Genomic DNA, 57,621 nt, shown 5'->3' with positions numbered 1-57,621 from the left:
AACAAAAAACAGCATAGACCCTGGCAGCTCGCTGGGTAAAGTGAGCATCTATTGATTGGTCACAGGGTAGCCCCTGTATTTTGTCCCATTAAGCCTCAGGCTACCTTCCTAGTGCAGTCTAACAGTAATCCAAAAGCCTAGCTAATGTCTTTCTTTGGAATCTGACTCAGAGAAAGTCCCTCTTTAAGCAAAGTAAACCTGGTTTTCTATAGTATATTAGATCAGAAAAGTGTTATGGTTTAAGTACTAACTGTCTGAGGAGGAACGTGAGGGGCCCAGTAGTCAGCTCTGCACCACCGTTATTTGATTTCTGTATGACTGCCGGAAGTTAAATTGTTTACAAGATAAGAACTTCAAAAATGACAGGAAAGGAAAATCTGATATTGATTGTGAATATATTACCCAGAAGAAGAAAAAAAAATACTCTTCTAGATGGTAAAGTTAGAATAATCAGAAACTCAAAATTCTAGGAGAATAAAATACAGGTAGAACTTGGGAATTTATGAGGGATAAGATTACATATCTTATTTTTATGACTTTTTTGAAAAAAACCTAATCCAAATCTCAATTACCTTTCAGTCAACTAATCAAGGAATATTTAGTAACCACTTACTATGTGCTAGACCAGGGATGGGGAACCTGCAGCCTCAAGACCACATGTGGCCTTCTAGGTCTTCAGATGTGGCCTCCTGAGTCCAAGTTTTATAGAACAAATCCTTTTATTAAGGGGATTTATTCTGTGAAGTTTGGATTCAGTTAAAGGGTCACACTTGAAGACCTAGAGGGTCATATGTGTCCTTGTGGCCACAGGTTCCCCACCCCTGTGCTAGGCACTAAGGATACAAGTACAATGAAAGAAACAAGCCTTATTTGAAGGAGTTTACATTGTAATATGTACTGTTATTCTTAATTCTCCTATCACTATACTAGAGTCAAGTTTCAGTGTGTCCTGTTGTGGCCGATCAGATCAATATGAGCTTGGAATGCTCCACCACAGGTCATGCACAAATAGTCTGTATGCACATTTGAGGGGGATTCTCTAAATTTGTACATCCAGTATTTCCTTTGTGCTGTCTCAATCCTGCTTTGCTCATAGAGCACAGTACCTTTTCTGATGTGGGCATGCCATGCTGAGTGGTCCTGTGCCAGCGTCTCTCATGTCACACTTCAATTCCAAAGTTCTTGAGAGAGACCTTGAGAATGTCCTTTTATCACTTCTGACCAGCATGTGAATGCTTGCCTTGTGTGAGTTTTCCATAAAATACTCTTTTTGGCAAGTATACATTCTGCGTTCAAATAACATGACCAGTCCATCTGAGTTGCATACTCTGAAGTAGAGTTTAAATGCTTGGCACTTTAGTTCCACTTCAGTGTCTGGTACCTTATCCTGCCAGGTGACCTTCAGAATCTTCCTAAGACAGATCAAATGGAAGTGATCCCAGTATAGTATTGTATAGTATAGTATATTGTCCAGGCTTCATAGGCATGTAACAATGAGGTCAGTACACCTGTACACCTCCAGGTTGGCTGTCAGTCTGGTAATGCTTCTTTCCCATACTTTCCATCAGGGGTGTCCCAAACACTGAGTTAGCTCTGGCAATGCAAGTGTCAATCTCATTGTCAATGTGTACATCCCTGGAAAGTATAATGCCAAGGTAAGTGAACTTATCAACAGCATTAAAAACTTCTCCATTTGCTGTAACTGATGGTTACACATATGGGTATTGTGGTGGTGGCTGGTGGAACATCTGTGTTTTCTTGGTGTTAATGGTTAGGCCAAAATTAGCATAAGCAGCAGAGAATTAATCCATACTTTGTTGGTTCTCAGTTTTAGAGGCTGCATTGAGTTCACAATCATCTGCAAACGGAAAATCATGCACCAACACTCGCTCCACTTTGGTCACATAGAATTGCAATTCATATTAAATACGTACATCCACATATGTATTATGTATATACATGTATATGCATATAGGATATGGGAGAAAGTTAGGTGGATAGTGCTCTGTGCTTGGAGTCAGGAAGACCTGAGTTCAAATCTAATCTCATACGCTTACTAGCTGTGTGACCCTGGGCAAATCACTTAATCTCTGTTTGCCTTAATCTATTGGGGAAGGAAATGGCAAACCACTCCAGCATCTTTACCAAGAAAATATCATGGACATGATGATCCATCGGGTGAAAAAGAGACATACACAAATGAACAACATATGTATTATACCTAATATACACATATAGATATACTTAGATATGGATATAGATAAATATACGGTACACAAACACACACACACACACACACACACACACATATATATATCATAAGCATAAAGTGGACACATCTATGCAAAGAGGTAAAATAAGAGGTAATAAGAGAGGGCACTAGCATTTGATCAGGATATTTGCTTAGGTAACTATAACAGCTTCCTGGTGAGCTTCTGTTCCTCTAGCCTCTCCTGCTCCAATTCATCCTATACTTCCTTACCAGCTCAACCTTACAAATACATAACTTTTTAAAGTCACTTCAGTACTCAGAAACCTTCTGTGGCTCCCCACTACTTACAAGGAAAATCCTCAATTCCAATTATAACTATTGAATGTTGACACTCCATGAATTTCCTCCCTTCTATGTTCTTTATTTCATCTATAAAGCCCTTTCTTTGCCCTTTGTTAGCCTCCTCTGTAGTACAATGGATTCAACCTTGACTTTAAAGATAGAAGACCTGGGTTCAAATTCACCTTGGATATGTTCTATATGTGTGACCTTGAACCTTCTTGGTTTTCACTTTGCTTATCTGTTAAATTACAATATTGGACTAGATTACTGAGGCCCCTTCTACCTTTAGATCAATGATCCCAAGAGCTTTTCTTGATAAGAGCAGCTAGAATGATTTCTCCTCCTCCTCCTCCTTCTCCTCCTCCTCCTTCTTCTTCTTCTTTTTCTTCTTCTTCTTCTTCTCTCTATCTCCTCTTATTGCCAATAACTTTGATCATCTACACTATTCATATGGCAGTTAGTTATCATATAATGAAGAAGAGTGTACATAATTTTGTACATGTCTTTGTTTCCCGAGCATACAAATATTCCAGGGACACAGTCTTATGTTTCTTTATTTTCCCTTCAGGGAAGAAAATATAGTGCTTTATGTATGTCCGACATTCAGTAAATATTTGTTAAATGAAAGATTGAATGAGTGAATGAATTCTGGTTGACTCAGTATTTTAACTATGCAGGCCCAGTCTTTGGGTATAAAAATTTAAAACCTCTGAACGCTCATTTAAAGTTTGTTCTTTTATTATATTTCAGGGATAAGTAAATTTCAAGAAGCCCAGAGCAGGATGACGTAGGCCTTTGTTGCATAGTGAAGAAATGCTGAACTGCAAACACAAAATATTTCATCTTTTGAAACCCCATCTTAGGGTCAAAGTCATCATTCTCCATGGATCTCTTATCTGGTGGCTGAAATCATCAGTTTCTGTCGGGTGTTATTACTTGCACTATCTTTGCTGTTGAGAAAAAACGTGTTTTCTAAGCAAAGTTTCCCAATCTTCCACAATAAGTTATCTAGATAGGAAATGAAAATGTTTCTTTACTGTGTCCATATGCAAGCGTAAAACTTTATACTTTCCGAACCACAGCCATTGCCAATGGATTCATCTTTATTATTAGGACACACAACTGACTCATAGACAAAAGATGCTTCCCCACCTTTAAGGACCTTTCTGTCCAAGAACAATGAGGCAGATAGAGTCAAAATAATTTTTCTCCAATTCTTTCCTAACCCTGAAGCTGCCCCTCTTATTTTTCTCCCCTTCTCCTTATCTTTTTCCTCCTTCATGGAACAGTAGAATTTGAGTTGGGAGAGACCTTAAAGGTCCACCTTCCACCCAGCGCTGGAATCCTGTATCTTTAGAGACTGTCAGCCAGCATTTTCCTGAACAACTCAAGTAAAATGGACTTATTGCCTCTTAAATTTGTGTAGTCTATGAATGGAGGGGTATAAATAGTTATTAGAAAGTTTCTAAAACACAAAGACATGAATATAAATAGAGGAAAGGAGGAAAGAGACAGATAAGCAGAGGCAGAAATTGAGATGGGGAAAGAGATAGATAGATAGATAAAAGATAGATAGATAGATAGAGAGAGAGACAGACAGACAGACAGACAGACAGAGACAAAGACAGAGAGAGACAGAGGCACAGAGGCAGAGACAGAGACAGAGAGACAGACAGAGAGAAACAGAGAGAGATGCAATACAAATAACTACTTCCCTGTACCCATACCAAATTCTGTCCTCTGGAGCTCTGAAGCATGGTGTCATTTAAAGAGCACTAGATTTGGGATCTGAGGGCTTGAATTTGAATCCTAGCCATGTGAGTTTCAGTTTATAAAGTGATAGGGCTGGCCTAAATGATCTTTAAGGTCTTTCTTCATTCTAAATTGTATGATCCTGTGGTCTCAAGTCTTGAGCAAGGATAATAATCATATCCTTCCTTTCCTCCTTCACTGAAAGGTCCTCTTCTCCAGACCAAATATTATTTAAATCAATTCAAGGAAGATCTCTCAAGCTACTACCACATGTGAGGCACTAGGCTGGGTAGCAGATATATAAAGGCAGAAATGAAAGAGCCCGCACCCTCAGTGAGTTTGTATTAGGAGAATAGTTCCTTTAATTTTTCTCACATAATATGATTTAAAGTTATATGGTTAGACCTGTGTTTTACGAAAATCACATTGGCAGCTGTGTGGAGAACAGACTGGATTCTAGAGAAACTTGAGACAGGGAGAACCATTAGGAACAGTTGTAATAATCTAGAGGAGAGATGAAGAAGGTCCAAATTAAGATGGTAGCCATTTAAGTAGAGAAAAGGGGTAGGATATGAAATAAAATGGAAGGAGTAATTACAAGGTTTGGGAACTACTTGGATATGTGGGATGAAAGACACTGCAGGGTTGAGGAAGATCCTGAGATTACAAGCCTAAGAGACTGGAAGAATGATAGTATCTGATAGAAATAGGAATGTTTGAAAGAAGGGTCATTGGAAGAGGGAAAGGTAAGTTCAGTTCTGGATATGAGTTTGAGATATCTTGGAGATTTATAATCTTAAATCTTCAATAAGCAGTTGGTAATTGGAGACTGAAAAACAGTAGAGCAATTATGAAGATAAGATAACAGAGAACAAACAATATTATGAGATGTCTGTGGAGTGGAGGATTTTTTCTGACCAGTGAAAATGGAAAGATGAATGTAGGAGGTCATTTTGAAAGTGGAAAAATGACAAAGATTTCTATAAGCAGAGATGAGACACTGTAGGTGTTGGGAATAGCATGAAAAGTATTGGGATGAAGAAAGTGCAGGTTCTAGTTTGGGCTGGTTGAAGAGAATATGTGAAGGGGAGTAATGTGAGACAAGATTACGAAAATAAGGTAGAATTAAATCATAGAGAACCTTGAGTGTCAGACAAATGAGTTTCAGTGTGGCAGACCTACTTACTGAGATAGAGGAGGCAAAAGTTCCTTGAAAAGGTAGAATTTTTGATCATTTCAACTCAAATAGGATGGGAACTATGAAAAAATGTGTATATATACATATATATATATATGCATATGAACATTTGAATGGAGGTTAGAGATGCTCAGAAGGCAATAGAGTACTGGACTGAAGTCAGGAAGACTTGAGTTAAAAGCTAGCCTCAGACACTTAATAGCTCTGTGACCTTTAGAAAGTCATTTCATCCTGTTTGCTCAGTTTCCTCATCTGTAAAATGAGTTGGAGAAGGAAATGGCAAACTATTCTAGTTTCTCTGCTCAGAAGATTGTAAATAGGGTCATGAAAAGTTGGACACAATAGAAACGACTGAACAAATTGGAAACATGGAATGCTCAGAGGGTGGTTTGGAAAGGAAATCTTTAATTGGACAATGAAAAGACCTAATAAACTTGATAATACCCTTCAAAGAGAACAAGCAAAATGATGAATTCCTCAATACAAAACCTGAGAATCTGGAAGCTTTGTGCAATTTTAATGTTTGACTTGTATGAATAATGGATTATGATTTTAAGTATTTTTAATTCCCTAATATTAAAATTAGAGAAGCATTGAAAGGATGGACGTGAAGAAAGGGCAACTTAATGAAATTATGAGATTTAAATTTTTTTTTAAGGAAATGTCAGTCATCCCAAATCTGCTAAATCACTACCTCTAATGCATCATTTGCGACTCGTGGTTAGAAATACTAAAAATACGGTAAGGGACGAAACTGTTCTAATCAATGTCAGGCAAGGCAAAAAATAATATTAATTAGTATTCATACTATGCTTTAGGGTTTACCAAGCACTTTGTAATTATTATCTCATTTGATCTTCAAAACTATGCTGGGAGGTAGATACTTTTACTTTTCCCATTTTACATATAAGGAAACTGAAGCATAGGGACTTGCTCAGGGTCAGTTAGGAAGTTTAGGAAGCTAGATGTGAACTCAGGTCTTCCCAATTCCAGGTCCAGTGATTTATCTACTTGGCCATCTACTTGGCTTTGTCAAATGGGATTTGCTCACTAGTCATTCAGTTCAATTCAATTCAACAGGTAAGGTACTGCCTCCTATGTATAAGACATTATGCTAGAAGCTAATGAAGGAAATAGTTTCTGTCTTCAAGGAACTTGCATTCTACTGGGGTGCTTATGTATGTATGTATGCATGCATGCATGTAGGAACTTGCATTCTATTGGAATGCTTATGTATGCATGTAGGCATGTATGTATGCACATGTATATGTAAACCCTGACACACATAATATATGTATATAAATATATTTCTTGTTTATGCATATATGTGTATGTGTGTATAGGTATGTATATCTATATCTCTGTTACTACACAATTAATTTTGGACTATTTCATTGTTTATTTTCTATCATCATTTTTGGAGGATAGACCCTTTTTCCCTCTCCTAGTCTTTCTTTTTATTCCCCCAAGGTTCTACCAATGCACCCTCACATACTTGCTGATGCTTAGTGTTTAGAGGGAGAAACATTTTGTTGAAAGAATGACAGTGATTGAAGTGTTACCTTTTGTCCCCCAAAGTGGCTCTTGGAAACACTCACATGGTCCTTGATGTCGCTATATGATGTACAAAGCACTTTCACAGATTTTATTTCATTGATGCATATAAACAAATCCATGTGGTCAGCAGAGCAGAAGTTATAATTTTTATATTATAGTTGAGGAAATTGAGGATTAAAGATTGAGGATTGAGAGTTAAAATGAATTGACTAGGATCACGCGGATAAAAAGTATCAGAGAAGAAATGAAAATTTATATTTCTGGTGCTTGGACAATGCTTCTTCCAAAGGAAGGAGAGAAGAAAGAAGGGAGGAAAAAAGGAGAAAGGGAAGGAGGAGAGAAAGAAAGGAAAGTGGGAGGGAGGATCTCTTTTCTCTTAACCTTTGAGAGAAGATAAGACTCATTTCTCCTGTCTCAGTGTTAATGAAAGCTTTAGAAGAATTTCAATAGTTCTCCTGCCATACACTAGGATGACTGTCCCAAGCCTTTCTCAGCAACTCTATCAGAACAAAATAATATCTCTTCATAAACAGGTGAATAATCACCCTGATGAATGGATTTGTTCTACATTCATGCAAACTCAAAGTTTCTTCAAAAGAATAATAAAAAGCAAAGATGCAAGAGTAGGTTTCAATATTTGGAAATGTGGTCCATGTTCTGCCCCAAAACTAATTTTCTAGATTAATGAATCATATCTGATAATGTAAATTAGAATTCACTTTTATAGCATAAAAACAATGGGACTAAATTGCAATGGCTTCTTATAAATGGCACAGCCTGACTACATGTCACACATATTTAACCATAGCAGTGTTTCTGAGCATGGTTGAAATTGTTATTTGTAAGATAGAGACACTATGGGACAAGATGCGCAGCACAAGCTCCTACCAAAACAATGACGTTCTTTTGTTCTTTTGCGTGGAACTGTCCCATCAGGGAAACAGATCCCATCTACAGCATAGAGTACGATAGTAATATCATGGGTAAGAGTAATATTACTGTGCATTTCAATAGCACCATTATTTTCAATAATAATTACAGATATGAATGATTAAAGCTTTTATTAAATACATACATTGTACAAATCATTGTGCTAAGTAAGCTCTGTAGATACAAAGATAAAAATAAAACTGTTTTCAAAGGGCTCCTATTCCAGTGGGGGAGGCAACACTAGGAAGAGTTCAACTGCCAGTTAGATGGAAAGGTTCTATGGTCCTTAGGGTGCAGCAGCAAAGCAGATGTTAACTTTTTTTTTAAACAGATTTCCACTGGTAAAAATCTCATCAGTTTCCAGAGTTGCATCATTTGATAGTACCAATGACTTTGGTGGCGAGAACTTCCTTTTGGGGGTCTTTATTAACTATGGCTACTGCACTTCAGGAATAGTTCCTAGGCTGTAACTTCACAGGGTCTGCTTCCCAGAATGATGCCTGATAGCATTGGACTGGAAGCATTGCTCTTCCTAAAGCTCTGGAGTTCAGAGTTCTTTACTAATATCATCAGGATCTGAGAGGATATGGTTGTCAGGATTATGAAGATGGAGACGGTGGTGTAACTTCCCTGGCACATGCTGCCTCCCGTCTCTCCCTCAGGGGGTCTTGCTGCTGTAACTAGGCTGGCTTACCTGCCCTGTGTGTGATATTGGCTTTCAAAAGCTGATTTAAAACTTTGAGTGTGACCATTTCCACAAATGAAATTTCTACAAATGAAAGCTCATTTGTAGCATGGCAGACTTCTGGGGTATAAATGCGGACATTCAGAATTATACATGTGTATGTTTGTGTGTATATATATATATATATATATATATATATATATATATATATATATATATATATATACACACAATATAGATTATATATTACTTATACACACATATATACATACATGTGTGTGTATAGATACAGGTGGATAGACAGACAGACACAGATAGATAGATAGATAGATAGATAGACAGATAGACAGACAGACAGACAGACAGACAGACAGACAGACAGATAGATAGATAGATAGATAGATAGATAGATAGATAGATAGATAGATAGATAGATAGATAGATAGATAGACTGAATAAAGTGATGGGAAAAATATTCATAATGCAAATTAAACTTTAAGGTGGATTGCATATACATTTTTTCCCCTGGAGAACCAGTTTTATTTATTTATTTTTAATTCATGAAATAAAATTATTCTCATAACATAGCATAACAAAAAATGATTGCAAATGTTCAAACATTTATCAGCACATACCTGGTTGGAGTACAAGTAAGACTGGTGATCTAGGAGGTGACACCACTCCCAAGACTCCTCTGACTATCTGACTGTTGGTGGTAGTTGGTCGGGAGTTATTGATGGTGGAGATAAGGAAAGTATATCTCTTCTCAAAAAAAACCTCCCTTTAGTGACTGAGGGGCTGGACTCAAAGCAGGTCAGGAAGTTCGGGAGAAGCACTACTATTCCCACAGTTCTCATTTTCAGGGTCTAGATGAGGGATGGAAGAGACATGGTGATTAAGGTGGTTGTGGTCATGGTTTGACTTGCCTGGCATGTGCTATATTGATTCTCTCCTTCAGAGAGACTTGGATGATGAGATCACAAATTTAGAGATGTAAATAACCCAAATGAGGCTATCTAGTCCCAACACCTCCTTTTAGAGAAGAAGAAACAAGGTCAAGGAAAGATACATGATTTGTCTAAGGTCACCAAGGTCGTAAGCATCAGAAATGAAATTTCATCTCAGATCTTCAGACTCCAAAGCTATTTTATGTTCCTAGCAGATATTTTCTTAGCACTTTATGGCCTGCATACCCCTCCCTCTCCATACATATATAACAAATTATATACGTATATATGTATATACGTGTGTGTACATACACATAAGTATATGTCCATGTATGTATATGTTTTTTCCCATAACAATCCTGTGAGATGTTTTTACAAATGAGGAAACAGGTTCAGAAAGATTAGGACTTGCATCTTTCTATGCAGCTGTCTGGGAATCTATGCCAAAGCAGGATTCAAATCCAGATCTTCTGGACTTCAAGTCTATTCTTCTATCAGCTGATGCAATGAAAACAAGAATTTGAGTTTTAAGTGCTGAACTTTGAGTTGGGAGACACAAGACCAAATCCTAACTCCGATGCTTACTACCTTGGTGACTTTGGACAAGTCACCTGACTTCTCTAGACCTCAGTCTCCTCAGTTGTAAAACTAGAAGATTGTATTAGATGAACTCTAAAAAACCTTCCAGCTTCTAACCCAGGATATTGCACTATTTATGTAATCTTGGCAAATTTTTCAAAAATTTCAAAGGAACACAGAAAGACTGATGTTTTTTATCTCTCTTTAATCAGTCAGGAAACTCAGGTACAGGAACTTTAACAGATCTGATAAGTCAGAGGAGGAATTGGAATGGGATTCTACTACAAGACACTGTCAACCTAGTGTTTCCTCTGGTGGACTCTAGGCTTAGGGATGAAATCATGATGAGATCTCACTGGTGTATCTCCTCAAAGTGGGGTTTCTTAAAATTCTTGCCATTTCTAAACTGTTGCTGACATCCCTATTCCTTTATTTACTATAACTTGTCTTTTCTCCCCTTCTTTTCCATTTTTCCATTTCCCTCTTTTCTTTTTCCATCATCAGATTAAGGCATCATTTCAAAGGGCTATCTTGTCCATCCAGTTGCTCACTTTCTTTATGAAGCTTTCCCTTATTTTTCTCCTATTTCAGTAATGTTCAGTAATGTACAGAGTGCTGAACTTGGAGACAGAAGACCTGATTTAATTTTACTTCACATATTTACTAACTGTGCTTCCCTGGGCAAATGATATAACCTCTTCCTGCTTCAGGTTCTTCATCTATAAAATGAGGGTAATAATAGCACTTACATCACAGGGCTCTTACTAGGATCAAATGAGATTAAACACACACACATACACACATATATACATATATATAAATATATGTAATATATTTTATATAAACACTTTTAAAATCTTAAAGCCATAAATATCAGCTATGAATTAGCATAATAATTTTGTGCTAACACATTACTACAGTTATTTGGGTCCCACATGATGATGTTGAGGTGTCCCTGGGCTCTTCAAGAATATGTCAGAAGAACCCAAGCCATGACTCTTACCATCAACCTTGCAAGGCCTGAAGTATGCATGGATGACCACAGGTCTAAGGTTCCGGAGACATTAATCTAGCTCGCTTCAGAGAGATTAATAACAATGAGGTGATGGCATTTTTAGCTGCAGTCTCTCTTAAGGTCCATCAATTCAATTGTAGGTGCATCTCAATCTATGGCTGGTAGAGGGAATATTCTTACTGATGAAATCAAAGATCCCTGACATATTGAAGTATAGTTAGCTCTATGTGTGTATGTACACACAAGCACATATATGCATGTGTATATGCATATATGTGTACATGTATATATACATTCATATATACATACACACGTGCATATAAAATATATGGTACCCAGGGATCGTTCCTCTATGAGGCTCTAGAAAGTTGTTCCAGGTTAGAAGTATTTTGTGGATCAAAATCATCTTCAAACCTTTGTTCACAAGACCTCACCCATATATTGACTTTTACTGAAGTATCTAGAGGACTTCAAGTAGCTATCTGGAGGACCCCACCGTGCAAAGCAAGGACACTTTATGGAATAGCATAGTAACAACATGATCTCCATAAACCCGAAGCTTAGTCTCTCACAAGCACACCAAGTCTTATTGGAAAGACTGGATATACATAAGGATCATAGGTGTGGCATACAAACATGAAAAACACCTTTGACCTGGGACCCATGAGGAGGGACAACTTTCCCCTCTCATGCTACTGAACAGCTAATTTATTCCTGGGATGTTATCAGGTTGTTGTTGTTTTTTTTTTTCTGGGCTTAGTCCCCATCAGGCATCATGTGTTTCTTGTTGATCCCTAGGTGTTCTGTCCTAATTCTTTTCACCCTTATGTTATTCTGTTCTGCCTTCTCTCCATTGCTGGCTGTTGCTCTTTCCTCCAGCTGATCTTCACCCCTCCAGCTATATTGAGGACCATCATCTGTTCAGCATCCATTGGCATGTACTCTGGTTAGTCAGTTTTTTCCCATCAGGGGAAAGAAATGATTCATTCAGTGAACTTTTTTAGCCAGTGACAATGAGGTACTTCTCCCCAGCATGCTTGGTTCCAGAAGATAGGAGATACCTTGGCTAAGAATTCAACTTCTCTTTCAGTTTCTCTATTGTCTTTTCTTATTCTTTCAATTCTCATCTGATTTAGAGTTTTAGAGAACACTTTAGTTCTTGATACCCATCATACTTCCTGACTGGGACAAATATTCTTAGAGCTCCACTTCCTCAAATGGAAAAGGAGTTGGATGTACCACTCAGGCAAGTCACAAGGCCTGGGTTACTTTAAAAAGCCTGAAAAGACTGGTGACCTCTCTTCTACTTACCCAGCAATATATTATAACCTAATTTCCACTACCTACACTAAATCTTAAATTAGAGATATGTAGTTATTTATATAGATATATAATTATCTCCCTAGTACATGATAAGCTCTATGAAAGCAATGATGTTATCTAATTATTATATTTCCCCTGGCACTTAACATAGAGATGCTTAATAAGTTTTTGAATATGTTAATATAGACAATGACATTAATAAGTAGATATTATGAAACCCAGTAATAGGTTGCACTATATATTATATGCTATTTTTAAAAAATTCAGATTAGGGTTCCTAAATAATTAATTCAAGGATTCAACTGTCATCTCTGTTGGCACTGTCATCATCTGAATTCAATTCCTTGTTACCTTATTCCTAGACTGGCACAACTATCTCCTAATTGATCTTCATATCCAAAGTGTCTTCCTCTTCTAATCCATTCTGCACATTACTATCAGATTAGTCTTCCTGAAATACTACTTTCATTTTTTTCATTTAAGAATATTATCACTATCCCTTTCATTATGCTTTCAAGATAGGGTCTAGAATTCAAGGCCCTAAACAATCTAGCTCTAAGCTGCCTCATCTTCCTTTATTCTCCCTCATATCTCCTATAACCTTTATATATGTTATCTTATTTGGCCATCATAACATCCTGGTGAGGTAGGTATTACATATATTATTTCCATTTTATAGATAAGGAAATGGAGGCTCATCAAGGTCAAGTGACTCACCCAAGGTTGCGCATTTAATTAAATATCAATGAAAGGTTATGAAGTCAGTTCTTCCCTGATTTTGTCTGATTGTCTTGAACTCCTCAAGCACAGTGGCCACGTCTAACTATTCTGTGTATCTTTCACACAGCTATTTGTTGGAGTCTCTTTGTGGTGCTATAGATTTAGAGAACTTAAGAAAGGTGCTTTAAAATTCTTAGGTTTCCTAGATCTGCTCATCTTATGGAGGTGACCAGTCAGTTTAATAGTTCCCCCCATCTTCTCAGACAATTGTTTCAAATTAATCCAAATAATTTATTGTTTTGTGATCTGTGGTTTTGAAAAGGGTCCTACAGATCATTTCATCTGACTCCCTAATTTTACAAAAGAGGGAGCTGAGATCTGGAGAGATAAAGTGACTTGCCCAAAGTCTCTCAGATTATAGACAGTGGAGCCAGCATTAGAATGACAAAGCTTTGTTTGATATCTCTCTCTCTCTCTCTCTCTCTCTCTCTGTCTGTCTGGTTTCAACTAAATGGAAATCACAGGTTGTATGTTGAGTTACACACTTTAGGCCTTTCTGCCATTATTTCCGCATATAAACTAAATACTGATTCCTCTCGTTTCCTTGGCTTCAATTCAGCATACAATAAATATTTATTGAACACTTACCCTGTACAGAGCACTGAGCTCTTCCCACATCCATCCACATTGGGAAAGTTCAATCAATATTGTACATAAATCAATTAACTCAAATGTAGATCATTTTTATGAGAGCTTGCTTTGTTAGCTGGAGCTCGTACTGGTCCCAGAAGGATATAGTATTACTGTAAGTGAATTCAAGATCCAAGTTACACAAGAGGCAAAATATCTGCCAGGTTCAGTTTGTGTTTGGGCATGAGATATTGGAGAAGATCATTCTTATTGGACACTTTGGCTTAGAGGCAATGAATATCTAGTAAGTCCAAAATTTTCTAAAGGCCTTGAAAAAGTTGGAGGGAAGATGGGGAAATGTATTATTTATCATTGTGATTATGTGCCTGGCATGAATATACATCATTTTGTTGACTTCTCACATGTAACTGGACAGGGACAAGAGTCAAGACTGGTTTTCCAATTCCCCTGAGAGCCTCTGCATGTACATGGCATTTGTATTTTATTAACTAAGAATGTTTTTCTTTTATTCCTCCCAGATGACAGAGGCATGGAAAAATATGTCTCTTTCTGTCATCATTGCTTCTTGAAGGACTTTAGCTATACTGATGTTTCCTTTAAAGGCCCAGATGTGGTTAGAAGGAACCCTTGAGGCTGAAACCCAACAGGTGGAGGAGGAGAGAGCATAAATTACTTCCATTCAAGTACTACGAGATAATCTCAGAGTCACAGAAAGCAAAGCCACTTTTACCTGCAAAGTGAATAGGAGGAAGTCATTTCTGAAGAAGCTTAAAGTTTTCTTCTATTTTATTCCTCCCCTCTCTGAGATAAAAGTACCACCCAAGTAGGAGATTTTCATTTGATTGGTCCTTATGCTTACTTTGAGATTAGGGTGATAAGAAAATTCTTTATTCTTGCCAGTCAGAACCTAAAAATCTTTGCTCATTTGTGAGTTCATGAAACCCACATGAAATAATACTTTCGAAATAGATTTTGCAAAATGTGACCTATTCCTGAGATAGGGATATTTTTCATAGCACCGTGGAAAGGAAAGTGTGGCCAATCCTAACACTGCCTACACAAGGAAACTAATGCTTGTGTGAATTTCAAATTTCATCACTGTGGGTACTCCCTCCATTGACATAAGTCACAATCTATCCATATACAGTAATAAATGCAAAATTCTTTTCCTTCTTAAACTCCCTTAACACATAAAGTAAAGTCGCTGAGAAGGGGGAAGGAAGCTGCAGGAAGTACTTTGGGCTTTTACCCTCCCATGGATGCATCTAGGCAGCATTGATGTGGTAAGAGAAAAGATGCTTCAGGAGCAAAGGTTGAAATGTCAGAGTGCACTTCCCCTTGACCCTAATAGTATTAATAGTATAGGTCTGGATAGAGGTATAATGGATGAAATTATTTCATGAGCCCTGAGAAAACTTTTTTTCAGGCCAGTGGCCAGGGAAAAGGGATTTTAATGTAAGGCTCTAGAAACAGAGATGAACTGAATGAAGAGTAAATTTTCGATCTAGAAGACGGTTGCTTAGGAACTCAGAAATGCATTTTTCTAAGGGTTCTGTGAGCTATGGAGATATGGTTTCTTAGGAAAAAGAATGGTTAATGCTATCTCTTAGCATAACAGGCCATATGATTCAGCTATTTTTAGATACATCTTTGTCAATATATTATATACTGAGTTCATGCAAAAGTTACCCATGGAAGTCTTTTGAATACATTCTTGGATCTTAGTAAGTTTACAGGTTTTACCTTGAGGTAAACTACTTTTAATTGTTTGACAAATACAAAGACATATAGTGTCATCAGTCTTTATTGCTGTTGTGAAGTGACATATACAAAAGTATTTCTGTAGGCTTTTCAGCTTTTAATTGCAGGTATTAAGAATATCTTTCAAAATCTTCCTCCTTTTTGGTACAAAGTGTTGATCTTCCTATAGTTGTCTTAGGATGATGATTGCTGGGTTTCTTTAATGTTGTACAGGTGTTTGTTAAGATATTTTATTAATCTGTTATCATCAACTTTACCCTTATGAAAGGGATATTAAGACTGATATTGGGTAGGTCTTAATTTCTTTTTATCACCATCATTATTGTTATCATTATCATATTTTTAAAATACCCATATCTTTGATTATATCAGTTTAGTCACTTTCATCTTTTCAGATTTCAATTTCTCAGCAAATTAGAAGATGGTCTTCAATAGATAGAGTCACTAAAAAAACCATCACTACATAACCTACCTAGTGATGGGCTTCTCCTAACTTAATATGATGAGTCTTTGGACAAAAGATATATAATTTGTCACTCTAACCATGCTCATGTGAGAGTAGCTGACATATAGTGCTTTATATGTTACAAGATACTTTTCTCACAATAGTTCTATGAGGTAGATTGTATATGAATGATTATGCCTATTTTAGAGAAAAAGTAACTGAGATTTCAGCTCCAACCACTATATCTTCAGTATAGTTAGTGCTTCATAAATGTTGAACTGAGTTGTTTTGATTCATAGAGATAAAGTTACTTATTGAAGGACATACAACTAGTAAATAAGCCTTGTGTTTGTCCTTTTGTTTTTGAAGAGGACCATGGCATCAGGGAAATGATGACATGACTTGCAATTGACTTTGATTTAAGTAAGGGAGACTGTGCAATGTCACCAGCCTCACTTTCTCCTCCAGAGCCATCTGGGTCTGCTGGCCAGATATTCATCAGGACAATTGGATATGATCCAGGAAGCAAAGGGAGAGTAGATACTTGAATATAGTTGGTCTGACTCTACCGTTCTTCTTCTGAAAAGTGTTTTTCCCTAGGATCTTTAAAACAGAACTCAAAAATTAAATTGCTCACTACCTTTCAGAAATGCATTGGTTGTGAGGCACAACTCTGCATCTTATTCTTTGATTACATTTATACAATGCCCAAAGAACCTATCAATTTGATGGCAAAAGAAATCAATCGAACCATTAGTATTTGCAGGTGCAAATAATTGGTTGATTAATTGACTTTGCCTCTTTTTGCCAGCTGTTTGGACTCCTATAGGGTAAGCCATAGACTTCTGGCATAGAGAAAAGTGCTTTTGCACCAGCAACATATTGAACTGCTTTGAATGAAAGACCCTCTGAGCTCCATAGTTACAAATTCAGGCAGCGATCCATCACAACTTATTGAAAATCCTGAGAACTTTGTGATTTGAATAGACCCCTCTGAGATGATGACTACCTGCATAAATTAATGTCTTTAGCTTCCAGAAAGTGTCTTTCTACAGAAAAGTGAATCCATCAACTGCAGATATTGAAACAGAAAGAAAAAAAAGCCTGCTATGTTGTTTCAGAAGACCACACATCAGGCAAGTAATGAATATGCGAAGGTTATTTAAAAATATATCTAATCCCATTTAAAGGATCTATGATGAATAGTTTCCTTACTTCAGTTCTCTGTACAGACAAATAGGAAAAATTAATCAGAAAATATGTTACAAATATGTTTTTGACTTTTATTTCATTTACAATGCAACTGATAAAAGGTAGTTTTTCTTTTAAGTTGGACTAGTGATAAATTCTAGGACTCTTGGAGTTGGAAGGGGCTTCAATAGTCAAGTCCTCTTCTCTATTTGATACATTGATCTCTAGCATTTCTGTCAGAGGATTATCTAACTTCTACTGAAGCATCTTCAGTGATGACAGTAGTCACTATCTCCCAGAAGAGCCCATTCCATTCCATCCAGCTTCAACTTGTAGAAAGTTCTTCCTTATATTGAGCCTAAATCTCTTTCCCTAAAGCTTGTTACTAGCTCTGTCCTCTGAAGCCATACACGTAAAGTTTGCACTGGATGCTGCAATGTACTGAATTTGGCATCAGAATAGGTGTGAATTCTGGCTTTGTGCCATTTAATAACTGTGTGACCTTGGGTAAAGCACTAAGCATCTCTGAGCCTCAGTTTCATTGTAAGATTAGTGGGTTGGATGAGGTAGCCTCTAAAGCCTGCTTTCATTTTTAAATCCATGAGGATATGAGTTTTCATGGGATAGAACTTTAGCCATGTGAAGGGAGTGATCATGTCCTAAGAGAATTTTCTCTTCTCTTGGTTAGTCACCAATACTTTGAACTATTCCTCATTTGGTGTATTTGTAAGTCTCACTTTTGGCATCCTGGATCCCCTTCTCCATATATGCTCTTATTGGTTTTTTTTTTTTTTTTGGGTAATCCACTTCATATTTATTCCTGCAATATATTTGCAAGATAAAATGCTTCCCTCTTGCTTAAATACTTTGTTCTGAAATCTATTTCATAAAAGTATATATTTAATATTTCTGACATAAAATTTACATTAATAGATTTTATAGATTTTAACATACTTCATTCAGTTTTAAGCATCTCTTCATTTACTTAGCTGTGTTATTAAATCATAATAATAATAACTGATATTAACTGAACCTCTTTAAGGTTTACAAAGCACTTTCCAATCATCTCATTTGAACCTTGCAACAATGCAGTAAGACTACAGGTATTATTATTGCCATTTTACCAATAAGAATGCTGATGCTCAGAGAGATTAAATCACTGGCCCATGACTACACAGTCAGTTAAGTATTGAGAGATTTGAACTCAGATCTTCTGAACTGCAGGTTTTATACTCTATTATCTCTTCTACCATCACTGTTTGTGAAGGCCAAGTTTCCTATTTCACTGAAGAGGAAACCAAATCCCAGAGAATTTCTGACTTGCCCAATATCGCAGAAATGATAAATAACAGATAAGTACCTAGAAAGTTTTACGGTCCCTCTGGCACCAAATCTGCTACTCTTTCCACTAGATTGTCTCCCCAAAAAAGAAAATTCTCCCAGAATCTGGATAGGAAATAGGATTCTGGCAAGCACAACTCAGTACAGGGCACCCTTACAACTACAGGATACCACCAATGGCTCCTTGCAAGAGGAACATTTTTTTCTCTTTTTTTCCATATAAATTTATTTTCACCTTTCAGCATTCACTTCCACAAAATTTTGATTTCAAATTTACTCCCCATCTCCACCCTACCCCTACTCCAGGACAGTGTATATTCTGATTGTCTTTTCTTCAAATTTCTCCTCCATTCTATCACTCCCCAACCCCTTCCCTTCTATTTTCCTGTAGGGTATGATAGGTTTCTATATCCATTGCTTATATATCTTATTTCCTAGTGTAATTTTTAAATCTTTGACTTCCACATTCTCTCCCTTACCCCCTCCCCACCCACCCTTATTGAGAAGGCAAGCAATTCAGTAAAGGTTATGTATGTGTAGTCATGAAAAACACTTCCATAATAGTCATGTCTTGAAAGACTAACTATATTTCCCTCTATCCTGTTCCACCATCCATTTATTCAATTCTCTCCTTTGATCTGTCCCTCTGCAAAAGTGTTTGCTTTTGATTACCCCTTCCCCCAATCTGCCATCCCTTCTGTTATCCCCGCTCTCTTATTCCTTTCCCCTGCTTTCATGTTGGGTAAGAAAAACTGCCCTACCCAATTGCATGTGTGTGTTGTTCCCTTCTGAAACCAAATCCAATGAAAGGAACAGTTATTTATTCTCTATCACCTTCCCCTTCTTCCCCTCCATTATAAAAGGTTTTTCTTGCCTCTTTTATATGAGATGATTTGCTACATTCTATTTCTCCCTTTTCTTTCTCCTAGTACATTCCTCTCAACCCTTAATTTTATATTTTAGATATCATCCTTTCATATTCAACTCATGTGTGCTCTTTCTCTCACCTGCTCTTTTCCCCCTCTGTCTATCTATCATCTATCTATCTATCTATCTATCTATCTATCTATCTATCTATCTATCTATCTATCTATCTATCTATCTATTTGTGTATCTATGTATCTATATATCTATGTATATATCTATATGCACATATATATGTGTATGTGTAAATATATATATAAATATATATATGTGTGTATATGTGTGTGTATGTATGTACAAATGTACACATATTCCCTCCAGCTACCCTAATACTGAGAAAGGTCTCATGAGTTACAAATGTCTTCTTTTCACGTAGGAATGTAAGCAGTTCAAATATAATAAATCCCTTATGGTTTCTCTTTCATGTTTACCTTTTCATGCTTCTCTTGATTCCTGTATTTGAAAGTCAAATTTTCTATTCAACTTTGTTCTTTTCAGCAAGAATGCTTGTGAGTCTTCTGTTTCATTGAAGTTCTATTTTTTCCCCCTGAAGTATTATACTCAGTTTTGTTGTGTAGGTGATTCTTGATTTTAATCCTATCTTTTTTGACATCTGGAATATCATTTCAAGCTCTCTGACTCCATAGGGTAGAAACTGTTAAGTTTTGTGTTATCTTGATTTTGTTTCCACAATAGTTGAATTATTGCTTTCTGGCTGCTTGTAATATCTTCTCCTTGACTTGGGAACTCTGGAATTTGTCTACAAAATATTCTTAGGAGTTTTCCATTTGAAAAAATGGAATCACCTCTTTCAGGAGATGATTGGTAGATGTTTTCCTTTTCTATTTTACCCTCTGGTTCTAGAATATCAGGGAAGTTTTCCTTGATAATATCTTGAAAGATGATGTCTAGGTTCTTTTTTGACCATGGCTTTCAGGCAGTCCAATAATTTTTAAATTATCGCTTCTGAATCCATTTTCGAGGTCAGTTGTTTTTCCAATGAGATGCTTCATATTGTCTTCTATTTTTTCATTCTTTTGATTTTGTTTTATAATTTCTTTATTTCTCATCAAGTCATTAGTATCCATTTGCTCTATTCTAATTTTGAAAGAATTATTTTCTTCAGTGAGCTTTTGGACCTCTTTTTGCTTTTGACCCGTTCTGCTTTTTAAGGCATTCTTCTTCTTGTTGGCTTTTGGGACCTCTTTTGTCATTTGAGTTAGTCTAATTTTAAAGTTGTTATTTTCTTCAGCATTTTGGGGGTTTCCTTTATCAAGTTGTTGACTCATTTTTCATGATATTCTTGCATCAGTCTCATTTCTCTTCCCAATCTTTCTTCTACTTCTCTTACCTGATTTTCAAAATCCTTTTTGAGCTCTTCCATGACCTGAGACCAACTCATATTTTTCTTAGAGGCTTTGAATACAGGAGCTTTGGCTTTGTTGTCTCCTTCTGGCTATATGTTTTGATCTTCCTTGTCACCAATGACATAAGAAAATACTTTTTGCTGAGAAAATAACACTCTATTGTCTCTTTCTTTTCCCCATGTTTGCTCATTTTCCCCAGCCAATTACTTGAATTTTGAGCTTTGTCAAGTGAAGGGCTCCAGAAGCAGCCTTTGCTTCAGCAGTGGCTGCAGCTACGCTGGGGTTGGGGCTGGGGCTGGACCAAGCTTCCCTTTCAGTCAGGTGAGAGACCCTTCCTATTTGCCTTTGAAGCTGTCTTTAACATTTGTGTGTTGAGAAGTCTGGAATTCACAGCAGCTGCCAGTGATTCAGTCTCCTAAGTTCTGCTCAGTCTTCATCAATATGGCCCAAACTGCACTCTTTTCCCAGCCTGGTACAATAAATCCTTCTTGTTGACCTTCCAGACTTTCTTGGGCTGGAAATTTGCTTCAGTTTGTCACTTTTTGGCTTCTGTTGCTCTAGAATTTGCTTAGAATAATTTTTTACAGGTGTTTTGAGGGATATGCCAGGAGACCTTTCAGAGCTCCCTGCTTCTATGCCACCACCTTGGCCCATATGTTCTCTTATTTATGAATGCATGCCTTGACAGAATTTTAAGAGTTAGAAGGAACCATTAGTACAGGTCATCTAGTCTAACCTGTACCTGAACAAGAATGCCTGCTTCCCCTCTATAATAGACCCAAAATTAAATCATATAATGCAAAGTGCCTTGGAACCCAGCCTAAGAATTGAAAAACTTGGTTAGAAGGCTGGCGTCATATTTACCACTAAGGTGAACTTGACCAAGTCATTCAATTTAATTCAATTTAATAAAATTTTATTAAGTAGGTATTGTACATGAGAGGGCAACTGGGTGGCACAGTGCATAGAGCGCAGAGCCTGGAGACTCTTCTTTCTGAATTCAAATTTGGCTTCAGACGTTTACCAGCTGTGTGACCTGAGAAAATCACTTGAACCTGTTTGCATCAGTTTCTTCTTATGTAAAAATGATCTGATGAAGGAAATAACAAATCACATCTGTATCTTTGCCAAGAAAACCCCAAATGGGGTCACAAAGAGTTAGACATGACTTAAAAATGACTAAACAACAATTTTACATAAAACTTTATGTTTAGCATTAGAGACATAAAGATAAAACCAATCTCTGTCCTCAAAGAGCTAACAATCTCTCGAAATCTCTGTAAATCTCATTTCCTTTATATATAAAATGGGAATAATAATACCTGCCTCATCTATATTATAGTGTCCTTGTGAGACTCAAATAGGATAATTCACATGAAAGCACATATAATTCACATGTGAAATTTCACATTTTGTTATAATCACAAAACATCATATACATGTGAACTTTTATAATTGTCATCATTTTCTGGGTTCAGCAACACAATAGTAGCAATTAAACATATGGAAAAGGTAAGTGTTTGAGAAGAAGATGGGGCAAAATGTTACAATAAGCAATAATAAATCTTTGAATATTTATTACAAACCTTCTCCAGACCCAGCTAGAGAAACATAGGAAACTATAACAAGATTAGAGCCCCTTTAGATAAGACAACTTAGTCACATGAAATAATTGGACCATGAAACAAAGTTGAATAAAGTGCATGGTTCAGACATTTCACAGATAGAATATTATATTAGAAAGTGTTAATTGTGCAGCACAGGAAAAAAAGTGAAAATGGGGTTAGGAAAGGGTTCTAGCAGAACTGTTATAGCCTCACATATCTCATAGCATGTACATGTGAGATATCTGGGGCCTCAGGTCTAGGTGAAGAATAACATGAATAAGTGAGGCAGATGTGTCCAGGGATGCTCCCAAATAAAAGTTAATGAAGGATAAAGAGGAGAGAGATTGCTTCCTAGAAACCATTGTTTCTTGTGTATTTTTTAAAACTCAAACCTCGAGCAATTCTTTCCTCTCAGCATATATGAACAATGGTGTCTCAGGAGCATAGAATTTAGACGGGTAAGGGACAGGAGAAAGCATCTGACCCAATTTTCTTGATTCAGAGACAATAAAACTAAGCACTAGAACAGATAGGGCTTGCCCCCAAAATCCCAGGTACAAAATGTCAGAGTCAGCATTAGTATCAAGGTCCTCTGATTCCAAATAAGGTTTTCTGACCCTTGCATAACAGCTGAAACTAGAGCTTATCTTTTGCATCTCCACATGTCCCATATTCATCTCATTCCCTCCCTTTGTTGCTACTTGAACTTTCTGTTCATTTGGAAAGGACTGCTTTCATGTTAGAGTAGATCTTAATGGGACCCAGATGTTTGACCAAGATCACACAAGGAGTAACACAACTGGAATCTGAGCCAGGAAAGACTGAAGAGGAAATGAAACATTCACATATATGCCATATGTAATAATATGTCATATTCTTAAAACAATCTTGCTGTTACTACATACAATGTTCTCATGGTTTTGCTCATTTCACTCCATTATTTCATGCTTACAAGATCATTTTGTTGTATATTTAAAAGGAATAGCAAATTGTGCATAGTAGATGACAGTTTCATGTACAATCATCTTTTTTATTGTACTATGGTATGAAAATGCTTTTTTTATTCCATAAATTAAAAATAAAATTAAAAAAACTAAATTATAAAAAGTAGAGGAACCCCTTTGGGTTTTGGTAGGGACCTGTCAGAACCGTACTATTCGGTCCTCCTCTCATCCCATTACTCAGTTTCCTTGAAACTCCATGAATTCACTTTAAATGAACAAGACTAAGGACTGTTTTTGGGAAACCGGGAAGAAGAGGCATTGAGAAACATCCTACTGTGTTATATGGGATCAAATAAAAGAACTGGATATGTTTGACTCAGGAGACATGGTTATTCTCTCCAAATATCTGAGGTGCAGAACAAAGAAAGGTTTGGACTTGCTTGAACAAAGACCCACAGGTAGAAGCTGCAGAAAGACAGGAACAGGCTCAATGCTAGGAAAAACTTCCTGAAAATTAGAATGATCTGCCATTGGCATGGGCTTCCTGATGAGGTAGGGAGCTCCTGATCCATCCTAAATGCACAAGCAGCTGTAATCTGGTTGTATAGGGGATTTCCTACACTGGGTAGGGATTTGAACTTAAAATGATCTTAAGGTTGCTTTCACTTCTAACACTCTACAATTCTATGTACCAATTTATGCATGGCATGTGAAATCACCTATATACATTTAAAACATGAAGGCTGCAAAGGTGAAGATTGTAAGATGCAAAACAATATGTCTATATGTGTATATACATATATCTAAATATATAAGTCAAATATTAATTCATTTATCTATATAATCATAGTAGATCCTACTGCCTACATGATAAATATAAAATCCATTATCTTCTAAATCCCTCATGAAAACTGGCCCCTTCCAGCCTTTTCATTTTTCTTGTTTAACATATCTTATCCCTACCTCCACCCCTATTAGGCAATCCACTGACATTGGCTCCCTATTGTTTTTTTTAAAAAGATGCCCCATCTTCTGCCTGGGCATTTTCACTGAATATTCCCCATGTCTCTCTGTCTCTCTGTTTCCCTCTCTCTCTGTCTGTCTCTCTCCTTATCTCTGCCTCCTGAATTCCTTGGCCTCCTTCAAGTCTCCACTAAAGTCCCAACTTCTGCAAGAAGTTTTTCTAGATCTCCTTTAAGACTACTGCCTTCCTTTGTTGATTTTCTCCAATTTATTCTGTCTATATCTTGTTTGTAAGTAGTTTTTTTCCTCATATCATTCTCCATTATTGTCTCCTCCATTACACTTTAAGGTCCTTAAGAGCAAAGATGGCTTTCTATGTATCTTCAGTGTTTAGAACAGTGCATAGAGATGCTCAACAATATAGCAGGTACTTAAGAAATAATAGTTGACTGTGATTGATTATAATCCTGTGTGTTTATATAAGAGGAAAAGAGAAAGAGAGAGAGAAAAAGAGAGACAGAGACAGAGAGAGCGAGAGAGAGAGAGAGAGTTGGAGAGTACAACCACAAATTCACAACAGTGGTTCAGACCTGCATGCTTGATTTTATTAAACACACATTTTTGATGTGCCTACTATGTACAAGTTATAATGCTGGTTGGATGATGAGTTCAAATAGATAAAAATGAAAGCGTTCCAAAGTGTTTTCATTCTTCTGGGGAGATGTAGCATGTATCTAGATAATAACTAATATTTAGGAAATGTTAAGTGATGTAAAGTATTGTACATATCTCATTTGATCTTCACAACAACCCTGTGAGGTGAGACGTGGTAGGATTAGTGACTAGACCTATGATTTAATTGATATAGGGAACTCATGGAGGAGAAAAGTCCCTCTACCAATGCATTTTGGCACTTTCTCTGCAGTTTAGCATCTGAGAGTTTCCTACAGTGCTGGAAAGCTAAATAACTTGTCCGGGATCGCACAGCCAGGATGTGTTAGAGCTTGAACATGAGTCTTCCTGGATCTAAATCCAGTGCTCTATCCACTCCGCTATGCTGCATCTTATTACTACCTCCATTTTACAGATGAGGAAACTGAAGCTTTACCCAGGGTCAGCTAAAAAATGACTGAGGTAGGCTTTGAATATGTCTTCCTCGCTCCAGGTCCAGCACCAAATAATTTCAGGAGAAACAGTGCACTAACTGAGGGGATGAGGGAAGGTCTTACATGTCATACACTGAAGATGCCAGACAACATCTGTGAGCTGTAAGTTTGATACTACCAGCCCATCTTAAAAAATGAGGAAACTAAGGTAATCAATCATTTATCCATGGTTATATAGCTAACAAATATTAAGGTGGAATTTAAGTTCAAGACTTAGTAACAACTCCACTACTCTTTCCACTTGACCACATCACTATTCTGCTGCAACAAATAGTATCCTGTTTTCAATACCTTCCAATTCTGGCACTCTTGACTTATGGCAGACAAGATCCTCAAATATCAATTATAAAATAATCTTCAATTTTCATTTCAGGGAATTTTTAACAAAAGCAACAAGACAATGAACCCATGCTTGTTCAGTTTGAATTTATTACTTTTAAGGTGCTATTATTGATGATGAGAGGCAGTAGTATGACGAATAGAGAACTGGTTTCAGAATGTAGAAGACCTGGGAGTTCCCTATGGCATTGAAACACAGGGCCAGTAGGGGAAAATGCCAGAAATGTAACTGCAAACACAAAATTCACTAAAGTGTCTGACACTATCTTTGTGACCTTAGGCAAGTCACTTAAACTTTCTGAGACTCAGTTTCATCATCTGTAAAATAAGTAGTTTGGACAAGATGATCTCTGAAGTCCCTTCATCTTCTCCAAAGTCTGTTACCATATCTCTCTACTCTGGTGTAAGATTGCAGGGGGACTGCTAGAATGGAGTATTTTATTTAGTGCATAAAGACAAGACTTCAACTGAACTTCCATGCTCAGCTGTCGAGATAGCTAGAGAGAGACACAGAGAGATAAAGACAGAGAGAGATGGAAGTAGAGAGATGTAGATCTTTCTGTCACCTCCCTCTCCTTCTTTTCCTCGCTCTCCTTCTCTCCATCTGTCTCTGTATCTGTTTCTATCTCTCTCTCTCTTTCTTTCTCCCTTGACATTGTTCAAATTCATTTCTCATCTCTTGATTTCCTTTTTTATAAAATGATGAAGGTGAATTAGGCAGAACTAAGGACCTTTCTGTCTGTAATGGGCTAAGTTCCATGAACTTCACTAGTTAACACAGAAGATTTTCGAGTTGCTGTGCTATCTTCATTTTTTGATGGTATTGTTGTTCTGTAGAAGAAACTTCACCATGTGGAAACTCTGTCCACCAATGCAGTTGAATGCTATGGCTCAGAAAGTTGCTTTGTGCACCAAAAGGTTAAGTACCTGACCTACTCAGATGAAGAGGTTAAATCCAGGTATAAATACAATCCAAAAATATAACAGACCCACACCATTTATTCTTCCATTGAAATGATAATATTTTTCTTCAGGAGATTTGGCTTTCACAGGGTCGGTGAGGATTCACATTTTAATTTCAAAGTCCAATAAATATAAAAAGGCAGTGTGGTGCAGTAGACAGAAAACAAAGCTAAGAATCAGGAGTTCCAGGTCCTAGTTCTGCCTCTGTCACTAACTGGTTATGTGACTGTGGGCAAATTATTTTCCCTCTCTGGTCCTCAGTTCCCTCATTTATAAAATTTGAGGTTTGGACAAAATGATCTCTCAGCCCTAAAAGCCTATGATTTAATGATAGGGCAGGAGCAAGTTGGATAGTCAAGGTTAAGGTTTCGTTCCACCTTGGAATGGAAATATTCACAGGAATAATTACAAAGCAGAGAATCCAGCTTAGGCTTTCTATCTAGTGATACTCCTGATTCAGAGTGCTATAGCAGTGTAGGCTTTCTTGAGTGATACTGGTCCCCAGTGCCAGAAGAGAGTCCTGAAATATCCATACAAAGGAAGCTGTCTCGAAATCAAAGAAACTGAGTTGGAAGAGACCTTGATGGCTTATAACCATAGAAATAGAGTTAAAAAGGACCTCTGAGGTCACCTCATTTTACTGATGGAGCAACTGAACTTCAGAGAATTTAAGTCATAGATTGTAAGTGACCCAGCTAACATTTGAAACCAAGTTCTCTGGATATGAATCTCCTTCAAGTAGACATTCTATCTCTTGCCTCTGTGTCTCCACCATTCCTGAAATGCACTCCTGCTTTGCCTCTGGCTCTTAGAATTTCTTGCTAACACCTACTCCATGCATCTTTTTCTGATCCATATTCTACCCATCCCCCCAAACTGTTAGTCTCCCCTCACCTTTATGAGCTGATTTGGTCTTTCCCTGATGAGGAGAGAAAGCACTATCCTAATTGGAAACCCTTAGTCCTCAGGAAAAGTTTAGCGGTATTAACAAACATTTAAATTGTTATTATTGCAAATACTGTTAGAAAACTCTGAGATCTCAATGTCAAGTCCATAACCTGACCCCAGTGTTGGCACTGAAGACCATGAAGAATTCAATGTCGAATCTTTTCCATAAAAAAATGTACGACTTATTCTTTAGCTTGTTGTGGCTGCTCCTTCAGCATATCCATTTCAACAGGGACTTGAGCTTTCTGCTGGAGAGGCATTTGTCTTTGTTCTGTATCTTTATCTAATAACCTATTCTTCTTAATCATGTTAAAGGGAGACAGACAAAGCTTAATCAAACCATTAATCACAGGCAAGACACAATGTGCTTAGATAGATGCTTTATTGCATTGTCCAAAGTGAGCATTAATGCAAATAATTTTGACAACTAGGAGATGCTATTATTTATACAATTAAGGCATCACTGTGTCTACAAACCTGCTACAATTTATGAATTTTAGGATCAGAATATCCCATCTAAGTTTTAGTTCACTCTTTTTGAACTTATTGAACCAATTAGGATGTACTAGCAATTAATTCAGATTCTCATTTGAATTTCAATATCTTACCAAATGTGAAAAGGCAGAATTCTGAGGTAGAAAGAACACTGACCTAGGAATCAGGAGCTTTGAGTTCTGGTCTCTCCTTTGCCCTTAACTAACTGTGTGACCTTGGGTAAGTCAAATATTCTCTCTTGTCCCCATAGGATCAAAACTAGAGGTGATTGTAGAGACCTCTACTCCAACCCCCTCATCTTATAGAAGAGGAGAACTGTGGACCTAAGAAGGGAAGTAATCTGCCTTAAAACCCACAGATTAAGTGGAAGGGCTCAGGTTCAAAACCAGGTCCTCTTACTCCAAATATAGCATTCTCTTCATTGTGCTTTCCTGTTGCATTTGAGGGTTTTTTTAGTTTGTTTGTTTTTTGTTTTACCCTGGGGTATAGTTCAACCAGAGCAGAAGACATTAACTTATTTTAGGCAGATGTTGTTTCATTATTTTCTCTCCTATTGTGACCTTCAATTTCCTAAGTTACTTTTGTTTTATCCTTTCTCTCTAAACTCTTTCCACACCTATTTATTACTGATAAATAATTTAGTATTGACATGTTTGTACTTTGCGTTAACAGCCACAGGGAATGTTAACCAGTCATGGATGGGAAATTGCTATACATGGAGGGAGAAGCATGGAGGCTTTGTGGCAGTGGGACCCCAGCTCTTTTTTACTTCCCTCCTTTCAGAGATATATTGGTAAGTACCCCAACATACACAGGGAGCCTTCTATCACAGGTTCTTAGATCTGAATTCATAAAGGAAATGTGACTTTTGAGGGGTTAACAATCACTTTAATCAAGCACATGTATCAATTCTTTTCTTTTAATTTATTTATTTATTTTAAGTTTTTAACATTCATTTTCATAAAATTTTGAGTTCCAAATTTTCTTCCCATCTCTCCCCTCACCCCCCAAAATGCTGTGCATTCTGATTGCCCCTTCCACCAATGTGCCCTCCCTTCTAACACCCCTCCCTTCCCTTACTCCCATCTTCTCTCTTGTCCTGAAGGGCAAGATAAATTTCTATATCCCATTACTGTATTTCTTATTTCCCAGTTGTATGTAAAAACAATTCTCAACATTTGTTCCTAAAACTTTGAGTTACAACTTCTCTTCCTTCCTCCCTCCCCACCCATCCCCACTGAGAAGGCAAGCAATTCAATATAGGTTATATATGTGCAGTTTTGCAAGTGACTTCCATAATAGTCATGTTGTGTAAGACTAACTATATTTCCTTCCATCTTATCCTGCTCCCCATTTCTTCTATTCTCTCTTTTGACCTTGTCCCTCCTCAAGAGTGTTTACTTCTAATTGCTCCCTCCTTCCATTTGGCCTCTCTTCCATTATACACCGCCCCCCCCCCCCCCCCGCTTATCCACTTCTTCCCTACTTTCCTGTAGTGTAAAATAGATTTTCATACCAAACTGAGTGTGCATGTTATTCTTCCTCGAGCCAACTGTGATGACAGTAAGCTTCCTTTTTTCCCTCTCACCTCCCCCTTTTTTCCCTCCATTAGAAAAGTTTTTTCTTGCCTCTTCTATGAGACATAATTTGCCCCATTACATTTCTCCTTTTCTCCTCCCAATATATTCCTCTCTCACTCTTTAATTTTTTTAGATATGATCCCTTCTCATTCAACTCACCCTGTGCTCTCTGTGTGTGTGTGTGTGTGTGTGTGTGTGTGTGTGTATAATCCTTCCAGCTACCCAGATACTGAGAAAAGTTTCAAGAGTTACAAATATTATCTTTCTATGTAGGAATGTAAACAATTCAACTTTTGTAAGTCCCTTGTGATTTCTCTTTCCTGTTTACCTTTTCATGCTTCTCTTGATTCTTGTGTTTGAAAGTAAAATTTTCTTTTCAGCTTTCATCTTTTCATCCAAAATGCTTGAAAGTCTTCTATTTCATTGAATGAATATTTTTTTCCCCTGAAGTATTATACTCAGTTTTGCTGGGTAGGTGATTCTTGGTTTTAATCCTAATTCCTTTGACTTTTGGAATATCATATTCCATGTTCTTTGATCCCTTAATGTAGAAGTTGATAGATCTTGTTTATCCTGATTATATTTCCACAATACTCAAATTATTTTTTTTCTAGCTGCTTGTAATATTTTTCTCCTTGACCTGGGAACTCTGGAATTTGGCTACAATATTCCTAGGAGTTTCTCATTTTGGATCTCTTTTGGAAGGTGATCAGTGGGTTCTTTCAATATTTATTTTGCCCTCTGGTTCTAGAATATAAGGGCAGTTTTTCTTGATAATTTCGTGAAAGATGATATCTAGGCTCTGTTTTTGATCATGACTTTCAGGTAGTCCCCTAATTCTGAAATTGTCTCTCCTGGAGCAATTTTCCAGGTCAGTTGTTTTTCCATTGAGATACTTCACATTATCTTCCATTTTTCATTCTTTTGGTTTTGTTTTGTAATTTCTTGGTTTCTCATAAAGTCATTAGCTTCCATCTTTTCCATTCTAATTTTTAAAGAACTATTTTATTCAGTGAGCTTTTGAACTTCTTTTTCCATTTGGCTAATTCTGCTTTTTAAGGCATTCTTCTCCTCATTGCCTCTTTGGACCTCTTTTGCCATTGAGTTAGCCTATTTTTAAAAGTGTTATTTTCTTCAACATTTTTTTTTTGTATTTCCTTTAGCAAGCTGTTGACTCACTTCTCATTGCATTTTTTTCATTCATTTTCTTGCATCACTCTCATTTCTATTCCCAATTTTTCCTCAACCTCTCTTACTTGATTTTCACAATCCTTTTTGAGCTCTGCCATGACCTGGGACCATTGCATATTTATTTTGGAGGTTTTGGATGCAGAAGCCTTGACTTTTATATTTTCCCCTGATGGTAAATATTGTTCTTTTTCATCTGAAAGGATGGGAGAGAATACTTGTTCACCAAGAAAGTAACCTTCTATAGTCTTATTTTTTTTCCCTTTTTTGGGCATTTTCCCAACCAGTTACTTGACTTTTGAGTCCTTTGTCAAGAGTAAGGTATACTCTAGGGACCTGTAAAATCTCAGTTCTTCCAAGATGGCACAATCAAGGGAGAGGAATTTACCTCCTGACTGGGCTGTGACTGAGATTCAGATCAGCTGCTCAATTCCTCCAGGGGCTTTAGGTGTGTGGGGGGAAGGAGCGCAGCTGTTCAGGGCTGAGGTTCAGATCAGCTACTCAATCCCCTAAAGGGCTATAAGCTGAGGCTCCAATAATGGAAGCTGGGCACTGTCTGCTGAGGCCACTGCCACCCTAGATGTGACCTGCTGCTGCTGCTACCATCTAGGACTGAGGCTAGGGGAGGCCTTGCTCCTTTTTACCAAAGTGAGAAAGCTCTCTCACTGACCTTTGAAGCTGCCCCTGGTGTTTGTGGGTTGAGGGATCCACAAACCTCCAGTTCTGCTGGGGATTCTGTTCCCAAGGCCTGCTCTGGTCCTGCTCGTCCTGGCACAGTGTAGTCAAGGCTAGGCTGTGCTCTGCTCCATGTTCAGTGTGACAGACCTTTCCTATTGGCCTTCCAGGTCACCCTGCCTAGAAATCTCTTCCACTCCACCTTTCTGTGGCTTCTGCTGCTCTAGAGTTTGTTGAGAGTCTTTCTTTATAGGCTTTTTTATGGGTTGTGGGGAAAGAGTAGGAGTATATGTTTCTTTCTACTCCACCATCTTGGCTCTGCCCCCACCTCATATCAGTTCTTTAATCAAGCACATATATCATTCACCTAGTTCAGGGGAGTTAGTACCCTGAACTTCAAAGAAAATACAGAGAAATGAAAAAGTCAGCAGACATGGCTTCCTCTGCCTGACCATAAGTCAATAGACAATTATCTGACCATAATTACCAGAGAAGGAATCATGACATCTGGTTTCTCAAAACCTGGGGGAGAGGGGAAAGTGGGATGGGTGGGGAAGGACTCCTTAAAACAGCTTCCCAGAGTCCTCATCTGACCAACCAAACACTTCCAGTCAGTAAGCCCCAAAGCAATCAATACTCTTGGCTTCCTCTGCCTGACCATAATTCAACAGACAGGTACAACTGTCTGACCATACCAGAGAGGAAAGCAAGGCATCTGGGTTTTTAAAGCAGGGGGGCTCCTTAGTGACTTTCCAGAGTCTTCATCTGTCACTCAAACCTTATTACAAAAACTAAGCCCCAAAGCAAAACCTCAACTTCAGAGGGCATATACACTTTTATAGAGTATTACACTTTTATACACTTTTTAGAGCCAGAGGGCATCTCATTCCTTGAGAACCATTGCCTCATTAACAAAAAGAATAGGCCTTCTTAAAAATCTTCCCAGGCTCCACAATGAGTGGGAAGGATCCTCCTCAGTCACATTCAAATAGAGGCATTATACTTCTTGATTATACTAAAACAAAAACTGCAAGAGATCTTATTTTACTTGCTATTATAAGAGAAAATAAGAGAGTCTCAAGATCCTTCCCTTCCTTCTTCCCCCAGGCATTTTAATCCTATTAAGCTTCCCAACAAATCCATTCTAATGCTTCCATCAGTATCATAGAATGTAGGCATTAGTCAGGACTCAATACAACCAAGGAGTCCAACTCACTCATTGCTCAACTGAGTAAATCTGAAGTCCTGAGTAGAAAAATGTCACACCTAGTCAATGACATAGCTAGGACTAAAACTCTGGTCTTCTTATTCCCATCAAAGACTTTGTCTACTATGCCACACTACCTGCTGAAAACAGACACCTTAGAGATATAGGCCGAGACAATAAAACTAATATATTTCTGAATGATAACAGAGAAGCAACTCTAAATTACAGAACTAATTTATTCTCACTCACTGGGAGCAGAATTGAAATCTGACATTCATTCAATGTTAAGTATCAGCAAATGATATGAGAACAGTCATAGTGTGGTAGAAGGGAAGTATTTTGTATGTTCATCATTCATTTCCAAAGAAGACCATGCCATCAGAGAAACGATGACATGACTTACACTTGACTTTGTTTTGAGTGAGGGACGACTGAAGAAGGGAAATAGCACAAGATATGGGAATGACCTCTCAGCTCTACCACTGACCCTAGGTAAGACAATTAATGTTTCTAGTCCTCAGTTTACTTTTCTATAAAATGAGGACATCATATTGGGTGTTATGGAAAGAACCATCTCATTATGACATTTTATGATTTTTCTTTTGGCTCCAGCAACTTTCAACTCTGTGGTAGGCCACTTGGATCATAGAATCACAGACCTCAAGGTGGAAGAAACCTTAGTGGCTATCTAGTCCAAATGCCCCATTTTATAGGTGACAAAACTGAAAATAAAGGAGATTAAGTGACTTGTCCAAGGTCACTTAAGATATGAAGTGCCAGAGACAGAAGTAGAACCTGGCTTTTCTGACTCTAGAGCCAGAGGTATTTGGCATTATAACATGGATATTTTGATTTTGATGTCTACTCTGTGTTTTCCTAATGAGTTCCAATTCAATTCAACATGCACACAAACACACACATATACACACACCCATAAAATTTGTTAAATGTGTACTGTGTTCAAGGTACTGTTTTAGGTGCTTCAAAGGGAACCAGAACTATGTAGTTTATTTTTTTTCTAAAATAATTCAAAACTATATACTACAATAATTTGATCAATTAATTGCTCTACCAAAAGTGTGTCAGCATTTTCTGTCTTTCCTATGGCCATTATAACAAAAAGTTTTCCAAATTTTTTATCATCTTTGATGACTTTGCAAGTATGAAATTGCAAATCTCCTATGTGCAACTTGCTATTCCTTACAATAGACAGCAAAAAATTATTATGTAAATTTCTTTTTTCCTTCTTTTTTCTTTCCTCCCCCACCCCATTCTAGAGATAAATGCTATTAGAAACAAATAGGCATATGTGTGTAAAAGTATTCTATACCATCTTCTATTTATCAATTCTTTCTCTGGATGTAGATACCATCTTTCTTCATATGTCTTTAATGCTAATTTGGGTATTTATAATGGGCAAAACAACTTATTTTCTCAGTCATTATTAAAAACAATATTACTGCTATTGTATATAATGTTCTCTTGGTTCTGCTCACTTCACTCTTCACTATTTTGTGCAAATATTTCCATGATTTTTTTCTAAAATTATCAAGCTCATCATTTCTTGTATAACAATAAAAATAACCATTTTTCCAGCATATGTTTTTGCCTTCAGTTCTTTTTTTTTCTCCTTTGATTTTCAGTATTTCTATTTTATGTGAGATCGCTAATTTCTTTTTTCCACTGTTTGGATTTCAAAAATTATGTTCAACTTGTATGTCATCAAGAGGAAAGTATATAACTTATCAATTATATATTTTTTTAAAAATCCATTTTTCTTGTATGATTATGCCCAACTTTACAGAATAAATTGTCCTTAGGTGCAACTCATTTTTCATCTTGTTGTTGGTCAGTATCTTTGACTGATCTGATTGGAGTTTCTTTGTATGTGAGATATTTCTTCCCAACTACTCATCAATTTTTCTCTTTGATCTGAAAGCTCTACAACTTGGTATCAACATTTCTGAATGAATTAAAACTGTGCTCTCTCTCAGTTGAGGCTCTATAGATTTTATTTCACTGTACGTTGACTTCTGATTCCAATATTTCTGGACAATTTTATTTATAAATTTCTGAAATACGACATTCATACTTTTTTCATCATTTTAAGGAGAAGCAAGGATTCTTACATTGGTTTTCTCAACTCTGTTAAGATAATTATTTCCAATTACATAGATTTCATATATCCTTCCAATTCTACTGTTTTTATTTTATTAGATAATTCTTGTTTTATTGTGTTTTTGAGTTCATTGTCCTTCATTCTCCTTTTTATATTGTTCATTTTTGTAAGATTTTTATGGCTTTTGTTGTGTTACCAATTCTCCATTTTAGAGCTCTAATTTCATGCCCCTTTCAGTTATTTCTTATACTTTCCCACCAGACTTTCTAACCCTGTTTTCCTGTTTGTTATAGAATCATTCTCTTCTTCAAGATAACGTTAGTATTTATTTTAAGCTTTAGCATTTTAAGCTTTAGCATTGTTTTTAGCAGTTTTTCATTTCTTATTAATTTTTTCACTCTCTTTATATTTATCTTTGGTGGATTTTCTTCTAATAAGAGGGGAAAAGAATCCAGGGCAGATGTTTGGAGGGTATCTGTAGTTAATCAGCGTCGCCTTGATTAAGATCCATCAAAAAAGAGTGAGGAAGAGGAGTTGGATGAGTAAAAGAAAAACCAAGATAGCTTCCTCTCTCTCTCTCTCTCCCTCTTCCTCCCCGCTCTGTCTCTCTCTTTCACACACACGCACACACACACACACATGCACACGCACGCACACACACACTAAAGAAGAGGGAGTATGTAGGAAAAGAGGGTGAACAACAATTTCAAAGGATGAATCAGGGTTAGGAAGAATGAGAGATGAGAAAAGCTCATTAGATTTGTCAATTAAAGATCATAGGTAACTTTGAGAAGAGCAGTTTCAGTTTGATGTTTCTGATTGTGGAGAGTTTAAAATCTCTTGAGAAGAATGGAAATTCAAAGTGTGGAACATTTCATATTCTGTTGAATTTGATTGATATTTTGATTAGTTTTGGCAAACTACTTTCTTATATATCTCTTCATTTTTTGTTGAAAAAAATAGTTCTCTGGACAAAAAGAATATATTTGGAAATACAGGTGATATGAAACCCAAAGATGTCAATTTTTAAGAGTTAGGTTATTTTTTAAAATGAAAGAATTAATATTATTAATGAATCAGTGGACAACTTTTAATCACAGGCTATCATATGGGAAATCCAGTGCTTCTTTTATTCAACTATTCATCTTAATGTATTTGCTAGTGTCTTATGTGATATTATATTGTAGTGGCAAGAGTGGTGAATTTTGAATCAGAGCACCTGAATTTTTATCCTGGATTTGTTATTTCACCTTGAACAACTCCATAAATCAAAGAATTTAGAGACAGAAGTGAGAGACATCAGAGGTGATTAAATCCAAATTCCTTATTTAATAAAAGGGAAAATGACATCCTCTTAAGAAAGGTTAAGGTGGCCAAAGTTACAGATTATGTATAAACTAGCCAATGTTGTACCCTGGGCTAGTTCTTTCCAAGTTACTGAGGGATGGCATGATATTTAAAGTTACAGAAAGATTAGGGATAATAAGAAAGGATCACTAAGTGAGGGACAGTGGTGGGCATAGGAAAAAACAGAGACGTAAGAAGTGAAAATCTGATACTGTTCTAACTGATTTAAGGCATCTTGTCATCAGAGACAAACTGATTCTATAGTGCCCTCCCAGAAGCAAACTGGTTGACATTAGTTCTTAAAGAACTGTTGAAAGAAGTATCTTCCCAGAGTTTTTCTTTATTTAATCTTCAAGCTTTTCTTTCATGCCCCCTTCTTTCTCCATGGATCACTTTCTACGCCAGGTATTTTATATTGTTTCATTAGTACCTTGATCATGTCTTTCAATCACATGGAGCATGTCTATCAAGTCTTCAGCCTAAGGGCTGGAAGAATGAGAATATCCTGGACTTTGCAGCAGTCAGGAGTGAGTTGTACGTTTAGCATACAAAACAAGAACTAAGAGTGAAAGAGTAGGGTTGATGCCAGCTGAAGACCAAATGTAGTTGAATTCTAGAGGAGTGACAGGAGAGAGAGGGTGATTCATGGAGAGAGTGATTTACTCTGGCGTTAATGTGTTTCAGAAGAGAGAAAGGCATCTTGTGAGGTTCCCATTTTGGAAGGAAGCATGTTAGAGAGTCCAGTTTTCAAAAAAACAACTTCTACCTGGTCCTATAGGCTTTGAAATGAAAAGATGCTACTTGCACAGATTGCCTTGTAGTGCTGTGACTTGGGAACCCAGAAATATGCTGAGTCCAATCTACTTATAAATGAGGGACATTAAATTGCTCTGAATTCCATTGTCTAGCACAGGACTGTTCATATAGCAAGAACTTAACCGATTCTCATTGAACTGAATTTTGATAGTTCGCAACATTTTGATGGAGACAGTTTGTGGAAATGACAAATCCATTCCTGTCTCCAACATACAATTCACCTGCTTGGATTTTCAGAAAGGAAGAAACCATTATTACAAAATATAGTTACATTTAAACTGTTTGCCTGAGTGACTATCTGTATAATACTATCTCTTGGCAACTAAAACAGTCAACCAATTAAGCAAGCAATCATCAAACATTTATTAACATCTTATTATGTACAAGGAAATATGCTTGGAATTGGTGACAAAAAGACAGAAATGAAAAAGTCCCTGCTCTTAGGAAGCTTACATTCTCTCAGAGGAGATAAAATATACACACATAAGTATAAGCAAAATAAATACAAATCAGTTTTTTTGGGGGAAAGCAAGGTAATGGCAAAAACAGCATTCTTTTCCCTTAGGAACTGCTAGACCATGAAGAGAGGAGAGTTTGCTTATCTACAAGGGTCCCAGTTGCACAAGCAGTTTCTCAGTCTGGCATAGACTGAGTGGTGCCTATCTTGACTCCCAAACACACACAGGATGTTCAGCTTAGAGTGCAAACACCAATTATGTCAGCTTAGGGTGCTAACATTAGGTGACATATTCAAGGCTTCCTGTAAACTCTGGGTTCAAAATATGGTAACTCAAAAGTTCAGAGGACTCCTTAACATTCCTTAAGATTTGTTTATTTCAGAACTTATTTGAAAAGGAGAAAACAGTTAAAAGGTTTTAATACAAATGACTTAACTTAACTATGTAGATTTTCTGCTTTTGAAAAGCCCAGGAAATGTATACTTTGCCAGACAGCAGCCACATGGAAAGACTGTGTGATAATTCTACTTGAAAGTCATTTTGCAAACCTAGGTGCTAACTAGGGAAACATCTCATTTATTTCCCAAATGAAAACCCTACTATGGCACTTTAGAAACTGTCCTTAACCATAAAGGTAGTAGAAATGAGGTGCAATGGAGCCATATTTTGTAGTAAATGAGGCTTAACAGTCCAATTATGGAGAAAATCACAGTCCTGTTTACAAGATATTCTAAACTAACATTTACAAGAGCAGATCTGTCTGTTTGAAAGGATTAAGGACTCTGAAATTGCTTACACAGACAACTTTTACATCCACTAGAAATAGATTTACAACAGAGATGGGAATCATTTTAGCAAATGAAAATTTAGACTAAGAAAACAAAATATGGGGAAAGCCTGTGTTGAAGAAATTGTTCTGATAGGCATAGCCAACCAGTGTGGGGACGCATTTTCCTGACTTGTAAAGGTAGGGACAATGGTGGATGGTATTTCCTATTTCCGCAGCCTTTTGTGCTTATCTCTAGTTTTATCTGCATATGAAGTATGGAACACCTTTAGAACAAAGGTAATGTTATCATTGCATTTTCCATAGAGCTTTTGTAATATTGTGGAAAGGGAGAAGAGTTTTCAAAATTGATTCAGGGAATTCTGATTCATAACCATGGATTTAGAAGGTATTTAAATTATTTTTAAACTCCAAATGAAATAGTTGGCTTTAACCAATGACCACTGGATGCTATAAAATTTAGGAAGTGTCAGGAGGAAGATAGTCAAAAGAATATAGTTAACTTTATCTTGGGCACTTCTATTAGCTTTTTTCCTATTTCCTGGGTGAATATAGTGACTCAGGTCTCCTAGGTATACAATCAAAGTGATAGAGCAGAGAGAGGCTTACTAGTCACTGCACCCCATAAATGGAAGAAGAGAGCAATAAAAATAAAGGACCATGAAGGGATTAAATAGTTGAAACTCAGAAAACAATAGAAGAGAGTAACTTGACAAGAAAGTGGAAACTTTCAAAACAGATGACAGAATAAAGAGCTCAGAATAAGCAACAGCAGATTAGTCATGTCCAGTGGTGAATGAAGAGCAAAACAATAGAGAAGTAGCAGCATATTAGCATCAGAGGACAATGGAAAATGATACACTCAATTTTTAGTGCCTTTACTCTCAAACTATCTAGGATTTAAATAGATTGCATTTATTCTTTTTATATTTATTCCATACATGCTTATATATGTACTATTGTCTCTTTCATGAGAATGTAAGCTTTTTACAAATTGGCATTTTATTTCTAGGGTCTCAGAGAAGTTAAATGATTTGTCAATGCTCTCACAGGTGTTCAGTAGTAGCATTCAAATTTGTACTCAGGTTGTTTGATTCTAGAGACTACTACACTCTTTGTTTTAGTGTTTGTTTAGTTTTGTGTGTGTGTGCTACAATGGGCTGCCTCATTTCATCTGTAAGCATTTATAAAGATTCCTTCAAACATACTTTAATACTCATATATTTTCCTACTTTTCTTTCCTTCACCCATTTTAGTAGAGTTTCCACACTGGTTAGTGAAAGCAAGAAAAAGAGTATGAAATATCATGCTTTGAGGACCTACACTGAATAAAGATTCATTGTATAAAGATTCGTTCCCAAAGAGCACGGTTAATTCAAAATCTCTCTCTGTCCAAATGTTGGGCATAAGGCTATAGGCTATCGGTATTGTATCATTGATATATAAAGTTGAATTTAGGTGGACATGATGAGAACAACAGTCTGTCCCAATTCAAAAATGGGGAATGACTATTTTGGACTAGGTGCTGATGCACAAGAAGGAATTGGTTGGGGAAATAGAGATGATGGGATCTTAAGGTTCATATCAGTCAATAAACATTTGTTAAATATAAATGCCATTTATTGTGCTAAGTGATGGATAATAGTAGCAATCATTTATATAGCCCCTACTAGGTGACAGGCACCATCCTAAGCACTTTATATTATCTCACTTGAGGCAGGTGCCATTATTATCTCCATCTTACAACTGAGAAAATTGAGATGAGCAGTTTGAATGACTTGCTCAAAGTTACCCTGCTAATAAGTGTCTGTGGTTAGACTTGAACTCAAGTCTTTCTGACTCCAGGCCTAGTGATCTAGTGATCACTGCGCCATTTTGTTGCCTCTGTATCTGTTGGTAGTTTCCATTTCTTCTTTTGAAAAATGTTTACTTATATCCTTTGGTATCATACATTGGAGAATAGCTCATAGTGTAATTTTTAAAATTAATTCTTAATTTATTTTGAGTATTAGGCTTTTATCAGAAATATTTGATATAAAGTTTTTTTCCCAATCCACTGTAAGTGATCATTGAAATATTAGCAAAAACAAGAGATATGCCATAAAATTGAAGAATAAATATGTCCCTAATCAGAAAAAAATAAGAGGAGAGAGTCTAAAAACTATGAACTTGTGATATTGACTCTGATCTTTAGAAAAACTCTATAGCGTATTAAATTTTTTCACAGTAGGTATAAATGAAAAAGGTGATTGTTGAAAAATTGCATCAAGGTTAGATCATACCACACTAACCTCATTCCCTCTTTTGAGAGGATTTATTGACTATTAACTCAGGGGAAAAATCATAGCTAGACATGGTATACCAAGATTTCAGAAAAGCATTTTATAAAATCTCTCATGCTATCATTGTGAGGACATGACAGAGCAAGTGGGAAGATTTGGAGATGGTTGAAAAATAGGACCCCAAAACTAATCATTAATGGGCCCATTTCCATTTGGAAAGAGGTCTCTAGTAGAGTGGCACAGGGAACTGTCGTTGTACCTGTACAGTATAATATTTTTATCAGTGATTTAGATTAAGGCATAGATAGAATGTTAGTCAAATTTCCTGATGGCATGAAGTTGGGAAGGATAAATAACATGTTGGATGACACTTAAGAACAGAAATGTTCTCAATAGACCAAATCCAACATGATAAGATTTAACATAGAGAAATGTAAAGTTATATATTTTGGATCCAAGGAATCATCTTCACAAATATAAGTTGGAAGAAGCATGATTACGAATCAGTGTATGTGAAAAAATGAGATTTTGGTGGCTAATAAATTCATTATGAATGAATTACATGATATAGAAACAACAAAAAAAAACTAATGAGAAGAAGTAGATTGGTATAGTATGCAAAAAATGTATTCAAAATATAAAGTAAAATTGTGCAAATCCCATTCACTTTGCCCTTAGATCACATCTGAAATTAGGGCTTAGTTTGAAGTTCCACACTTTAGGAGGATAATGATATATTAGAGTAGATCCAGAGAAAATGGACCAGAATAGTAAAAGGATTGAAGGTTCTGACTAAATAAGATAGAGAGACATTTAACCTAGAAAAGAATGGACTTAGGGGAGACATGATAGATATCTTCAAGTATTTAAAGGGCCAATTTCATAGAAAATGACTTAAACTTGTTGTGTTTGAGCCCAGAAAGCAGAACTTGACGTCAGTGGGTACAGGTTGGTAAGAGGCAAATTTAGACTAAATATAAGGGGGATATTTTGAAAAAAGAACTATATAAAACTGGAATGAGCTTCTTTGGGAGCTAGTAAGGAGTCTCAGGCACAGTAGTCTCTCAAGTCTCTTCCAATTCTAAAATTTTGTGATTTTGTGTGGCATTCATATATAACGGAAATAGGGCTATCATTTAATGGTCAATCATTTACAATATATCAGTCTCAGTTACCTAATCTGTAAAATGAAGAAATCAGGCTATATTACCTCTGTGGTCCTTCTTAACTCTAACAATCCTTGGTCTGAATCTCTTCAAGATTTAACATTTTAATTCTATGATATATCACTCACAATCAAAGTCAAGTGTAATTAAACTGTGTATTATCTATCTGTCATTTACAATTCATTCTCCATCATCCTAAAGAACACAATAATGATTAAATTACATCCCTTGAGGCTGAAGGGAAAAGGGAAATTATAAGTAGAAACTTTTACAAAACATTTAACACTTACTTCTAAGCTTCAAGCTAAGCACGTAGTGATATTACTTCTTGAAGACAGTAAGTCATATTCTTCTTTTTAGTGTTTTTTATTTATGGAAGAAAACAAACTTTCCCATAACAAAGTACAATGAAAAGATGATTACACATGAAACCACAAATTCACTATGTACAATTTACTATTCCTTTTAAATATACAACAAAGTTGGCAAATTTCCTTGTCCTTCCCCTTTTTTCTTCTCTCTCTCCTCCCCCCACTCCGACCTCAAAAGTAGCTACCATTAGACACAAATACACACATACACAATTGTATATATGTGTATATGTGTGTATATATATATATATATATATATATATATATATATATATATATATATATATATATGGAGAGAGAGAGAGAGAGAGAGAGAGAGAGAGAGAGAGAGAGAGAGAGAGAGAGAGAATGCATACTTCTGTTTATCAGTTCTTTCTTTGGATGCAGATAGGATTTTCTTCATATGTCATTTATAGTTAATTTGGGTATTTATAGTAGTCAAAATGACTGATTCACTAGAAATTCTTAAAACAATATTGCTGTTACTGTATACAATGTTTTCTTGGTTCTGCACCTTTCATTCATCACTATTTCATGCAACTCTTTCCATGTTTTTCTAAGATTATTGAGCTCTTCATTTCTTATGCCACAGTAGTATTCTGTCACAATTATATACCACATCGTGTTCCGCTATTTCTCAATTGATGGACGTCTCTGAAATTTCCAGGTCTTTACCACCACAAAGAGAGATGCTACAAACATTTTAGAATATATAGGGTTTTTTCCTTTTTCCCCAATCATCTTTGTAAATAGACCTAGTAGTGGTATTGCTATGTCAAAGAGTATGGGCAATTTAATAACGCCTTAGGCATAATTTCAGATTGTTCTCCAAAACAGTTGGTTGAGGTCACAATTCAACCAAGTCAGCTTCACCTTTAATCATTTTAGCCAATCTGATAAATGTAAAATGCTATCTCAAGGCTATTATAATTTGCATTTTTCTAGTCAATAATGATTTTGAGCATTTTTCCATGTGTTTATAAGTTGTTTTGATTTCTTCTTTGCAAAACTGCCTGTTCATATCCTCTGACCATTTATCAGTTGGGGAATAACTCACATTCTTATCAATTTGACAAAGTTATTTATGTATTTTTGATATGACTTATATTTGATAAACTGTCTATAAAACTTCCCCCAAATTTTTTGCATTCCTTTTAATCTTGGCTACATTTGCTTTGTTGTACAAAATCTTTTTAACTTACTGTAATCAAAATTATCCATTTCATACATAAATTTACTCTCTATCTTTTGTTTATTCAAAATTGTTAAACTATCCATAAGTCTGACAAATAATGTATTCCACATTCTTCTAATTTTCTTGTAATATCTATCCATGCCATGTATCCAGTCTGAACTTATTTTGGTAAATGATGTAAGATATCGGTCTATGTCCAGGTTCTACCACACTGCTTTCCAGTTTTCCCAACAATTTTTTTTTTTTACCAAATAATCAATTCTTATGCCAAAATCTTAAGTTACACTTGTCAAATACAAGGTTATTATATATATTTTTGCTGCTGTGAAATGTATTCTGTTACATTAATCTACCTTTCCATTTCTTATCCAGTACCAAACAGTTTTGAGTATTTTATACTCCTATCATAACAAACCCAGGAACTATATAAACAAAATTATTGAAAAAGAACCTTTTTACACAAATTAAATTGTACTTAAATAATTGGAGAAATATGAATTATTCATGGGTAGGCAGGGCAAATATGATAAAAATGACAAATTTAGCTAAGTGAATTTATATAATCAATGTCATCCCAATTAAATTACCAAAAAATAAGAAAAATAATAACAAAATTCATTTGGAAGAACAAAAAAATCATGTCTATCAAAGGAACTAATAAAAAATGTAAAGGAAGGAGATTTAGCAGAACCAAATCTTAAACTATATTGTAAGTCACTTTTTTCTGAAGCTGAGTCGTCTTTCAGACAGTCAGGGTTATCAGAATCCTTGCATGTTGGCACCTGCCAATCACACCTGGCAAAATGCTTATTTATATTTGTAATCTATATTTATATTAAATAAATACCCAAGGAATGGCAAGATGATTACCTCAACCCTTGTCTCTTCCAGACTAGCAGTTCTATCATCTCATTGCTCAAAGTCATCATCTGGGAAAGCAACTCCCCTGAAGAAAACACTGAACCACATCTACTGCTACTACTGTTTCTATCAGTGGAATGTGATTTCATTAGTATAAATGGCATTAAAGAAGAGGAATTATCTGTTTTGCCTCTGCATCTGAAGGCTCATAAGACTTTTTCATCTGACTTGGAGATGAAACCTTCCATGTCTTGTTTCCTCCATTAGAGTGCTGGCTTCTTGAGAGTACTTATTTTTTTTAGTTTGTATTCTCAGCTCTTAGCACAATGTGCTACATTTTTGTAGATGCTTAATAAATGCATTTTTCATTCATTCATTCATTCATTCACTCATTCATTCATTCATTCATTCATTCATTCATTCGTTGGTTTGCACTTTTCTTTGCCCTTCCCTTTTGTCAATGTTAGACTTGAAACTCTTTTGCAATTCACATATGACTAGAAGCCTTAGTTTTGGTTCTCACAAATTTGGTAAACAAAGTTAGATCAAGAATAAATTCTAGAACTATAGGATTTGTCATTCATTCATTCAACAAGAAATCATTATGCACTTACTATATGATTTTCTGTACCATGTACAAAGAAAATACAAAGGTTACAAGAACAAAAATGTCTTTCTTCAATAAGCTCAAAGTCTAGCATGGATGTTTAGTCACAAGTCCATCCGAAGGAAGTTCATTGAAGTATATGAAGAAATAGAACCGCTCATGAAAGAAAACCAAGTGAAAGAAAATCAATGTCCTACTCTAGCCCAGTCCCATCTAGATAATGCACCTCCTTTTCTCTGTTTTACTCATTTACTGTTACTGGCCAATTTTCTGTGTAGAAGTCCTTTTTGTACTTCTCTCGCTGCCATGAGCTTGAGTACACCTTTCTTTTCCATTAATGCCCACAGAAAAGTAAGTTAGATTTTTAAGAGGGCTTCACAGAAAATTTAAGGCAAAGGAGGAAAAATAAAACAAACTTAAGTAACAGAATTGCTTAGATACAGAGCATGTAGATCTTATCAAAAAATGATACTAACCTCATGATGAATGGTAAAACATACTGGGTGAACAAGCATTATTGGCATCTGTTTGGTATCTGGCCTTGGCTCTGCTTTGTGGTCAACCACCATGCTATGCTAACTTAAGATAAAAAACCCAATGCATGGTTTTCTGGGCCTTACCTAAACCCAAATCCTCCATTTTTTTCAAGTTCAAAGCCTTTATCCCTTCTTTCCCTCCTACCAATTACTGAGATCGGTACTTTCAGACACTATTAGGTTACCATGATGGGTAAGACTCTATCCATCATCAGTTGGGGAATACGCATCCTTTATAGGTTGTTTTCTATCATAGAACATTTTGAGAGTGTAATAGTTGTAGGGTCCTTGATCTAGAGTTGAAAGGGACCTCACAGGATTCCCCTAATTTTACTGATAATCTGAGACCTAGTGAGGGTAAATTGATTACCCAAGGGAGTAAGTGTAAGAGGTGGAACTAGAACTTCGGTTATAAGATCACAAACCTAGAGATAGAAAGGACCTCAGGGGTTATCAAGTACAATTCTCTCATTTTACATATAAATAAAAAGAGGTACAGGGAGATTATTTTCCCAAGGTCACATAGGTGAATTTAGTTAAACATGACAGGTAAGATTTGAACCCAAATACTCTCACTCCAGTGTCACTGTTTTTCCGTTGTATAGCCCCAACTCTCCATTAACACTCTTCTTTGTATCACAATGCCTCCCAAGTCCTGAAAAGTAGGTTCTGAGGAGCAGTAGGTAGTCATGGAAGGTGAAGAGAAAAGAACAAGCATTTATACAGTGCCTATTATGTGCCAGGAACTGCACTAAATATTTCTTCTTTTAACAAACAATAATAACAATGATCATTGCCAACATTTATATAGAGCTTTCTACGTGCCAGGAACTACACTGAATGTTTTACAAATGCTCTCATTTGATTCTCACAACAATGCTGAGATTGGTGCTATGGTGTAATGCAAGCAAAGTAGAATCTTTTGCTGTTTTAGTTTTAGTATAATCAAGTGCCTCTGATTGAATCTTTACTTTATCAACTAAAAGTCTTCACTAGGAGTAAAGTACAGAAAGAGTTTCTTATCTAGAAACAGTATATGTATTTGGATTGTTAATTACTTTAATGTGATTAAAGATCTTCCCCACTTATTAAAGGGCCTGGGAAGATTTATAAGAAGATCCACACCTTTTGTTAATGAGGCACTGGTTGTCAAAGGTTGTGCTACTCTCTGGCTCTAAAAAATGTATAAATACTCTGAGGGTGAGGTTTTACTTTGGGGCTTACTGACTGGTAGTGTTTGTTTGGCCAAATGAGAATCTGGAAAGCTGCTAAGGGGCCCCCGACTTTGAAAACCCAGATGTTGGTGCTTCCTTCTCTGGTAACTATGGTCAGACAGTTGGACTTGTCTGTTGATTTGTGATATGTGTATTGATTATGGTCAGACAGGGAAGCCATGTCTGTTGATCTTTGATTTCTTTGTATTTTCTCTGAATTTCAGGGTGCTAACTTTTCCCCCTGAACTAGGTGAATAATATATATGCTTGATTAAAGGAGATTGTTAACCCCTCAAAAGTTGCCTTTCCTTTTAGAAAAGCAAATTGAAGAACCTGTGATGGCAGGCCTGCCTGTGTATGTCTTACTGATACATATGGTTATCCTCATACATATGATTATCTTCATTTTACAGTTGAGGAAACTGAGGCAAGCAGAGGTTAAATCTCTTGCCTAAGGTCACCCACCCAGTAAGTATATGAGGTTGAATTTGAACTCTGATTTTGCCAAGTCAAGTTCCAGGTGCTCTATCCACTATACTACCAGCTACCTTCTGAGAGTTTTATAAAGGGTGGCCCTGCAATTACTTCCTTCTGTAATACAAAAGTAAGATGACTATTGTTTGTTAGTCTTTTTCCTGTTTCCTACCAGTCTTCCATCTCAATCAATGTGTTCATTTCCAAAAGCTGCTGGCTTTAATAAGACAGACTTTTCTAAAGGCTTCCCTCTTTTCTCTACTGGATCAGGGCAAACCAAGTTCATGAGCAAAATTAGCAAAAGAGAATCAGCCGAAGGCATTAAGTGATGGAACTCATAATTCATACAGCAGACACTATTCTGATTCTTAATGCATATAAATTATTCTGTTTCCATTGCTTTTCAGTAATGGGTTTATTACACTCAAATAAGGAGAATTCCTTTAGGCCACAGTGGAACTTAATAAACAGTTGGGAAAATATACCACAATTGCTAGAGAGATCTCCAGCAGAATGACTTGGCCTCATTTTGACTCAGTTGTGGTTTGGAAAGAGGAGGAACCTTGGGAAAGTATTACACCTGTAAAAGCTGAGATGATTTTTTTTAATTTTAAAGGAAGATAAGGAGAAAGATGATTGTTCCAGAACTGTGCAGCATCATGTTTTAAAGAACAAGAATGGACACAGGGAAAGGGATGAATGCCAATGACCTATCAATTACAATGAAAGGAACCCATTCTCAATTTCTGCTTAATGTTGTTTATTTCAACTTTGTCTTTCACCCATTTGAAACAAATGTGAGGAAAGCCAGCAACTTAAAGTCACACAATGCAGGGAAAGAGTGTAAAGATAAAATATAAATGATATTATCTGAAGAAAACATCTGAAGTATATACTTTTATGTATCTGGGTTAAATTATGATACTTGAGTAAAACTAAGGCTTCAGTTAATTCTTAATATTTCTTTTAAATACTACCCTTATAATGAAAGTATAGCAAGTTCTGGCCTCTCAGAACAGAATCTGAGAATGAGAGACAATGCTTTCTAATGTAATGGACGTTGAACTTGAATTCTTGGGGCCTTATTTTTTTCAGTTATTTTAGTCATGTCTGACTCTTCATGACCCCATTTAGGGTTTTCTTGGCAAAGATATTGGAATGGTTTCCTTTTTTCTTCTTCAGCTTATTTTACAGAGGCTATCAAGGCAAATAGGGATAAGTGACTTGCCCAAAGTGACACAGCTAGGAAGTGTCTGAGGCCAGATTTAAATTCAGGAAGATGAATCTTTCTTATTCCAGGCCTTATTTCAGGTACTATCCAAAGTACCACCTAGCTGATTTTCTATTTATATCCCTAGCCCTTAGCAGAGTACTTTGCACAGAATAAATAGTTAAATATTTTTTTCACTCATTCATTTAATCATTCATTCAGTTTGATAGTTCATTCATTCATTCACTCATTCTCTTCCCTTAAAAAACTTTGAGTCAAGTAGGTGAGATAAGACATATGCAGAAGTTTATGTAACACCAGGTAGTCTGTATGATAGCAGCTTCTCTACCAGCCTAGTATAACCAAGTATTATCAGAGACCAAAGGAGGGCTGACCAACATCTATGCCGGACTGGAAAGTTTGTGAAGGAGGAGATATTTAAGCTGGACCTTGAATGCAATATCCATAGTCTAGGATATTAGAAAAAGGGATTTCAGGAAGAGACAATAAGGTGAGGTAACAGCAGTCCCCATTTTGGAGATAGTGAGTAACACAATTTGGTTGGAGGGTGGTGTAAAAAGTAGTGAACAAGGAGAGCTGAGACCGGAAAGGCACTAATAAAAATTAATCAGATTTATACTGTGTTTTGCTATTGGGTTTTACATTTGATTTTCACAACCCAATATAGTATGTACTAATGTTCCCTCTTTTACAGATAGTCAAGAGTTTTACTGAGGTGCTAAGAGGTAAGATGGTATGAGATTCCAACCCATATTTCATGCTCTTTCCACACCACAATAGTCCTTATCAAGGTAAGGTGGAGTAAGGAATCTTATCATATAGATACTGAGGTGCCACTGAATATTTATGAGAAGGGGAGCAATATAATGAGAGCTGTGTGCTAGCTAAGCTGTGCAGATTATGCTTGACATTTATTTTTTGATTAACTTAATCTTTTATTTTTTCCAGTTAGATTTAACAGTTTTTATCATTTGTGTTTTTAAAAATTCGAGTTTCAAATCCTTTCCCTTCCTTTTCCTGCAAACAATTCAATATGGGTTATACACAGTCATGCAAAACATATTTCAATATTAGTCATGTGAAAGAAAACACAGATCAAACAAACAAGAAAAATCCAGTTTTAAAAAGGATGTTGTTATCCTCATTCGGACTTCACCAGTTCTTTCTCTGAAGGTAAATAGGATTTTTTTTCATCAAAAATCCCTCAGAATTGTCTTGGATGATTGTATTGCTGAGAATAACTATATCATTCAAAGTTGATCATCACACGATGCTGTTGGACATTGTTCTCCTGGTCCTACTTATTTCACTTTTCATCAGTTCATGTAAGTCTTTCCAAGTCTTTTCTGAAAATAACTTACTCATTATTTCTTATAGCACAATATTATTCCTTTACAATCATATGTCACATTTTTTTTTCATCCATTGTCCAATTGGTGCCAGCATGGGAGCAGCTACAGAGGTCCTTTTCTTTTTTTATATTTTTGGGGACACAGGCCTAGTAGTGGTATTGCTGGGCCAAAGGTTACGAACAGTTTTAAAGCCCTTTGGGCATAACTCCAAATTGCTCTCCAGAATGGTTGATTCAGATCACAAATATTCCAACAATGTGTTAGTGTCCCAATTTTCCCACATTCCCTCCAACATTTGTCATTTTCCTTTTCTGTCATATTAGCCATATGTGTGTTGTTTTAATTTGTCATATTAGCCAATCTGATATGTGTGTTGTTTTAATTTGCATTTCTGTAATCAGTAATGATTTAGAGCGTTTTTCATGACTATAGATAGCTTTGATCTCTTCATCTGAAAACTGTTTGTTCATTTCGTTTGACCATTTATCAACTGAGAGATGACTTGTATTCTTATAAATTTGATTCAGTTCCCTATATTTGAGGAATGAGAAGTATCTGAGAAAATAGAGAAACTTGCTGTAAAAAGCAAATTTTTTCACAGTTATGATTATAAACCATATGTTTCCCTCCACTCTATTTCCCGTTTATCCTACTCTCTCTTTTCACATTATCCATCTTCAAAAGTGTTTTGCTTCTGACAACCCCCTCCCCCAAACACCTCCCTTTTATCAGCCCTCTTCTTTTATCTCCCTCCCCTCCTACTTTCCTGTACGGTAAGATAGATGTCTATATCAAACTATTTCCATGTTATTCACTCTTTGAGCCAATTCCTATGAGAGTAAGTTTCATATACATAACATTTCAAAACATTGCTATTTGAAGAGCAAATTTCTATTTATTCTACTTTCTTTTATGGTAAATGCACTAAAGCATGAGAGGATTTTTGCCATCTTCAGGGAGCATGTAACATGTGGAAAATGTAAATAGTAGGCTTTTAGGGCTTTGTCTCCATGTGTAAAATCAAAGTAATTTTTTTCATTTAATCAATTTAAAGGACCCACTCTGACCTGGCATATATTCAGGCAATTTTGCAAAAGTAGGGGATGTGTTTTCCCTTGGATTTTCCAAATAGTTGCTTCTATTAATCTCTTTTCTTGGTAGGTGGAGACATGATGTGCCCACTTCTGGCAGGGGCATCTGGAAGTTTTATGATGGTAACTTTGGCATCTCTTTGTCTTTTGTTTTCCTTTTATCTGCCACTTTTTTTCCCTCCCAGAATGATACTAACCCAAATCTGGCTTTCTGAGACAGTGAGGATATTTAAGAAAATGGTAAAGATTTTTAAAATTGTAATTTTTTATTCTAAACTTTTACAGCAAAAAAAAAAAAAGAGAATCACATTAGAAATCTCCATTTTATGCCTCTTGCTTTTAAAAAAGTATACAATACATTTTTGTTTTCAGAACTGTAAATATCCCATCATAGGTATTCTGAGGGCAGGGTTGTCATCGATCAAAGTTCTTAAGTCTTTCAATGTTGTTTTTCTTTATAATATCATCATCTTCATATACTTTTCTTCTTCTAGTTCTGATTACTTCACTCACATCAGTCCAAACTACTTAGAATTACCTATAATTGTCTCTTTCATAATTCTTTATGTTACATTAATGTTCTTTTATATGCACATGCCCAAATTTTTTTCAGTCCTTCTCCAATTGATAATCATCCCTTGATATTCTCGTTCTTTGCTTTGCTTTTTCCTCTTAAAATTTCCCCTCAGTATCAAGCAGTTTGCTTTGCTTGTTTCTGTTTTCTTCTTGGTAATTACTTTCCCTCTTTATCCCTGCCTGTTTTTTTATCGAGTTAGATATTTTCTACAATGAAATGTGCATGTGCATCTCTCTGTGTGTGTATGCATATGCACGAGTGCATGCATTCAATCCTCTTTGGCTATTTCAAAAAAGAAGTAGGTGTGTCTGATGCCCACACCCCTCAAATTTTCTACCATATTTGTATGTTATTCTTATGTACCCTTACTATAAGAAATATCAAGTTATGTTTTCTTTTTTTCTCCTTCCTATACTTCTTTCTCCTCTCTTAAAGTCCTCAGAATAAAACCAATCTTCTCCTGTTTTTCTTATTTAACTCCTGCAATATCATTTGAAGATATTACAGTTCTAGAGGACCATTTGTTTCTTCCCCTTCCATTTGAATGTTAACACATCATAATACAGTTCCTCCCAAATGCTCAAATAAATCACCTTCTTAGAGTTCTCTTAATTCTTGTTTTCATACTTCAAAGTTCCTATTCATTCGTGGCTTTTTGGCAGAGGTCTATATCCTTGATTCCATTTAAGGTCCATGATTTTTCCTGTAGGATTACATTACCCTGCAGGGTAAGTGCTTGCAATCCTAATTATTTTGATGTTTTGGAATACTGTATTCTAAGACTTCTTCTCACTTACAATAGAAGCTGTTCAGTCTTTTGCTAAACTTTCTCAGATGTCTTGATGCTTGAACTGCTTCTTTCTGCATGCTTGAAGATTTATTTTTTAATGTGAGAACTCTGGATTTTAGCTATCGCAGTCACCATCTCTTTTGGGTTTGATTGTATACGTATGCTGATGACTCTCAGAAATATGTACATATATATGTATATATGTGTACATATATACACATACATATATCCAAATATATGTGTGTATAAAAAAACATACATATAGCATACCTATCTATACCTATATATCTCCAGTCCTGGTATTGCTCCTGAGCATTTTCTTGCATCTCCAATTGCCCATGGAACATTTGAAAGTGGATGTCCCATAGGCATTTCAAATTTAACATTTACAAAACATAATTCATTATCATTGGTCCCAAACTCATCCTTTCCCCACACTTCCTTATTTCTATTATTATTGTATTGCTACCACCTTTCCATTGGTTTGGATTCTGTTTTATCCTTGGTTCTTTACTCTCACTCATCCCACATATCCAAAAAGTTTCTAAATAATGATGTTTCTGTTCCCCAACATTTCTCACATCTCTTCTTTCCTCTCTATTCATGTAGCCATCACCTTAGTCCATGCCCATCACTTCTCACCTGAACTATTTCAGTAGCCTCTGAATTGGTCTCCATGCTTTAGTGCCTTCTTTCTCCAACCCATTCTTCATTAAGTTGATAAAGTGAATTTCCTAAAGCATGGATTTGACCATGCATGTCACTGTCCTAATGCTAGGATAATCTCACAAGTGTTATTTAAACATCCTTACAACCTAACCTCAACTTACATGGCTTTACTTCCCTTCTTATATACTGCAAACTGTCCAGTTGACTGCTTTTATTGTTCCTTATACAGAATGCTCCATTTTAAAAAAATCCTCATAATGTTGCACTGACTGTCCCCCATCCCCTGCCCTCCTGTTGGGAATACAATCTTTTCTTACCTCTGATTTCTAAAATTGACAGTTTCCTTCAAGTCATGGATCAAGCTCCCCTTCTTTAAGAAGGCTTCTATGAAACCCACCAGAGCTAGGAGTGTCTCTCGCCTTTCCCACCAAATTGTGTTGATTTTGTGCACACTTGTACATTGACTCCCTGGCTAAATGGTGAACTCCCAGAAGGAAGGAATTATTTGACTTATGCCCTTATATCCCTAAACAAAGTAAGTACTTAATTATAATAAATAAAAATTTAAAAACCTAAAACAATACTTTAAAATTAACAAATAAAGTAGCAAATGTTTGTTGGTCAATTTAGCCATGGGTGGAGGGGAGATAATAATTACTGTATCATGCCAAATGTTGTTGTCAGGATGAAATGAAATAGTGTATATAACAAGCTATATAATAGCCACAATTATTATTATGTAGTATGCTGATGTAAGAAGAATATGAGTCCTGTATGTGCCCTGATTCACAGAGAACATCCTTTTGGACAAATCCTAACTTGAGCTTTGAGTATTGAATAGGATTTAAACTCAAATCCATTAAAATAAGTGCTTCTAGTAAGTTATTTTCCATGTGACTGGAAGGGTAAAACTGAACACTTTGCAATCATGAGAAAAACTATAATCCCAGCTCTACTGCTCACTACTTGCCCACTACTCACCCATGAGCTTGGGTGAGTCACTAGCTTCCTCTTGGCTTTCTTTTTCTTTATTTGTAAAATGAGGAAGTTGGATTAGTTGTCCTCTAAGGTCACTTCCAGTGCTAAGTCTAGGATCCTGTGAGACTGACATTTTTTTCCCTTCCATGGTAGTTTCTTCCTCCTAGGAAAGTTATATGGTTAAGATGGCACAGAGTCTGAGAACCTCTGAGAATGAGTCAACAGGAGGTTTTGTGGGTTAAGATAGGTGGTAAATCAGGGTGACTCACGTGAATTTGAATCACTTTCACTTGAATAGGTAGTACATTCTGAGTCACACAGGTGAATAAGAACATCAAAACACCACAAACCAAAAAAAAAAAAATACACCATAACATATAAGAGCTGGAAAGATAGAACAAAAATTAGAAATTAATAGAGTTGTAGGGATTTTTACACTGAAGAAATCAATGACCTGGAGACACTTGCACAAAATCCCACAGACCATCAGCAGTACCAGTGTAACATTCAAACCTAGGTCCTTCAAGTTTCATTTTCAAGTTCTTTCTCTGACATACAATGCTACTGCTCATAACAGAATAAGACCACTATGAAGCCACAGGGAAGAAAGGCCAAGACCAAGGCTACTCTCATAGTGATTTTTTTTCAGACTCCTGTTGTAAAATTCTAATATCCCACCAAAAGGAAGCTCCATGGCAAGAGAGACCCAAGAGAACAGATTATCTGAAGTAGTCTGTGTTGAGGCCTAATTAAGACACAGGTGAACCTCTGATCCTTAGGAAATATTAGCCCTTTAAAGCTGATAAGAATAATGTGATTTTAGCTTATCTTTGGTGTAAATGCTGGTCACATAAGTTGAAGCTTCCAGTGGAAACACTTAACCTCCCATGGTCCAAATATTTGGGCAGAATGTTTGGGAGAAGGCATTTTTTGCTATTTTAATTCTGCTGGAGTCTAGTGCAGCATCTCCTATGATGAGATGTTATTAGCTGGTGAGTGAAGTCATATATCATATACAAGAAATTCCTTTCTCACACAAATTATTTTGTCTGTATCTATTGGCTTCTCTTGTCTCTCTTTTCTCCCTTATCTTCTTAAATTCCTCTGCTTCTCACCATCCCTTCAATACCTACCAGTCATACCCACAAAGGGTAAAGGTAAAAGGTATTTATTTATATCCTGGAAGATTAAATCCAGCAGCAGAGCAAACCATTTAGACCACAGAATAAAAGCTCAGGACCAAGTTGGGAAATGTCACTGGGGTGAGAGGGAAAACATGAGAGTGACTGCAGCTTATCAATTACTCTGTCCCTCATGGGCTTAACAGAATTCCTGCACGTAGTAGGTGCGCAGTAAATATCTATTGAATAAACAAGACTAGGGAATTTTTGAAGAGATTGCTTTTAAACTATTCTTCCAAACTTTCTTTTTTAAAATTAATTATTTTAGTTTTTAACATTTATTTCCATAAGAATTTGAGTTTTGAATTTTCTCCCCTAACTTTTCCTCGACCTCCTCAAGACAACATTCAGTCTGATATAGGCTCTACTTATACATTCATATTAAACATATTTTCATTTTAGTCATGTTGTAAAGAAGAGTTAGAACTAATGAGAGGAACCACTAGAAAAAAGAAACAAAACAAAACAACAAAAGAAAAGAAGAGTAAATAGTACGCTTTGATCTGCATTCAGACTCCAAATTCTTTCTCTGGATGTGGACAGTATTTTCCATCATTAGTCTTTTGGAGTTTTCTTAGATCCTTGCATTGCTGAGAAGGGCTAAGTCTTTCAAGGTCAATCATCACACAATGTGGCTGTTACTGTGTATAATGTTCTCTTAGTTCTTCTCATTTCACTCTGCATCAGTCTATATGTCTTTCCAGGTTTTCTGAAGTCTGCCTGCTGATCATTTTTATAGCACTTCCAAACTTTCAAAGGGAATAAATATCATCAGTCAAAGCTCAGAGTGCATGATTAGATGGAAGAAAGCTGAGTTTCTAGAACCAAAATCAGCACCTGCCATCATCTCTTCCCCCTTCCGAGACAGAAACATCTGGATTCAGGGCAGATTTCATACCTGGGCTTGGGACAGCTGAATGTTCTATTGAACACTTTGGTATTTCATGATCACTTTCAGAATGTCTTTCTTGCTCATTTTAATATCCTTTTTTACAAATGTTTGAACAACAAGATCAAAAAGTGGAAAGAGCATTGGATTTGTCATCAGAGGACATAGCATCAAATCTCAGTTCAGATACCTGAGACCTTAGACAAATCCCTTTCTTCCTTCAATGTTGTCATCTATAAAATGGGATTGGATGGTGGGGGTTGGACTGGACAATATCAAAGTTGTCTTCTAGTCCTAAATCCCATGAATCTGGGGCCTTCTTAGAAAGGAATTTGTAAAGTTGCATTTAATTAAAAAGAAAATGAAGAATATTCTTGTTTATAACAGGTAAAACAAAGAGCTGCATGCACAAAAGAGGCAGAATGATAGAGTGGAAAGGAATCTGGAATTCTTGGTTCTAGTAATGCTTTTCTTTCTCATTGACCATGTTCCCAGGACCCATTTGTGCTTTGATTTCTTCATATGAAATTATCATAAAGGGATCAACCTTGGCATAATCCATCTCCCTTGAATAAAATGTATTTTCTCTTCACCTCTGCCTTAGAGAATCCTTGACTTCCTTCAATACTCAACTCAATTGCCATCTCCTACACAAGATTTTTCTCTATTCCCACAGTTGATAATTCTCTTCTCTTATGAAATGACTTTGCCTTTCCCAATCTAGGCATCATTTTCCACCCTCACACAAAGTAAGCTCTTTGAGTGCAGGTACTCTTTTGTTGTATCTCCCTTATCTAGCAGAGTGCATTATAGATAGATAGTAAGTGCTAAGTAAGTGTCTGTCAAGCTGAATTAAATTGAGAAAGAAATTTGGTTGGTGGTATAGTTGGGACTAGAAATCAGACCTCTTAATGTTCCATCCCAGAGTTCTTTCTTCTCCACATCAAGCAACTAAATATGGGAATCCCAATGTTTACTAGAGGTGTGCAAGGTTTTTAAAACATCTCAGCCAATATAGAATTTAAGTGGGATAAAATATTCTCATTAATTTCCCCTGTGAAATCAGGTTGAAATTAGATTTAAACAAGACTTTGCTAGGCCAACTGCAGTAATCACAACTTCAGCAATAGGATATTGAGAACACTGAAATTCAATTCCTTTTTTTTCCCCAGCAGTATTCAACTTTATCCAAGAGAGCATGCTTTCACTTAATGGTGTTTTGATACAATTGTTCATTGTTTAGGAATAAAAGGGTTTTGAGCTCCAGGTATATTTTCCCTTGTTATTTACATTTGTCTCCTTTTCTTCCTTTCAAAACAAGCAATTGTTCTGTTACCTTTAGTATATCACCCTGCCTTTCAGAGTATTTGACTCTCCTTTCTGTTTTACCATCTTGTGACTGGGGATTGATTTTCAGATATGAGTCATCAAGATCAAACTGCATTGGGGAGTTCTTTGGGACTCTTAGGCATATTACACTATATTACAACAATAATCTACTTTACCTTATTGTGTTCCTGTGAACAATTGTCTAATCAGATAATTTCAGGGAAGGAAAGTCGCAATAGCCATTAATTATGGCAGTAGGTTAGTTGAGAGGAGAGATGATTTTCAC

At 36.3% G+C, this 57,621-nt stretch overlaps 1 long non-coding RNA gene across 2 annotated transcripts; it reads left to right on the top strand.

Annotated features, from left to right (window-relative positions):
* The first annotated feature begins 25,316 nt into the window (after positions 1-25,316).
* LOC140524450 (uncharacterized) lies at positions 25,317-53,489 on the top strand. 2 transcript variants are annotated; one of them, XR_011973728.1, is made up of 3 exons: positions 25,317-25,768; positions 29,038-29,158; positions 53,298-53,489. It is a non-coding gene; the product is annotated as an uncharacterized lncRNA (long non-coding RNA). The 2 variants fall into 2 exon arrangements; XR_011973726.1 differs by lacking the exon at positions 53,298-53,489 and adding an exon at positions 44,448-44,789.
* Positions 53,490-57,621: the final 4,132 nt, after the last annotated feature.

Source organism: Notamacropus eugenii, chromosome 1 (genome assembly GCF_028372415.1).
Source record: "Notamacropus eugenii isolate mMacEug1 chromosome 1, mMacEug1.pri_v2, whole genome shotgun sequence".
Lineage (NCBI taxonomy): Eukaryota > Metazoa > Chordata > Mammalia > Diprotodontia > Macropodidae > Notamacropus > Notamacropus eugenii.
The sequence above is the reverse complement of the archived record's forward strand: the minus strand, read 5'-3'. Positions and strand labels throughout refer to the sequence as shown.